This window comes from Budorcas taxicolor, chromosome 3, assembly GCF_023091745.1.
Source record: "Budorcas taxicolor isolate Tak-1 chromosome 3, Takin1.1, whole genome shotgun sequence".
Lineage (NCBI taxonomy): Eukaryota > Metazoa > Chordata > Mammalia > Artiodactyla > Bovidae > Budorcas > Budorcas taxicolor.
In genome coordinates this window covers 106511753-106572034 of record NC_068912.1, presented here as the reverse complement: position 1 = coordinate 106572034, position 60282 = coordinate 106511753, and the positions used below count along the sequence as shown (strand labels likewise).

The 60282-nt window shown below is 49.9% G+C and overlaps 2 protein-coding genes across 2 annotated transcripts; both read right to left on the bottom strand.

Moving 5' to 3' along the window:
* Nucleotides 1-3191: 3191 nt before the first annotated feature.
* On the bottom strand, nt 3192-24624 carry NT5C1A (5'-nucleotidase, cytosolic IA). The gene is made up of 6 exons (XM_052637928.1): nt 24394-24624; nt 16858-17025; nt 15688-15817; nt 14130-14252; nt 11565-11749; nt 3192-10005 (listed from the first exon to the last, which is right to left on the bottom strand). The coding sequence occupies exons 1-6, from the start codon at nt 24517-24519 to the stop codon at nt 9640-9642; spliced, it is 1098 nt and encodes a 365-aa protein (XP_052493888.1). The 5' UTR covers nt 24520-24624; the 3' UTR covers nt 3192-9639.
* Nucleotides 24625-33472: 8848 nt separating this feature from the next.
* On the bottom strand, nt 33473-36474 carry HPCAL4 (hippocalcin like 4). Its single transcript, XM_052637382.1, has 4 exons — nt 36459-36474; nt 35704-35873; nt 35285-35500; nt 33473-33901 (listed from the first exon to the last, which is right to left on the bottom strand). The coding sequence occupies exons 1-4, from the start codon at nt 36472-36474 to the stop codon at nt 33704-33706; spliced, it is 600 nt and encodes a 199-aa protein (XP_052493342.1). The 3' UTR covers nt 33473-33703.
* Between the last annotated feature and the right edge of the window lie 23808 nt (nt 36475-60282).

Below are 60282 nucleotides of genomic sequence, written 5' to 3'. Positions count from 1 at the left end.
TCCCACTCCGTCCCCTCCCTGCCACTTGGTAGTTTCAGATGGGGATATTGGGTCCACACCGAGAGCACTGCTGGAGGAAGCTGGCCTTCTGATGGGCTCACACCATCTCCCCGGAAGTTGGCATTCAAGTGGGTGGGGAGAGTCCATGGAAAGGCACTGATACTCAAGGATGGAGCAGATACCAGGCCTGCTCACTCCATGGGTCCTTACTGGCATTTCTTTGTTTAATCTTTTAAAAGCGTTGGCTGCACTGGGTCTTCCTTGCAGAGTGCAGGCTCTCTAGCTGTGGTGTGCAGGCTTCGTTGCTCCAAGCAGCATGTGGAATCTTAGTTCCTGATCAGGGGTCGAACCTGCGTCCCCTACATTGGAAGGCGGATTCTTTACCACTGGATCACCAGGGGAGTCCCTCTATTGGCATTCCTTGAAGGGACCTTGAGCCAGTTGGTGAGAACAATTGTGAGGAGGCGACAAGCAGGCAACATAAGTTTATTTCAAAAGTCCTCTATTTATTTGAATGGCTTTTAAGAAGCAGAAGGCCAGATTGTAACACTAGGAGTAGGACAAGCATGAGCAGTGAGAGGAGCCCACGCCAGCCAGCACAGAGCACCCTTTCCTGCATGACTGGGTCAATGCTTCAGAGCCAGACAGGGCTGGGGCCTGCAGAGGGCTGAGGGCAGACCATGGTGGGGCCATGCCGGGAAAAGTGCCAGCGGTCTCACCCCCAGGCCAGGGAAGTCCCACAGATGACGAAACACAGGCTCCACCTGTTTAAGGAGGCACTTACAGGTCTACCATGGAAAGTAACCGAGACAAGCCAGGTTATAAGCATGGCCAGGGCAGCCCATGTTTGCAAAAGACTGAAGTAGACCTATCATAAAACAAATGGTATAAAATAGGGCTTCTGACAGGTAGACACAAGCCCACTATGTGTAGAGGTTTCATTTTAAATCTTCTTCTAAATTGGGGGTACCAAGATGTTTGTGAGTAGAAATTAGAGCTTAAGGATATGGGCTTCCCTGGTGGCTTGAATGGTAAAGAACTTGCCTGCAATGCAGGAGACCTGGGTTCGATCCTTGTGTGGGGAAGATCCCCTGGAGTAGGAAATAGCAACCCATTCCAGTAGGCTTGCCTGGTGAATTCCATGGACAGAGGCGCTGAGCAGGCTACAGTCCATAGGGTCACAGAGCTGGACACGACTGGACGACTAACACTTCTACTAGAACGTAAGGATATGTGTGCGTGCAAGCTAAGTTGCTTCAGTTGTGTCCGACTCTGTGTGACCCTATGGAGTGGAGCCTGCCAGGCTCCTCTGTCCGTGGGATTCTCCAGGCAAGAATACTGGAGTGGTTTGCCATGTCCTCCTCCACGGGATCTTCCTGACCCAGGGATCGAACCTGTGTCTCTTATGTCTCCTGCATTGGTAGACGGGTTCTTTACCACTTGCGCCACCTGGGAAGCCCAGAGATGTGTGTACTGTTAATACAGGAGTTTATATGTACACAGTTTAAAACACACAAAGGTATGAACCAGGTTATCTCCAGGGTCTCTTAAAGATCCAAAGCTCTCTGAGTCTGAGTATTATATCTTCATACTCTTAATTACTCGTTTCTGAAAAACCCAATTCACCAAGCCTGGGTCAGAGGGTGCAAACTGGAAACTCAAAGGCCGGATCTGGCCTGTAAGATGTGTTTTATTTGGCACGCACAGTGTTTTCTAAATTCATAATAGCTGCCAACATTTAAAAGTCCAAATTTCTAGCTTCTCTTGGAAAATGGGGAGGAATATTTGGCAACAGCAGCCCACATTCCCACACAGCAGCAACCGTGTCAGACGACAGTATCTGTGTTCCCCATTTTGCTACAGTCCTTGCTTAATCCTCTTGCTCATTCATGTCTCCTGCCTGGCCCTTGGAGGCATCAGAGTCTGTGACCTGGCCCAGACGTCCAGTCTATAGTGACCTCATCATTTTCTATCTGATGAAGCTACACGCCCAGCCTTGAGGCTTCTACCCTAATTCCACAGCAGACCCATCTTAACAGTTGGCCCATGAAGATGTTTTCACCTGCAACCCAGGAGTGTGGAAGTCAGGGCTCCTGTCTGCAGAGTTTTGGTTTGTGACCGAAAAGTTGCCAGCCATATTTCATTTTCATAAACTGAATCCAAAGCCCTCTTGGGGGATGACCCATCAGATACTTCCTCATCAAGGCCAAGGGTAAGTCCCTTCTGGATCAGACCAGAACACCCAAGTGGAGGACAGTCCCAGTCTAGGCCAGGCTGGACCAGGAGGGCAGGGAAGAAGGCAGCTTTCCTAGCTATGGCCATGAGATGACCAGGGGAGCTGGGTACTGTTAGCAGCTTTTATAGATGCCTAGGAGGTATCACTCACAGTGTGAATGGCTCCATCTGCATTTGTGCAGTCCACAATCTACCCGACTGTACATGCTGGCCTCGGGACTGTCAAGAGAAGGGAAGAAATAAATGTAGATGGTGAGGCAGGTGCATTCAGGAGTGATTCTACCACTTTGTCTTTAAGGCTGCAGGGATGAAGGGTGGGAGGCAGAGGGTGAGGAGCCAAGACCTTGTTGGCCAGAGAATAGAAGCTGGAGAAATAGATAAGGGGCCTGGCCTCAGAGGGCCCCACGCTGCACATGTGCAAATGCCCATGAGATGACAGGAAGAGCCAGGACTAGTCCCAGGAAGCAGGGCTGGCCATCAGTATACCCAGGACCCTTGGTTAACAGAGATAACCATCCTGTACACACACACACACACACACACACACACACACATTCAGTCATTAGCAGAGTTATCTGCCCCATTATACACACCCACAAAACATTATACAAACCCACAAAACCACAACATGTACAAAAAGCATGCACATGTGCTGTTTTTGTCCTGTTGCACGTGCATATGAGTGTGTCCATACACACCATCACAGTGGTTGTTGGTAAGAGCAGCTAATCACAAAGGTATGTTCAACGAACATCTTCAAAGCACCCAAAGTCCTTTTTGACTAAGCTACTTGCAGGAGTCCAGCACAGCACCAAGTAACAAGGAAGGAGAGAAAAGTAATCAGCAAAGAAAACCAGAAAACTACAGCCAGCAGCAGAGTGTTGGCCTGCAGTGCCCCCTACTGGTAGGATGGGCATTTGTACTTTGCTTGAAGACAGTGAAATCTGAGACACTGCTTCTCAGGCACCTCTTCTTTTATTTTTTAAAAATTACTTTATTTCAATTTTGGCTGCACCAGGTCTTCTCTAGTTGTGGGGAGTGGGGGATACTCTCTAGTTGTGATGCGCCGGCTTCTTATCGCGGTGGCTCCTCTTGTTGCAGAGCACAGCTCTAGGGCATGCAAGCTCAGTAGCTGCCGCCCGCAGGCCTTAGAGCGCAGGCTCAGTAGTTCCGGCGCATGGGCTTAGGTGACCCACAGCATGTGGAATCTTCCCAGACCAAGGATCGAACCTGTGTCCCCTTCATTGGCAGGCAGATTCTCAACCATTGGACCACCAGGGAAGTCCTCAGGCACCCCTTCTAAGGAAGCTGCCAACACAGGATGCCATTCTCCGTCCTCTCCCTGCCTCCCTCCTCTCACCTAGCCAGGTGAGACCCTGGCATCCTCAGAGTTGCAGCACAGCATCAGAGAACAAACATTCAGGGCCTTGCACACCCCCCTGGAGAGCAATATCCACCACCAATAGGGATGGCAAAACAGGTTTTTCATCTTTCGTGTCAACTCCATCTCACCAGTGGTGGCTGCCTAGAATGCTGGGTTGAGAAGGCTTCTGAAGCCAGGTCTGCGCTTAGCACTGAAGGGTATCCTTCTACTGTGGCACAGTGCCAGCAACCATGGCAGTAAGCACCACTTGCCGTTCCCTAAATCTCCAGATTTCTCCTGACCCACAATTCCAGCATGAGGGTATGTATGTCTGTGACCCTCTCACAACCACAAGAAAACTGTCATTCCAGCTTTCACCTGAGTTTTATCTTACTTGATCAGTAACTTCTGAGCCAGCTGAAATTCTCCCTGGAATCCTCTTTGTGAAGAGCTATTTCTTGCTTCCACAGACAGCATGTGGATGACTCGTTAGATCAAGGTCCTTAAGTCAACAGGGGGCACTTCACTTTATCCCAAACTAATATTTACCTAAGGCCCATCTATCTACCAGCACTTATCACTTCTCAAGAAACTCCTCAGGGGCACTCATGAGCTGAGAACCACACAGCTGTGCTGAGCAGATACTAGCCAGCCAGCTGGGCTCAGCTTTAGCCAGGGGTCCTGTTCCCTGCCCCTCACCCAGCAATCAAATCATATGTGTGCATCGAAATTCCAAATTACTATGTGCCATGGCACTTGAAAACAGACCTTGAAATCTTCAGCCTTCAGATGCTAAGGGCCTACAGTGTTTAGCATCAAGATTCTCAATGCCTACAACCCCTGATGATGACTGCAGATGGGCACAGAACCCACTCATGCTGCCCCCCTCTGCAACCTAGCCAGCCTCTACCTCTGAATGCTTAGGTGGATGTAAGCTGGTCTCTCCCACGAGGAGTAGGCCAGGGATGTTTGCCTTAACTCAGGGGTCAGCAAACTCTTTCCACAAAGATCCAGAGGAAAATTTTCAGCTCCTTGGTTTCTGTTGAAGCAATTGAACTCTCTTGCTGTAGTTCAAATGCTGAAGACATATGTAAACAAATGGGCATGGCTATATTTCAATAAAATTTCTTTACAAAAACAGGTGTTAGATGGAGAAAGAAATGGCAACCCACTCCACTGTTCTTGCCTTGGAAATCTCATGGACAGAGGATCCTAGCAGGTTACAGTCCATGGGGTGATAAAAAAGAGTCAGATGCAACTGAGGGGAGAAAATAATCCCAGGAAAGTTGAGGCACTTGCCAAAGGCCCCCCTGGAGCCTGGAGCCACAACTGCTAAGCCCATGCGCTGCAACTACTGAAGGCTGCACGCACCCTAGAGCCTCTGCTCCGCAACAAGAGAAGCCACCACAAGGAGAAGGCCGCACACCACAACTAAAAAGTAGCCCCTGCTTGCCGCAGCTAGAGAAAACCCCATGCAGCAGCCGAGACCCTGCACAGCCAGACATAAGAAAAAAATCATTAAAAGGAAAACAGGTGGGCTAGATTTGGCTCAAGGTGCCACAGTTTGCCAAACCCAGCATCAGCCCAAACATGCGGAATTCCACAGAACATGGGGGTGTCTGGAGGTGCTTCAGAAAGTCTGCAAATGTTTGATTCTAGCTTAAATTCTTCTTTGCTGTTTGGGAAGCTGCAACAAAGATGTACCCACTCAAGTCTATTGTGTCATTTTGCCAGGCAGGGAGTCGATATGTTCAACTGGCTGTCCGGTGTTAAGAAGCGTCACATCTAAGCACGTGGATGGGCCATTTGGCAGAAGAGTTGAGAGCCTGATTCCCAGCATCAGACAGACATGAGCTTGAGTTCTCCTGCTGCCACTTCCCAGCTGTGTGACTTTGGACAACTCACTTCACCTCTCTAAGCCAGCAGAGCCGGGAGACCACCAGAGTGGACACCGGCCATCCATCATGCTGGCACAGGCTCCCACAGCCCCTTTTTGCTGAAATGTGAGAAGACAGAGGGGCCAGGGCAGCTGAGGCAACGGGGAGGGGGCACTCAGGGGCTCAGGACAATGCTATTTATAACTGTTATGGAGGCATTTCAGTATTATAAGCACCAGTTTGGCTGGACTAGTGCACACCAGCTGAATATCATTATAATGCTGAATCCACCTTGGATTTAGACTTCCTTCTGATTTCAACTTCTCTGGCATCTTCTGCTATATCCCCATCGCTCTGACTGGGTTCTCAGAAAATGGAGAGGACTGTTTTGCAGTGACCTTGGAAGTCTCAGTGCGTAGTAACAGGGCTTCTGTTTTAACTAAGTGGCAGTTTCCACTGGGTCTGGGACTTGGTTGGTAAGTATTTCCTGGGACATGTTCTGCAGGAGTGCCATGCTTTTGGTTAGAAGCTGTGTCCTCTCTGCTCCATCGCTGCCGTCCCTGGCTGGGCCAGGGGCTCTGGTGCTTGTATGGCTTTTTAATTTGCCTCAGTTCGGTTGCTCAGTCGTGTCTGACTCTTTGCAACCCCATGGACTGCAGCACACCAGGCTTCCCTGTCCATCACCAACTCCCAAAGCTTGCTCAAATACATGTCCATCGAGTCAGTGACGCCATCAAACCATCTCATCCTCTGTCATCCCCTTCTGCTCCTGCCTTCAATTTTGCCCAGCATCAGGGTCTTTTTCAATGAATCAGCTCTTTGCATCAGGTGGCCAAAGTATTGCAGTTTCAGCTTCAGTATCAGTTCTTCCAATGAATATACAGGGTTGATTTCCTTTAGGATGGACTGGTTGGATCTCCTTGCAGTCCAAGGGACTCTCAAGAGTCTTGTCCAACACGACAGTTCAAAAGCATCAATTCTTTGGCACTCAGTTTTCTTTATGGTCCAACTCTCACAGCCATACATCACCACTGAAAAAACCATAGCTTTGGCTAGATGGACCGTTGTTGGCAAAGTAATGTCCCTGCTTTTTAATATGCTGTCTAGGTTGGTCATAGCTTTTCTTCCAAGGAGCAAACGTCTTTTAATTTCATGGCTGCAATCACCATCTCCAGTGATTTTGGCGCCCAAGAAAATAAAGTCTGTCACTGTTTCCATTGTTTCCCCATTTATTTGCCATGAAGTGATGGGACTGGACACCGTTTTTGGAATGGGACTGGATTTTTGTTTTTTGAATCTTGAGTTTTAAGCCAGCTTTTTTCACTCTCCTCTTTCACGTTCACTTTTAATTTGCCTGCTGACACAATAAACAATCTTCTCCCCAGCACACCTCCTCACCACTTGAAACAATCAGAAGGTGTGTCTGGCAGCTGCTTCAGCTTGCCCCCAGGACTTCTGGCCTTTTATTGCAGCCACTGAAAGCTCTTTTCCAGGCCTGAAATGCTCATTTATGGTTTCAATTATAGAATTTGGACCCTCGTGTCTCTCATTGCCCAGGGCTATCCAAGTCTGTTAACAGTGCTCCAGTGAAATAGATAGCTTTTAGCGCACCTTATCTTGCTGCTTTCCACATCATATATTCCTGCTTCCTGAGAGCCCTGGAAGAATCAGCCCTGTAATCACGAGGTCCTAGAGGCAAGACCTCTTGGTCTCAGAGTCCCTGGGGTGTATCTTAATTAGGTGACATCTAGTGCTGCCCTCGAAGTGCACGTGTCCACCCTGGTCACTCAGCCTAGTCCAGGCAGTGAGCCTCGGTTGTGCCCAGCCTCTCAGGCTTCTTTTGGCTACCGGCTGGCTCTGAGAGCCCTGGAGGCTTATCCAAGCGGTGATTCTGACCGCAGAGGGAGGTAAGGCAGAAGGCCTTGGTGTGGTTTGGCCAAGAGCAAGGGTGACTGGGGCTGATCTCCTTCCCTCACTTCCTTTTCATCTCCTCGAGGTCGTCCTCAGGCCTCGCAGTATCTCTGGCTGGGCTGAGCTTTGGCAGAGGAAAGAGCTCCCAACCAGGTCCTCTGACCGGAGGCCTGGAAGGATCCTGACTGTGGCTGGGAATGACCTCGTGCAAGGACACCTTTATCACTTGCCCATTCCCCGATAAGGCGTCAGCAGAGTTGCCTCAGCACCCCTCCACTCCCCATCTGCGGCACAGCCTTACCCTTCCTCCGCACAGTCAGACTCCTGGCTGCTCCAGCACTGAGAGGGACAGCTGAGCCCAGGACTCTTCTCACACAAACTGCTGCTCATTTCCAGAGCCAGCTCAGTCTTCTTACTTTGTTCTCCCTCCTGGGTTATTTTTCTGACTCTGCTACTATGCCCTACACTGCCCAGAACCTGGGCCATTCGGACCCTGGGCTGAGTCCTCAAAAGGACAAAGGACAGGCTCCACATTGCCCATCACTCCTTTCCCTGCCCCCAGAAGCATTCCAGCTCCCCTGCATACACCTCCAATAGCACCTTTGGCTTGCCTCATAAAGTGGTTGCTCACAGCTGGGAATCCCCCTGGGGAGCTAGACAATCAGTCCCCGCCACTGATGTCTGCTTACCCCTTTGGATCTTCCTGTGGGATTAATCATTGGCGCTCCCACCTTCTCTCCAGAGAGAGCCAGGCTTGTCAGCAAAGGAAGAGGCTGACTCATCAAGCAATGAGAGTTCTCCCCTGCAAGTGGTGACAAAGGGGCTGCAGCGGCTCCTGCAAGTTCACCAGTCACCTCACCCTGGAGTCTCTTGCACAGCATCTTTAGAGCCAAAGAGCTCACCACCTCCACTCAGAATCCCGTCGCTGGAGAAGCTTGCTAGTGCACATTTCAGCTCCTTCCTCACTAATCAGTCACAACCCAAACCAGACCTCTTCACACTTTCTACATCCCCCCAGGCAGGCCTTCCCTCGGGCTAATCCTGGAGGACCTCCCACTTCAGTCACTGAACTTTCTTCCTTGCGTTTGAGCTCACAATGGTGAACACTAGCTCTCCACTTCTTCCTCCACAAACAGGGCTGCTTGGCAGCAAAGCAGGATAAAATCACGGAGGGAGTAAAGGCTGAGATGAGAGAGTTGGCAGGGAGGAACAAATTAAATTTGGCTAGAAAACAAAAGCAAAGGAAGCACTGATCAGGCAGTGCCCCCTGCTGGCCATAGCAGAGTTTGCATGCAGGTTAAATTCACTCCTTCCACAAATTCTTGCGCCTGGCTGTGGACCCTTGATGACTCAACAGGATTGCAGGAAGCAGACAGGCCATCTAGTCCAGTGGTTCCCACATGTGTAAAACTGTAGGGAAGTGGTTGTGGTTGATTGCGCATATCTTGCCCATTTGACAAAGGCCTCTGGGCTCAGGAGCCAGCAGGGGCTGAAATCCAGCCTATATCCTGCTAACCAAGCTGTGAACCCCACTGTGGTCTGGGTCAGTTCACAGGAACAGTTCTCCTTTCATAATTCATTCCAAAGACCTCGTCCTTCTATAACTTGTACAAAAGTGCCATGTATATCAAGAGCAGCCCTGGCACACAATGCTTCCATCGAAGAGGGCAATCTCATAAAAACCAAGCTTCTTCAGCTAAAAGAGAGTTTGAAGACCACCTAGAAGATGGGGAAACTGACTCATCAAGCAGTGAGCGTTCTCCCCCAGGAAATGGTGACAAAGGGGCTGCAGGGGCTACTGCAAGGACGGAGTGTTCACCAGCGCACCTCGGGGGGAGGTCACCTCATCCTAGAGTCCCTTGCAAGGGAACTTAAAGTCATACACTTAACTTGCCAAGACAGAGCTTAGAAGCCAGATCCCATCTCTTTGTACTACACTGAGCTAGTTTCAGAAGCCCCCTTTGAGGCATCCTGGCTGCTCTGACTCTCCCACCCTCAGTCTCATCAACTTCCCCCTGAAACTCAGCTACTCTGCACAGTCTTACTTTCTGAGCCAGGATCATGGCACAGTGTTTGCCTAAAAGGAGGGCTGGTGAAGATGCTGGCCCTGTCTGCAGTTTCCTGCAGGTACCTCACTCCCAGGGATGAGGGCAGACATGCAGAAGAGCAGAGAAGTGAGGAACCAGAAGGGTCCATCAGGCGACGTGTATGACAGGGAACCACGCCTGTGAGTCAGCGAGGCTGCTGGCTCAGCTACTGCGCAGGGGGGGCCTGCTTCGTAGGTGAGGTCCGCCGGGATGTCTGAGCCACGCCATAAGGCACATGGGCGGCCACCGTACCCATCTCCTGAGCCCCAGCCACATGGAACATCTGGTCGTCAAAGAAGATATGCGGGCGAATCTTCTCCAGAAGGGGGCCCTTGGGTGCTCCTGCAAGGAACAGGGCCTCATCCGTCTCTAGGCCCCAGCTGCGCAGGGTCTTGAGAGCCCGGGCCCCCGAGCTGGCTGCACTGCGCGCTGTCACCAAGTAGGTGCGAATCGGGCACTCCAGTCGCAGGCCCTTGGAGTAGAACTTCTTCTGCAGTCTCCCCAGTGCTTCCAGGAAGCCCTTTAAGGGGCCCTACAAGAAGGCAAAGGAACGCTGTGAGCTTACCCATCTCCCAAACACTTGCCCCCTCACCAGCTGGGCTCCTCCTTACAGCACTAAGATCTTGCTGTTTGTGATTGGAGTGTTTTGCAGGATCCCTATTAATCTCTCAGTTCCGCCCTGCCTGCTCGGGCCACTGCGTGCATCAGTTGGGTTTGTAGGTACCCATGGCATTCTAGGTGTCCACACTGCTGTGACTGAAAAAACATACCTGGGCCCCTGCTACTACAGCAGCCCACCAGGTATATGGGTGTCTGTCCTACAGCTCTGTAAGTGTGGCTTTTGTGCTCATCAGCAGGGAGGAGATTAAAAATATTTAGTAACTATGGCATGGGCACCCTTCAAACCGAATGGATTCTGGTTGCAGACTACTGGGACAGACAGACCAGTGTGTCACTGCCCAGTATTGACCCTGCTCCTGGGGCACATGGGTGGCTCACAGGGTCATGCTCCAGTTTCACAGGGTCAGGGAAAGGATCAGGAAAGGTGTACTTCTAATCTTGGAGACCCCTCACTTGCTGGGTGACCTGGGGAAAGCAGAGGTCTCCTGGGGCTCTGCCTCTCACTTACTATAAAAACAAACAAACAAACAAACAAAAAAACTGCCCTGCTCTGGATTCCTAAGGATTTAGGAAGGAACCAACAAGAAAGGAAGTGAAATGAATACTCAGGGGTCATAGCTACAGCCAGCTGAGCTCCTGGAGAGAGGGACTTTGGTGTAATTGAGCACCCAGATTTTTGTTAAAAGCATAGACAGGAGCTCCCCACGGGCTGGAGAATCCCAGTAGTTCCAACCCCAGGGGATTTCCATCAGCTCTAGGTCGTGTTCTGCTCTCAGGAAGACTCTGAGTAGTTTGAGGGTGAGTGAGGATCTCCGAGCCTCTGGCCAATAGATGGAAGACCGAAAGTGAGAAGGGGTGGTATGACCCAGAGCAGATGGGCTGCCCCAGACCCCACACCAGCTGGATCTCCCTGCCCCGAGGAGGAACATTTGTCAGGCTCTTCCTTTCCTCCAGTGAGGGAATCGGGGGCTTCTTGAGAGGACGGGACCCTGCTCAGAGAGGTGGGGGAATCTCAGAGAGGGAAGGGCAGCTTCAGAGAGAGAGGGTGAGGCATTCAGAGAGAGATGGGGACTTTAGAGAAGGGATGGAGACCCAGAAGAAGATAGAGGCCTTCAAAGAGGGGATGGGAATTTAGCAGGAGGATGGGGGCTCCAGGGAAGGGATGGGGACCTCATAAATGAGCTGCAAAGAGGCATGGGCTTCAGAGAGCAGCTTCAAGAGAGAATGGGGGCTTCAAAGAGGGGTTAGGAATGTCATGAGAGGGGTGGGGGCTCAAAGAAGAGGTAGAAGCTCACTGAGGGGAGCCAGGGGTCAAGGTGTGAGAAAGGAGCGCTGGAGGCCTGGGGAGGGGCCCTGGCTGGATTCTGGGCTGAGCTTGGGGTTTGACTCTGGGCTGGAGGTTCCAGCCAAGGGCAGGTTCTGGGGAGCTTCCTTATTCCACCCAGGGGTTCCGAGGAGTGTGTGGAGCACCTGGGCCAAAGGCTTGTTCTCATGGGCCTTCTCATGCTCAAAGAACCTGTCCAGCCCATGGGCCTTCACAATGCGCTCTGACTCGTCCGAGAAAAGCACAGCGTCCCCGTCGAAGGCCACGCGCAGCTGACTCTGGGACACGGCCACGTCCCTGCTGGGGCTGAAGATGGTGGCCGCTGCGATTCCTGCATGGGAAGAGGCAAGACTGTTCCCCCTCGTCCAGGTAATAGGCGCCCTGACACCTGCCTCAGCTGCCTGCGGGGCCAGGAGAGGGCTATCTCACCCTATCCTTGCCCCATCTGCCTCACCCAGGACTCAGGGCCCAGCCAAGGAGGAACAATATTCAGAATATTACAAAACAGGCCAGTAAGAGTGAACGGTGGAGGGAGTTTCCTATCAGTCCAGTGGTTAAGACTCTGAGCTTCCAATGTAAGGGACGCAGGTTTGATCCTCAGTTGAGGAACTAAGATCCCACATGCTACATGAAGTGAAGCCAAGAGAAAAAAAGAATGGACAGTGGCTTTATCTCTGAGTAGGGCCCTGAGGACCCCAGCCTAAGCCAGGGTTTCCCCTTTAGTTGCTGCTTTGAGGGAAGGTCTGGTGGGGAGGGGCTCCCAGCGAACAGGAGGGCACTTGGAAGGCACAGGGCAGGAGCTATTAAACTTTATCAATCAGTATGGGGCCTTTCAATACTTTAGCAAGCCCATACTGGTATGGACAGTTGAACATCAGTCCTGAGTAGAAGGCAGGGCCCCCCAAGCCACCACTGTCCTTCCTGGGGCTCCTCACAGGCCCCTCATGTAGATCTACAGGAAGGACTCCTGACCCTGGCTGGGCCTCAGTTACTCTCTTACTATTGGTTCCTGCAAGTCCCTCACCCTCTCGACCCTGATAAAATTAAGGATGCTTCAGCTCTGTCCAAGGATCCCAGGCTTCAGTCTGGGGTGGGGGCGCTGTGGGCACCCCCTAGTCTGCAGCCAGGTATGCCCTACTCCCTGGTGGCTCAGATGGTAAACAATCTGCCTGCAACGCAGGAGACCTTGGTTTGATCCCTGGGTCGGGAAGACCCCTTGGAAAAGCAAATGGCAACCCATGCCAGTATTCTTGCTTGGGAAATCCCATGGACAGAGGAGCCTGGCAGGCTACAATCCACGGGGTTGCAAGAATAGGACACAACTTAGCAGGTAAACCACCCCTACATGCCCTACCTAGGGCTGCCTGGTCTTTAAAGTTTCCCGGGGGTAACACGGGTGGCCGTGGGAGGCAGCACTAATGACATGTGACTCTGGGTACAGACTCTGGACTTCTCCATGGGGTCCAGTATGCCTGTTGCGAACCCTAGCTCCAGACTAGAGCTCACTGGATGACAGAGAGCAGTTTCAGGAGGCTGGAGACCTGGGCAGTGTGCTCAGCCCATCCTCGATTCTTTACCTCTCCAAAGGCCACGTCAGCCCTGCTCTTTGGGGATCTAGGGTCCGTAGGCCTGGGCAGAGGCAGAGCTTTGGGAGGAGTGAGAAATGCCAGCTTCACCTCACCTTCACTAAGCCTGAGGATGCTATAAGCAAGCTCAGGCCCTGGACATCAGGCCAGGTTCCTTCTCAGCTTTGCCAGTGCCAGAGCCAGCCTGAACCAGAATCATCTGATCTTGAGCAGGGCCTCCCTCCTGATTATGCCCTGCTTCCCAGCCTGGGCTTAACTTAAAGACATATAGAGGGACTCAGGCAGGACAGTGCCAAGGTCCCAACCAGAGGGTGTGACATCTGTCTAGGAAAATGGGTTCTGCTTTGGGTTTAAAGAAAGCCTCTTGGAGCCCCAAGCAGCTCAGGTGAGTAGGCCTTAGCAGGAAGAGAGGCCAGGCTTCTAGGCAGGAGACAGCATGAGAGAGGAAGAGGTAAGTGAACACATTGTTGGCTGCAAAGCAAACTTTTGGCTGCCAGAGGGGAAATATTGGTGGCAGAGGTAAATCAGAAGCTTGGGATGAGCATACTCACAGTACTATATATAAGACAGAGCGCCAACAAGGACCTACGGTATAGCACAGGGAACTCTATTCAACATTCTGTGAGAACTATATGAGAAAAGAATGTCAAAAAAGAATGAATATATGTATAACTGACTCACTTTGCTCTACACTTTGCTGGAAAAGTGCTGATTTCCTTCCTCACTGGCCCAGAGAGGGATAGAGGCTGCCCATGGTCACACAGAAATCAGAACTCCTGCTGATCTGGAGGATTTTTTTAGAAGGGAATAGCTTTCTGGGCTGCAAAGAGGGTTTCCACAGAAACTGACAGCTGGGTGATATGGATAAGTAAAAGCACCCTTAACATGGTAGGGCAGGAGGTGGGAGGGGGAACTGGATGGGCAATGAGTGAAACAGATGGGACCTTGTTCTCAGGGTTTACAGGACAGGCCATAGGAATTAAGGGAGGTACTGCCCTTCCAGTTACCATAGCAACCCCTAGCGCCTGCTCAGAGCTTTAGGACCAGGCTGCCCATCTCTGACGCTGGCTCCCCACACTCCTCTTTGCCAGATCCCCCACACTCTCCTTCTCCAGCTTGACTCACCCTCGTCAATGGCTTCCCGCACTTTTTCTGCATCAGCCGACAGGTAGAGGTTGGTGTGATAGGCCTTGAGGTAGCAGATGGGGCTGTTGCCGCCTGTCATGCAGAACCTCTCGATGAACAGGTCTGGGGAGGAGGTAGAGAGGAGCCAGGTGATGTCTGGGTCAACCCTCAGCACCTCAGAGTGGTCCCTCCGTGTCCAATGGATGCCAATGGTTCTGAGTGGTGGTGGGGCAGCAGAGTGATTCTCTGAGTGATTTTAGGCCAGCGTTCCCCCTCTTTGAGCTCCCCACATCCTTCATCCACGAAATGGGGATGACCACATCTCTGACGGGGCTGCCTGGCTCACAGTAACATCCCCTTGTCAGGGAACCACAGTGCTACAAAGGCAGGTCCCCAGCCATATGGCTTGTGGTCGATCCTTCCTGATCATAGTTGACTGTATTGGGGTAGGCACCTGCTTCAAGCTGGGCCAGTCAGATTCTCTTCCAGCCTGGGCTGATAGTCACCTGGTACCCACGTCTGTGCAGGCTGTAAAACTTTGCTTGTCAGTCAACAGCTGCTGCTCTGAACCCACGGAGTTACCCCATCATTGCCCCAGCCCCTCACACAGGACGGTCCACCATGGAAGGGCACAGCAGGGGTCTTTCAGGACCCTGCCTCAGCACCACGGGGTGGTGTCCATCCTGACTCCTCAGAGCTTGTGTCACAAAGTGGGTAAATATTTTTAATATCACCCCTGCTTCCAACAGTTTGAAATTAGGATTAAAATAATGCCAACTGGTTCTCTTGATTGCTGAAACAAGGACTCATAAACTTGTAAATTTGGGCCATATTCAAGAAACATGGTTTGGAGAAAGAGAAAAAAGAGACAACAAAGGAAAAAAAGAATGGATTTGCTGAGAGAAGCAGAAATCAGGGCTTTTCTGGTCCAGAGAGAAAAAGAGCCCTGGAGAGATTACCAGTTCTTGGATTCAGGCCCTTTGGGCTCAGTTTTACTTCCTTCCCTGTGGTTCCAAGAGGCACTCCAATAACCTAGTAAGAATCATGTTTTTGAGCTAAGGCTGGCTCCAGAGGGTCCATTACTTTCAATCAAGAGTTGGACTAAGACACAGAGTCCCTTCACTCTGACGACTGCACCTGCCTCTCCCAGCAGCCCTGTAAGACCTGTCAGCCCCACTGCAAGGAGAAACTCAGGCACAGAGGCAGCAAATATCCAATTGGATAGCGAAGGGAGTGGGGCCTGTGCAAGGATGTGCTGGAGCTGGCTTGCACCAGCTTACAAGGGCCAAATGTCAAACATTCAGGGACTTTTGGAGCCAGTTAGATTGTTCAGTTATGGATAGCTTGACATCAGTCACGATGGGAGTATTAACACCCTGAAAATGGCAACGCTATGATCCGAGTTAGGGGAGCGGTTGTTTTGTCTTTTGAAAGAGCCTATTTACCAGAACCCCACGGGGCTTAAGACTCCAGCGGGCATACCTGCACCCTGCAGAGCTGTGATGCCAGCCCTGGGGGTCCTCTAGGAATCATGTCATGGCCAAAGCTGTCTGCTCACCATAGTGGTTGATGCTGTTGATAAGACGGACGCCCACTTGAGCGTGGTTGTTGGTCACCAGGACGATGTCGAAGAGGTCCTCGCTCTCAGGGTACAGCTCCCGCAGCCGCCTGTTCACAGCCTCCAGAGCCTGGACGGGAAAGTGGGTCCTAGGGCTCAGACTCCCCAGGGACTGATGCCTGGTGTTAGTAGCCAGGGTTGGGGATGTGGGGTGGGCTGGGATCCAGTGCTGGGAGGGGAGGGGAAGTCAGGGGCTGGGCTCGAGGTCAGGTCAGTGGACATTGACTATCACCTCCTAATCTCTGTCCTTGTATGGGCTGATTATTGCCCACTCAATAATATTAATTATTAGATTTCGACGCCTCACTAAAAGGGTGAGTGGACGTTGAAATTCAGCTCAGGTTCCACGCACTAAGCTGGTTACCTGGAGTGGGGCTGTGTTTGTTCAGGGGATGGGGAGGACTCTTCTTCCCACAGTGGCTGTCCCCTTGCCAAGTGACGCTCCTATGGGGTAGCACTACCCAGAGGGGACCCTTTTCCTTTACTCAAACCCCTATGGGAGTGCTTTTCTTTTTTTTTTTAATAAGAAGTAATTAAGATTTCTTTAAATAAATGAAAGCAAATTTGGTAGATAAATCATAAATACAAAATATAAAATAGTTCAGTGTATTAGATCAAGGTATTTTTCAGTTACATTATTAGGTTCCTCTCTAAATAGTTAATCTGTAATAAAAGACAGTGTTCTTTGGGGGACTTCCCTGGTGGTCCACTGGCTAAGACTCTGGGCTCCCAATGTAGGGAGGCCCAGATTTGATCCCTGGTCAGGAAACTAGATCCCACATGTGACAAGTAAGTGTCCGCATGCTACAGTTAAGACCCGGTGTAGCCGAACAAATAAAGATTAAAATAACAACAACAGTTTCCTTGGATGAATACTATGTCTGAAATTATAACAAGATTTGCAGCAGAATATACTTTTTTATACATTCCTTTTTTCATATTTTTTCTATTATGGTTTATTACAGGATATTGAATATAGCTCCCTGTGCTATATAGTAGGACCTTGTTTATCCATCCTAAATGTAATCTACCAATCCCAACTCCCATGGGAGGGCTTTTAGCTAATGCCCATTAAGGCTTTGCATGGCCAGTGGTGGGACTGCCCCTCACCTTCACGAAGGGGAAGGCTGGTCCAGGACTGAAGGGCTCGTTCTCGTGTTCCAGCTGGTAGCGCACGTATTCCTCCACGCCCTGCTCCGTGTAGATCCGCTGCTCCTCGTCCATGCGGAACAGGGCTCGGGAGGACACAGCAATGGTGACAGCATTCTGGGGCTTGGGCTGCAGGGATGCAGGAGAAGGGGTCGACCCTCAGACTTCCCTGAGGCAGGTCTCAGGTACCAGCCTTTCTGGGAACTGGGGCAGGGAGAGATCCCAGGCCCGGCCTCTGCCCTAAGGAGCCCAGTCTTGGGCAGGGACAGACATAGATCAGGATCCCCTCAGTGAAGGACCCAGCTGGGGACTGGGGGGAGATGACGGCTCCCCAAGGAGGAGGACAATCTGGTGGGAGGCACATGTCCTCGGGGAGTTTGCGGTCTAGCTGCCCAGCTTGACACGGCAGAAAAATGAATACAGTGTAAGTAGCTAAAGCATGATTGATGCTGAAGATGGTCTTCAGAAGGTTCCCGTTATAAAACGGGAGTTACATGCCTCTGGCAAGAAAGGGCGCCCAGAAGCATGACAGTTATAGAAGAAAATCTGTCTCCGGCCTAGATCTTTCTCCTGAGCTCCAGACTGTTATTTCTAACTGCCCAGTTGACTAACAAACACTCAAACTCATCATGCCCAAGGCTGAGTTCCCAAGGACAGCAATCTGTCCACCCTCAACCTCACCCCCTCCCCTCTTCTTCATCTCAGTGCTCCGCACCACCAACCGCTCATCCCCCAGCCCAGAGCCCAGAAGTCAACCTCAAGTCTTCCCTCTTCCTCTGCTCCCTTCTCCCTTCAATCAGTCACCAAAACCTACCCACTCTACTAGAATCCATCCACTTCTTCCTGTCTTCCCTACCATGGGCCATCACCATCTCTTATTCCCTCCAATATGTGGTCCATATTGTTGTCAGGGGACTTTTCTCAAATTCAGGTCTGATCATGCCCAGCCCCTTCAGTAGTGCCCTCTGTGTGGTTAAGAACCTGCCTGCCGATGCAGAAGATGTAAGAGACACAGGTTCAGTCCCTGGGTCAGGAAGATCCCCTGGAGGAGGGCATGGCAACCCACTCCAGTATCCTTGCCTGGAGAACCCCATGGACAGAGGAGCCTGGTGGGCTACAGTCCATAGAGTCGCAAAGAGTCAGACACAAGTGAAGTGACTTAGCACACAGGCACCCACTGGCATCAAATTCTTCCCACACTCTGATCAGCAGACTTGAGCATGGAGTAGGAAGCCCTTCATGACAGACTCCTACCTCTGTCTCCGCTCTTACCTTCTCATTACCCTGCTTTGCTCTATCTGACCTTTCTCAGGTCTGAGCACATCTTCCCCAACCCCTTCTCTGAACTTTTACACTGGATGTTTCCTGTGCCTGATTTGCTTTCCCTGACTCCCCATCCAGCCAGCTTCTACTCAACCCTCAGGTCTCAAACTACATGTCATCTTTACAAAACTGTCTCTTATCCCTAGTAATGGGCTTGCAACATTTCCTACCAATTTCCTTGTTAGCAAATTTAGTAAATTTTTTCCTTTTAGTATAATTCATTGATGTAGATGCTTGACACTAAGGAAATGCTGAATCTCTTGGACTTTGGTAGTCTGTCCAATCTGCCGGTCACTCAGCCCACAGTTGGGATGAATTTCAAAACACCATGTGGAGCCGTTTGAATCTTTCTGCTCTGCTGTAATATTTTCAATAAACCCCTGAAAACAACTATATATGTATATATGTTAACATAGATAATTGCTTATTTGCTGTTATTGTTTAGTTGTTAGGTCGTGTCTGACTCTTGCGACCCCAAGGACTGTAATCCACAAGACTCCTGTGTCCATGGGATTTCCCAGGCAAGAATACTGGAGTGGGTTACCATTTCCTACTTGAGGGGCTCTTCCTGACCCCAGGGACCAAACTGGAGTCTCTCTCATTGGCAGGTGGATTCTTTACCACTGAGCCACCAGGGAAGCGCAACTGCTTATTTAACTATTTCCATTTCTAGCCAGAGTTCTAGAAACAGGAACCATGCTTACGTTCTAAGGGAGCCAGAACCAGAGTTATCGTGTTCATTTATTGTATCTCTAGTCCTCCAAACTGTGCTTAGCATATAGTAGGTGCTCAGTAAATATTTATAGTCTCTGAACTTTTAAGCAATTTATTTTAATGAAAGACAGTATTTGCCATAACAAATTTAACATGAACCAGAAACTCCATTGCGGTGCCCTTATCTGTTCAAATTGCTTGAAACATAGTAGGTGCTCAGAGAATACTGTTTTGAGTTGATGCAGACTTGACAAAGATTTATTATTGTTTCTTTGTGCCAAGCACCTGGGCTCTGCCTGAGGATGGTCCTGGTAGAGACTCAGCTCCTGCCCTGAGAGTCAGAAGCTGGTGGGGGAGAAAGATGGGTAAACAGAGGTACAAAAGGGCCTGAAATGAATGCTAGAACCAGGTGAAAGCAAAATTCAGAGGAAGCTGCTATGGGAGAGGTGGTGTCTCAGCAGAGCCTGGAAGGAGGAGTGGGGTGGAGGAAGGCATGAGGAGCTGTGAACACACGCCGTGCCTTCACAAAGGTGAGCAGAGCCCTGTGCAGGGGGGCAGAGTGCAGCTGAGCCCAGAAGAGTAGGCAGGTGCGAGATGCCAGAAGGCCTTCTTTCAGGGGCCCATGAGGGTCTCAGAACTTCTTCAGCACCTCCAGTGGAATAGGGAGAAGTGAATGCCACCACAGGCAGCAGCTGGACCCTGCATAATCCCTGGGGAGGATGAGAATGCAGGTCCCCAAGGAACTCACAGTTGTCTAGAGAGTCCCACCACATCTCTGTGACCTGAGCAATCCTGGGACCACGGTTCCCATTTGACAGATGAGGAAGCAGGGACTCAGTTGGGGGCAAGGCTCATAAACGGACCTTGCACTGTGGCCTGCTCCTAACAGCCCTGGCAGCCACGCTATCAATCCCATTTTCTCTCTCTGGAGTCAAGCCTGGCTCCCAATCAGCTGACAACACTGAGTGATGACTATGTGACAGGCACTGTGCGGGGGACCATACAGATGTGACCCCGCCCCCAGGGGGCTTATGATCTGTCCCCAAGGCAGAGGTCCGTGCTTCCTTTAGAGGGACAGTGTCCAACAGGACTCTCTGTGAAAATGGAAATGTCCAGCGCCGTCCATGTGGCTGAAACGCAGCCAGTGAGGAGGAGGAACTGAATTTTTAATTGCATGTAATTGTAATCAGTTTAAACTTAAGTAGCCATACTGGCTAGTGAAGCTGTAGAACCTCAAAGTAGGAACAGAAGACCAGAGTCCCCAGACTCATGAGGCAGACCTCAGTTTGCATTTGACTTTTACCCCAGTCAAGACAGTGTGTGGGGCCAGCAGGGTGAGTCTAAGGTGTTGGCACGACAGGTGACCGTCGTCTGGGGCTCAGCCCAGTAACTCTGCCAGCTGCCAGCCACCCCCAGTGTCTGTGTGTGTCCTTGGGCTGGGTACCTCCCAACCCCCTTAGCCACTGTGAGCCTTCAAGGAAGGAAGGTAAAAATTAAAGAAAAGGGGTAATAGAGGGATGGCCTGGGACGGTAAGGGTACAGTTGGGTGGGTAGGGAGACCTGCTCTCATAAACCCAGGAGGTCTGCTGGCCTTCAAGGTAGGAGCTGAGCTTGCCTCACCCCCCTGGACTTACTGCCCCAGGGACAGGCCCATCACCCCTTCAAGGACAGAGAGCCAGCTGCCCTCCCAGCCCCTTCAGGCAGGTTCCCAAGCCGCCGCTCCAGCCCAGGCAGCCAGCCAAGGTCTCGCTCCTCACTTTCTGTCCCACAGTCCCTGCCAGACTGCTGTGTCCTGGGTCTTCTCCGGCTGACCTGCCCAGATCCCATCGCATCCCACCTCTGGCCATTGCAAGAAAAAGATCCCAGCTGCCTCAGTCCCAGGAGTCTCCACTTCCTTCTTTGACAGATGGGGAAAGAGGCCCAGAGACGGGCAGAGTATTACTCGAGGTCATCCAGCAAAGCCACGGCAGAGCCAGGATAAGATCCTAAGCCTCTGGCCTCTGTCCACACACCAGCACCACCCCCCTCTACTCCCCTCCTCCATCACTCCTGGAAGACCCCAACCCCTGCTACCTCCACTGTCCTGGATGCTTCCCTACCCCGCTGCCTTCCCTTTCCAGATCTGGGGGAACTGGTGAGGGGCACTATGCCTTCAGACGGAGGTTTCTAAGGGTAAGACTCTTTACCCCCGAAATGGAGAGTCCCAGGATGGTACCCTGCTCTCCTGCTTAGCCTGCTCTGACTCTGTACAAGTGAGGAGGAGTCTAAGGGCCTAGAGGGAAATTCAGATCCCAGCTGGGAGAGAGAACAGCCTGTCCGGGCTCCAGGGAGAGCTGAAAGAACAGGGGAAAGGGGCTGCTTGGAGCCAGGGCGAAGCCAAGCACCTAGAGATGTCCTTGGACCTCGCTGCAGAGGGAAGCCACCCTGTTAAATGCCATCAGGTGTACCTAGGGGCAGTTCCGCCAGAAATCAGGAAGAAGTCCAGACACTGGACTGAACCGTGAATCAGAAAGACCCTCTACGCCAGACCAAGGTCTCAGTTTAGGAGCTCTGGACTCCAAGAAGCCAGGTCCCTCCAGCTCTCTCTGTCTTTCACTGGAGTGGTGTTGGGGGACCGGCTGGTTACTCCTGCTTCAGGGACAAGGATTGAGGCATCATGCAGGGCAACCTGGCCCCACCTGTCTGCCCGAGGAGCTCTCATTGAGACCCTGGGATTTTGCCTGCTGGGCCCAAGATAGGAACACGGCCACAAACTGCTGTTTCTAGGACTTAGAGGCAGAAGAACTGCTGGAGGAGAGGGGAACAAGACAGGTCTAGACTGAGGAAGTCCTCTGACCTCTTGAGGTGAGGGCCTCATATAGACCTTCAGGGTTAACTCACTCAGGAGCAGGGGGATGAGAATAAGTCTAGGCCAGACCAGCATGGGGCCCAGGAGGCCCAAAGCCCCCAAAATAGCCAGTAGGGGGAGGGGTTCCCACAGGAAGGAGTAGGGGCCGGGAAGCCGCCAGTCTCCTTGCCTCCCAGAGAACAAGGCCCAGGGACTGGGCCTGAGCTCCCGGAGGAAACGGACTGGGGAGCCCCACTCACCACCCTAGTCTCCAGCCCCTTCTTTCCATCCCTCAGGCTGTGACATTAGTCCAGCTTCCTCCCCAGGCAGGAACCAGCCTCTTCACTGCTCTGCCTGTTACCAGGCACACCCTCTCCAAGCCATCCACAAACACAGCCTCACTTTAGCAAAGCGACCTTGCTAAAATGAAAACGAATCAAGTTAATCCCTTGTTGAAAAGTCCTGTGGTAGCTCCATAATGGTCTTCATACTTGTTTAAAAAGTAGGTTGACATTTGATGCAAATAAACTTTTTTGGGGGGAGCTCCAACATGTAAACCATGTAGTACCATATTTTATTGGTATAAATTCATACTATGAATTCAATAGGGCTTCCCTGATAGCTCAGTTGATAAAGAATCTGCTTGAAATGCAGGAGGCCCCGGTTCAATTCCTGGGTCAGGAAGACCCCCTGGAGAAGGGGTAGGCTACCCACTCCAGTATTCTTGGGCTTCCCTGGTGGCTCAGCTGGTAAAGAATCCACCCGCAATGTGGGAGACCTGGATTTGGAAGATCCTCTGGAGGAGAGAAAGGCTACCCACTCCAGTATTCTGGCCTGGAGAATTTCATGGTACAGTCCATGGGGTCACAAAGAGTCGGACACGACTGAGTGACTTTCACTTTCACACACATGAATTCAAATGTATTACGTATTCAGATGTTCGTGGTATATTTATATTTAATGTCCACCAATGAATACAGGAGACCAGTGAGAATTTAAACTTCATCATCTAGTCAGTTTGTTTATGTCTCAATTTGCTGGTTTTTGCACAGCATTGAGAAAGTCCTGATTCATACCAATAAGTGGCTGCGAATGGTAAAAAAGGCTTTTTTGTTTTGTTCTATTTTAAACTACAAGCCTCAGAAAACTCAACCACAGTTGTCAGCAATCTCACGATACTCTTCTGTTAAAACAGATCACCATAAAAGCTTTATTCTGAGGTTTGCTAAAAGAGATAATCAACCCGTAGCATGAGGTAACACACTGGCAGTCTCCAAGGTGCTAAAATGTCCAACACCACATTTGAGTGAGGTGAGTTTGATCACATATTTTTACTTTTGTAAAACATAGTTTGAGGAAGAAAGAAAATGAATTTACTTCATCTGTGAGCAGACACTCTGAAACATGGGTCTTCATGGAGCCTAATTTTAAGACCTCTAACCCCACTGAATAAGATCTGGACTTTTTAATGTGGCACTCAAGACCCTCTGTGGGTCTCTGGCATCTTCCCAACTCCTCTCCTAAAGATCCTGCATTTTATTTTCTCACTCAGTTTCAAAGACATCGACCATGTGTCTTTTGCTCATCCTGTTTCCCTGTCTGGGAAGGTCCACCTACTCAGGCTTTAAGATCAGCTCAAACCAAGCCACCTCTACAAGACTTCCTGAGTTGGCGGGGGTCACTGCCTCCCTTATGCTCCCACTGCTAAGGATTTCACCTGGGCATTCATCATATCTAGGGTCTCTGTGAGCTCCTGGGGCAGGGACTCAGCCTAATCCTTCTCTCAATCCGCACTGCTGAGCAGGACTGGAGGTGCAGCAGGGAATGACTGTTGACAAGGTGGGCCTCATGGGAGGGGTCTTTGGAGGGAAGCAGCAGGGTGCTTTAAAGTCAGTTTGTAGCTCTTTGGAGGATGCTCTGAGCTAGCTTCCATCCTCCATCCCCTTTCCAAGCTCTGATATCGGGGAAGTTGGAGTGAGCAAGGCCCAGGAACCAAGGGGAGAGGAGACTCCTCCTCTGTGTGTGTCCTGGAGGGCTGAGGCGACCACCTAGGTAGCAGAAACGCTGATCCCAGCGAGGGCTACCCTGTGAGGGGAGCAGAGCCCGGAGATGGGGCACAGCCCAGCGCTGGGACCCCAGAGCCAGGGACGCAGAGCCCTAAGCTCAGAGCGCAGATTCCAGTGCAGCTCCCTTCTTTTAAAACCCAGGGAGCCTGGCACCCCGAGCCGAGCCTGAGCCCTGTGCGCAGGATGGCAGAAACCGGAGCGCACAGCAAGGAGCCGGGTTTACAGAATCGGTTACCTGAGCCTCGGCGCTTCTGCAGTTGCCACTGACCGGCTTTACCCAACAAGTGCTGTCCCCGTGCCCGTGGCTGGGCCGAGGCCCGGAGCTGAGCCCTGATGACAGCATGGGGGAGGAGGATCCTGGCGTGGAACCGGAGTTCCGAGATTAAAAAACACCCGACCAGAGCTCTCAAAATAAAACGGAGCCTATGCCAACGGCCTGGCATATGCTGGTGATGAGGAACTGCGTCCCTTCTCGGAGGGGCACCACGGGTCCCTCCCGAAGGGCTGGCGACCCCTCCTAGAGTGACCCTCACCCTGCCCTGCCCCATACCCATGCCCTGGTCTTACCGATTTGGGTTTCTTCTGGGGCGCGAGGTTGTCATAGAAAGTCTTGGCTTCCTCCCAGTGCGGGGCCGCGGCGGTCTCTGCTCCCGGCCCGAGCTCGCGGGGCTCCCGGGGCTCACCGGGTTCCATGCTCAGCTCTGACCCGGCCTGGCCGAAGCAGGCGGCTGCGGAGAGTGGAGCCGGCGGGACTGGGCTGCGGGAGGGAGGGAGGCGCGTCCCGGGCGTGAGAAGAGGGCGGGCAGCCGCGGGGAGAGTGCGCGTGCGGGCCGGCAGGAGGGAGGGCAGTGCGCTGGGTGCTCAACCCGACCAGTCGGCAGTCGGTGTGTAGCTGCTGTTGCTGGTGGAGTTATATTTTGGGACACTGCGCTCTCCTTCCCCGACCGCCCCACGCCTAATGAGGGTTTAGACCCTTCGGCTCGCAGGACTGAGCCTGAAACCAGGCCTTCGGGCTGCTGAGGTTTCGGGATTGCGGGGATCCTGTTCTTCGCAGGCGGTCAACGGCACCGAAAGAAAGGGAAGCCTGACTACTTTTTTTTTTTTAAACCCAAGGTGGTGATCCACAAAGGAGAAAATTAAATTCTAGCCCCCTCCCCCCAAAATTAAAAAGCTATTCCCCCCTCTGCCCCCCCCCCGCCCCCACCGTCTTTCCGCTTTGATGCCAGGACCCTGGAACCCTGAGCGATGTCTTCTCGGATCCTAGTCAATTTCGCGGAGGGAGAGGAGGTGGTGGATGGACAGCTCCATCCACCAGGATGGACAGTTCCTGCTAGAGGAGGAACCTGCTTCTAGCGGGGGCCACACTGGAGAGCCCAGCCCGTCAGCTTCTCCCCAACAAGGCGGAGGGACTCTTGAAGTCGGTGGCAACACCAGGTTCCTCTTGGGGGGGCTGGGAACTCAGACCACACATCGATGGCCAGCAGGGGGCGCACCCTCCCAGGTCCCACCGGCTGAGCTTGGTTAGTTACAGGCCTTAAAGTGATGAGATGGAAGGAGGATAGAAAAGAAGCCTAGGAATCCAAGAGTCTTGGAACACCGTCCTGGAGTTCTAAAGCATTGTCCTCCTTGGTGCAGAGCCCAAGGTGTAGACACTGATGCCACTCATTCCAAGGCACGGGTTAGGAAGCGAACAAGGGACATCTCTGTGTATGTCTTAAAGAGTGCAAAGGTGGATGGGGGCAGCAGGAGAAAAATACTGGCTTAGCTTGGAGGAAGTGTGACTGGGATGGGGTACAGAATGCAGGGGTCTGCCCACCCTCCATTACGACCTGGGAGGAACCAACCAAACTGCATGGGAGGAAGGGGGAAATACAGTAAGTCCCCTGCATACAAACGAATTTCGTTCCAATACATTTGTAAGTTCAATCTGTTTGTAAGTCCAACAAAGTTAGCCTAGGTACCCAACTAACACAATCGGCTATATAGCACTGTACTATAATATGCTTATAATATATTTCACATAAATAATACATATAAAACAAACCAAAAAAATGAAAGAAATATTTTTAATCTTACAGTAGAGTACTTTGTAAAGTACAGCAGTACCAGCTACATCACCACTGTTTTTATGCTTGCTTCTGGCCATTCTGGGCTTGAACTAGAGATACTGTACTATTGTGCTCTATACACTGCTATAAAGTACACAAAAGCACAACCACTTGTACAGGAGGCACCCATGTGACAATATACACCAGACACATGAACTAGCTGACACGATTGGACAGGTGATTGTACATTCACATCTTTGTTCATAACTTGAAGGTCTGTATGTAGGGGACTTACTGTAATCATAACAAGACATTGTAAGATTGAGGGAAGTATGTTTAGAGTTGTCTTTCTCCACTCATGGTAGATTATTTCCCCCATGGTAGATTAAACGGCCCCAAACTCTCTCCCATCCTCTTGCCCTTTGGCAGTGTGACTTGAACATTCCTCCCTTCCAGAAGTGGCACTGAATCTGAGTCGACCTAGTGTCTTGCTTTGACTGATAGAGTGCCGTAGAAGTTATGGACGGTTTCCAAGCTTAAGCTTTAAGAGGCCTCGCAGATCTTTTTTATGCCCTCTTGGGAGCCAGTTACAGGGTAAAGAAATCTGGAAAGGTCACATGCAGAAGCAGTGAGGTCCTGGAGGATCAGAAGCCAGTGATTTCTCAGGCAGCTGTCAGCTGCAGACATATGAATGAGACCACCTTAACAGTTCCAGTCGCAGCCCATCTCCTAGAGGGATGCTGTGGGATGAGTGACCCCAGCCAATAGCATGTGAAGCAACAAAACCTCCCAGCTGAGCCCAGTCAACACACAGAGTCATGAAAAATGATACATTTTTGTTGTTTCCAGCATTAAGTTTTGAGGTATCTTGCTACACAACAATAAATAATGAAATTCTAGGAAGGGGTCCATTATTCATAGGTGCCTCACGGAGGAGGAGAATGTATATTCGTTATTTGGCTGGCAGTGAGTACCTGAAGCAAAGGCAAACCATCCCCTTGCTGTCTAGTGACCTTTGACCTGTGTAGCCTGAGTTGAAAGGAAAGATCTGGGCCAATCAGATTTCTCTTCCTCAGGAACTGGGAACTGGGAAACAGAGGCTGGACAGTCAACCATAAGAAAAGCAGCTAAGAATACTACAAAATATAGTTGGCTTCTAAGAGACCTAGATGGGCCTTAGCAAGCTGTAGTTATGTGCAACATAAAGCAAAGAGGAGGCAAAAACTCTTGTGAGCAGATTGAGCCCACCAGGATATAAAGATGGAAGCAATGTGCGGAGACTCCATGAAAGAGAAACCATGCTTCCCTGAGAGGGAGCTACTTCTGGTCCTGACAGTTTCCCAAGTCCTAGCTTGAAGCCTGGCTATAGTGCCCACCTCTAAATTTCCGTGAGACTCTCCACATCACTTCTACAAATGCTCCTCAGAAGTTGGTGGCTATTGGATTTGCTGACTAGCATCCTTTCCCACTCTCTTCTTCTAGTAACAGGCCCTGCCTCCCTGGTCACAGGAATAGGCATGTGATGTAGACCTGCCCAATGGGAGAACCCTTTTCCCTGGACACAGTGATTGAGCCAGGATGGGCACATGACCTCAGCTGCATCACTCACTCTCCTATACTCTTATATCCAGGTGCTGGGAAATTTGCCTCTGTCTTCTCCAGAGTTATTAATTTGGGACAATGTGAGCCGAGAACCCATCTTTCTCTGCAGCAGGTGAAAGCACAGGAAAAGCCCATCTAGGGAGGACTCAGGATTCTACCTAACTGCTCCCATGTGGACTGGTCTTTAGCAAGACCAGGGGTGGACACCACCTCCTGCTCTCTTGATGAACAGGAGCTTCATCTTTCACCTGTCCTCCTCCCCTACCCCTCCTCTACCTCCTGGCCTGCCAGGGAAGACTCTGCCTCCTCTGAAGCACAGAACTTGAGGTCTGTTACCTCTATTTTCACATTCAGATTTGGATTCACTCCTCACGGATGAGAATGCATGATAAACAGTGGCCTTGAAGTTAAGAGATCTGAGTTCAAGTCCCGGCCTTACCATCCATTCTTTGAGTCTTCATTTCCTTAAAAAAATTTTTAAAAACAGAATCGTAAGTGTGCGTTCAGCTCTGCCGGCAGGGAATCGCATGGGAAGCTGTTTGGTGACTATGATGGACTGTGTGGACGCGAGGAGCCAGTTGCTTGAGAGCTGGGAGGGCTTCACAGAGGAGATCACTGAGATGGGGACATGGGTGGCCCAGGGAGGGGCAGTGGCTTGCCCAGAAGCACAGAAGCCTAACAGAGCCCTTAGGGAAATGGAGGGCAATTCACAGTATTCATGTGCAGGAGGGGTGGTAGGGGGCAGAGCTGGTTTCTGAGGTCAGCAGGTGACAGGGCGGAGGGGACTTTGAAGGAGCTTATTATACCGGAGGAAGAAGCAGGGCTTGGAGAGCTGATGTGGTCAGATCCGTGCTTTAGGAGGAACACTCCCGATCTTCAGGGCCAGATGGCGCAGAAGGCAAATGTGAAAGCAGGAGGTGGACGGACCTGTGCCCTCAAACCAGGCAGGAACAGGGCTCTCCCTCCCTCTGGTGTGGCTTCAGCTGGAAACAGCAGCTCCCCCAGTTCTCAGGCCTCTGAGTCACCTCCTTAGGTTCTGTTGCCCTGAGGCCAGGTCAGCCTCCCTCCTCTGTCCTAATTGCTTCCTGTCAAGGGAGCTGGCCCCCTCCAAGCGTCCTTGAGAAAACCTTTGTAAAAGTAATTGAGCGTTTCAGGAGGAAGCAGAAGCCTTCAGCTGACCGCTCCCCCTTCACTGGCCCCCACTCCCTGTAAGGAACAGTGCTTCTCTGGCTGTTGAGGGGGGCATGTTCTGAGAAAAACACTTTGCCACCAACTCCCATCACCACCCCACCACCTCTGGGTCAGCGTAAGCGGTTCTCAGGACTCTGGGCTCCTGTGGATGGTGGAACAGTGTCTGCGCTACACAACACCCTGGACCAGGGGGGCAAGCAGGGGCTGAGATCCAGGCTGTGTGCCCCTTGCCAAGCTGTGAACTGGGGCATGAAAGGGGTATATCGTTCTCATTAGCTCAAATGTGCCATCTACTGGCCTAGCTGCATGCTTATGGGATTGCTACATTCAAAGGGGCACCTTTTCCTAACATGTGCAAAGAGCACCAGGTAGACTAATTGTAATCCTGACTCTTGGCCTTTCTCCCCACTGCCCTCTATCCACTAACTGCCCACTAACTCAGGTGGGCTCTTACCATGTCTTCCATTGGACAGAGGGAGAAACTGAGTCCAAGGCTTGCTGCCACTAGCTCCCTTTTGGGGAGAGTATTCCTGCCCCCACACCCCCCAAATCAGCATCTGGTCTGGCGCTGATGAATGGACCAAGGGCTCCCAGGAAAAGCGAAGCTGAACCAATCAGATTCCCTTGCTTGAAAACTGAATTAAGAGACACAGAAGGGAGCTGTCAGTCATTGGTGAGTCTGGATACAGAGTTGAAGAAGCAGCCACTTTGTGCAGGGAAACCAAGGGGGTCTTAAGAGAAACTAAAGAAAAGAGTATAGACGTGAATATTGCCAAAGGGATAAGAACCCTCAAGGCCCAGAGATGAGAGGGCAGAGGTCCCACTGACAGCGCCTGTTCTCTTCAGGCCCAGCCATTCTTGAATTTCCATCTTTAGAGTCCCTTGTTATCTGCTCACCCCTTGCTGTGAACTAGCTTGAGTGGGTCTCTGTCCCCTGTAACCTGGAACAAGGACCTCTGCCCCAAGGAGGATGCCGAGGTTCCCCCATTGTGTGAGCTCCCTCAGGTCCTTTCTCCCCTTTTCTCCTCCCCCCAGCCCTGTCTCCACTGGGGGAAGAGAAGAGGCCCCCAGCACGGTCACACTTTTTATTCAATGTCAGTGGAAAAAAAAAAAATACACCGCACAGCACAGGGTTGAACAGTGAGGACAGTCACTGCAGGCACAACAGGAGCAGCCATCAGGAGAGAGGGGGCCACGCTGGAGAACGGGTTGGGAGGGCCCCCTTCTGCCACCCAGCCCCCCCTACTTCTCCAGGCCTCCACCAAAGCAAGCAGGGCCAGATGCCCTGGGAGGCCCAGTCCTGCTCCCACCCTCTGGAAAAAGTAAAAGAAAACCCTGAAAGTTTTGGAAAGAAAATTCCACATTTTTCTGAGACTTTTCAATTGCAGCTTCAAATGACGTTTTTTTCAAAACTGATGAATAAAATATGTAAGCAATGTGTTCTTGCCCCCACAGTGATCTCCAAAGTCAGCACAAAGCCTCACCCAGGGTGGATCTTCGGGAAATACTTGTTGTTTTAGTAAATTTTTGTATAAAAGTATTTACAGGGTCAGCTTACTCCCCTGCCCAGCCTCTTCTCTCTTTCCTTTCTCTCCCCTCTCCTCCTTCTCTCTTGCTCTGCAGTAGGATGAATTTCTTCCTTGAGGGACTGTGCTATTGTCAGGAAACACTTCAGTGCCTTTGCTTATGGGCTTCCTTTTTCTTAACTTCTGATTTAAAGGTAAATCATATAATCTTGACTACAACTCAAAAGACTAGAGTGGACATCTGAAGTTCCCCTTTATAATGATATATATATATATATTGGCTGAGTCACTTAGTTTGTGGGATTTTAGTTCCCCAACCAGGGACTGAACTCGGATCCTTGGCAGTCAGAGCATGGACTCGTAAGCACTGGATCACCACGAAGTCCCAGTGATGATTTTTAGAGAGAAGAAATAAGGGGCTCATCAGTTAGCCCAAAAGGATGAATGAGGGCAGAATACAGTTAGAAGGCAGATTGAGGACCTTGCAATTCACAGAGCTGCTGCAAAAAGATACAGAACTTCAAGGGAGAGTTTGGATCTATCAACATTTTAACTGTCTATATATTTTCGTGTCTATGCAAGTCATACTTCATACCCTGCGAACTCTGCGGCAAGTCCTTCTTTGCTGGGGCAGGGATAGGAGGACTGCCTCTCTTCTCAAGGCAGGGCTGGTGCTCTACCACAGGAATTCCCAAGCACACAGTCCCCAGGACATCCAGGAGCATGTGGGAGCAAAGCCTGGCCTGCCTGTGGCTCCTCCCATGAGCAAGATGGGGGTCTCAGTTCCCAGCCTGACATTATGTGTTCACCCTGCTGAGATGGCTGAGAACCTTTAACCTGAACAGCAAATATCACCCATGGTATGTGTCCAGAAGCTTGGAGTGATTAAACATGCTTTCATGAGTAGGATTTTCCCACCAGTTAGAAAGAAAGAAAGAGAGAGAGAAAAAAAAAAAAACAGTTCCCTTAGGGAGCAAGATAGTAAAGACACTGCAAGGTGCTTCCAAGGTTGAGTCAGATGCCTCCTAAGACAGCACTGATCTGTTAGCAGAGCTGCCCAGAAATAGAAAATAAGATGTTTGAAAACGTGGGGGCTTCAATCAAGCTCCTGTTTCTTTTTGGAAGACCACAGCCTCAGACACTTCTTAGCAGGAAGCTTGTAAAGGATCAAAACCAACTTAGTTTTCTTTACAGTCAACCTCTGTACCACTCAGAGTGAGAGGAATGAGCGGGGAAGAGGCTATGAAGGGAAGAGACCCTCATAGAGCCCTGGGCTCAAGTCTGGGCACTGTGCCACCTCCTGACTGTACTCGTGCACTAGAACTCCACTCTGTGCCTCAGTTTCCTAGCATGGAGAAATGGAATGAAGAATCCTATTTCCCTAGGCTGTGAGGATAGAATGAGATGGGGTCAATGGCAAGATTTAAAGCATGAAGTTCTGTGTGATTGTGAATTAGGTTAGAGTTAACATTTGGGGAATAGGAACCCCACTTTGTAAAAAGTCTCCCACTGAAAGTCTAAGCTGAGCTGGGCTGTAGAGTCCTATGTATCTCTGGTGCTGACTGACAGCATAGAACAGACTTAACGGCCAGCTCCTGAGAGTAATGGAACATCCCTTGAGGCATTACTGGATAAAAACTTGCTGGTTACTGCCCAAGGATGTGAATTCCCCAGCCTGACCATGTGGCTGGTCATAGGCAGAAGGATGAAAAGAGGGTGACAACTCAGTGGACTTGCTATCTCCAAGGGCAGCAAGAAGGAAGGTCTAGGAGAGTTTGAGGGAAAAAGTCAGCTTCCCCAAGAGTCTCCATCTGCAGAGAGGGAGGACTCAGAAGTAAGAGGTACGCTGCATCCCTTTCCTGAAGGAATACTCTTGTACTCCCCAACCCAGCAATCATTCCCTGCTCCCACACTGGGTTGACAGCACCTGGGAACTAGACTGTTTTCACCAGCAGTTCAAGAGGAAATCCACTGTCACTGCACATCAAAGCTAATTTCTGATTATAAGTACAGGAGAAAGTAAAGTGAAAGACTTGATGAAGCAAGATTAATTTTCCGGCAGTCAAAGCATGCAGCTGTAGAGCTCACTGATCCAAAACTGGAAAGCAGACACTGAAAAGCAAAGCCAGTATACTTGGAAGATGACAAATTACCTGGCAGATTCAGGATTGGGAGTTAGAAAAAGCCTTTCAGATGGAGCATGCCAGGCACATTTTTAGGCATTTAATCCATAAACGCAGCCTGGCAGCCTAAACAGTGGCCGGCTGGTCTTCTTCTAGCTCCTTCTGCTTCTGGAGCAGTGAAAGAACAAAGCCCATCCTTAAACTAGACCAAATCCAGATGTGGGAACTACACTTGTCTCACTCTTGGCAAGCCTTACGTTCTCTGTTACTGAAGTCAGCTCCTAATCAGCATTAAGTGCACAGTAGAGAGTTGCTCACTGAATTGAAAAAAAGATCATTTAAAAGGAAGCAGCAGAAGCTGCTGACAGTGACAGTTAAGGATTTAGCCTGATAAAAAAACATGTCATCTGGTAAGTTGGGTGATATTTTCCTCTCTTTTTTTCTCAGCTCTTTTTCACCCCCTGAAAATTAGCACTTTCTATATTCATTTAATCGTTTTACAAGAAACCAAGTAATATAAAGTATGTTTTAATATCCTCAACTAATAAAATGAGTTTAGTCCTTTTAAAGGGTATTAAAAAATAAGTATTACCTCAATTTCAATTTTTCTTAAAATCCCCACTGACGTGGTTCCTAGATTTCCAAATACTTTCCCTTTCATCCCTTCTGCAGCTCTGTGTGGAGCTGAGCAGAAAGATTTAGCTGTTCCTCTCAAACTAACCAGCCTTACCGTACCCTCTCCTCACCTGAGCTCAGTGTCCCTGTCTGAGACCCTGACCACTACCCTGTGAGCTGCCAGAGGGCCAGAATGTGTCCTGTAAACTACCACAGCCTTAGCACCTAGGGGTGCCTGGCCTTGAATAGGTGCTCAATAAATGTTAGTTGAAGAAAGGACTGAGTGAACACTCCAAAGGCTGGGGGTGGAGGGGCCAGGTAGATTTGTGGGGGCAGGGCACAGACCACCCTTAAGGGTTCTGGGTCCTCAGTGAAGGACAGACCCAATTTGGCCCTTTAACTGGGGTCTGTAGGACCACATCCTATACAGCACAATCCCAGAACAGAATTTCAAAGCAGAACCCAGCCCCCCTCCCTTCACCCTGTACCTTGGGGCAAAAACCAGTTCCCCTATGCCCAGCAGATGTTGGTTCTGGGCCAAGACTGGGGCTGGGGCTAGGCCATTAAATACCTGAGGATCTTCTCTATTCCAGGGTGAGGTGGTCCCTTAAGGATCTTGACTGAGGAGAGCAAGGGCTTGGGCAGAGGGGTGGGTGGGCCAGAGAGTGAGGCTGGAGTCCCCCTCCCCCTAAGGAAGGGCCAGCCAGAGAGGTCACTGGGTTGGGAGGTGGCCACGCCCTTCCTGGCCAGGGGCCCTGCCCCTCACCAGCCTCTACTTCTGCATGTCACACTGCAGCAGCAGCACAATAGATGGGTCACTCTTGGCCGCCTCCTTGAACTCCTCCAGTGTAATCTGGTCGTCCTTATCTTGATCCATCTTCTTGAAGATCTTGTCCACGCGCTGCTGGGGCGTGAGCCCATCCTGGTTCATGCGCATCATGATCACAGTGCCCACCATCTTGTAAATAGCCTGTTGGGGCAAGGAGGGAGGTGTGAACACTCACCACAGGGACAGGGGACTGGAGGTGAATGAAGGGACCCGGGGGTGGCATGGAGAACAAGGGGCCCTGTGAGGATACTGGAAGGTGATGTATAGTCATTAAGACTGGCTATTTACTCAGCATCTCACACCAGATGTGTCTACTACCCAGCTCTTCACCTCCAACCTGCTTCTGCCCCAGCGGGCCCTGTCTCAGTGAACAGCAAATTCATTCTTCTAGATGTTCAGACCAAAAGCCTCGACACCATTCTCGACCTTCCTCTTCTCACACCCATGTCTAATCTTACAGCAAATCTTGTCAGCCCTAATTCTGAACAGGCCCAATAACGAGCTGGTGCCTGCTACTTCCACTGCTCCACGGCTGGCGCCTCCATCCCCCTGTGACCGGACTGCTGTGGAAGCCTCGCAACTGGTCTCTCCCTACTTTTGCTGACCTCCCACCCGCTCAGTCTGTTCTCCACACGGAGAATAGAGAGAGCCCTTAAGGGCTTCGCATCTCACTTAGAAGAAAGTCAAGTCTCTATCCCAAATGATGATGCTAAGCAACAGTCTCCTGACTACCTATCTGACCTCTTCCTACCACTCTCCCCTTGCTCACTTCTGTCCCACCACCCTGGGCTCCTGGCCACTCCTTGAACACTGGAAACACAGTCTAGTGGGGTCTTTGCATTTATTCTTCCCCATATGGGGTCACACAGAGTCGGACACGACTGAAACGACTTAGCAGCAGCAGCAGCAGCAGCAGCATGCAGAGATCCTCCCCCTGACACCTATGCAGTTAGCTCCCTCACTTTTTCCAGGTTACTCCTCACATCTCACCTTACACAAAATCACTTTTCCTTCAACGCCCTCTCCTCTTACTTTGCTTTGCTTATCTTCTTTGTAATACTTACTGCCTGACATAGCATAGGCTTTGTTTAATTTTCTTGCCAGAAGGAATGTCCTATGAAAGCAAGAATTTTAAACAGAGACTGGCAGGTGGCAGTCTCTGTTGAAAGAATATGAGTTAAGAACTTGGACTCTTGTTGAAAGAATATACATTTGTTGAAAGAACACTGAGTTAAGAACTTGGGACTCTGGAGTCAGACTCCTTAGATTTGGGATCAAGAACCGTCACCTGATACATTTCCTCAACCGTAAAATGGGGTTTCTAACAGTACCGCCTAGACTTGTTGGGTAAAGTACTTAGCACAAGACCGGTCCTACTCTGAACACCCAACCAAGGCTAGCCGCCGGATCCTGGGAGGAGGCAGGAGGGAGGAGGGGAGTGGTGGGCTCCCGAGGCCTGAGCGGGGAGGGTGGCTGGAGAACGGCCCTCGCAGCGAAGACAGGAAGCGTGTCTTCCCAACCCACCTCAATGATCTCCAGCATCTCGAGACGCGTGATGCGCCCGTCACCGTCCAGGTCGTACATTTCAAAGGCCCAGTTGAGTTTCTGCTCGAAGCTACCGCGGGAGGTGACCGAAAGGGCGCAAATGAACTCCCGGAAGTCGATGGTGCCGTCGCCGTTCTTGTCGAAGGTGCGGAAAGCGTGCTGCGCGAACTTGGAGGCGTCACCGTAGGGGAAGAACTGAGGCGGGGACACGCGGGGCTGGGGCGCAGAGACAGCTCCGCGCTCGCGGCCCACCCCCTGGCTGCCTGGCCCCGCCCCCGCTCGTCCGGCCCGCCCCCCAGAGTGTCTGGCCCCGCCCCCTGTCTTCCAGCCCGCCCCCGGAGTGCTGGGCCCCGCCCCCTGTCTTCCAGCCCGCCCCCGGAGTGCTGGGCTCCGCCTACCTTGATGTAGAGCTGCTGGAACTCCTCCAGGTTGAGGATGCCGCTGGGGCAGTCCTTCAGGAAGCCCTTGTACCACTGCTTCAGCTCCTGCTCACTGAACTCGGTGTTTTGAACCAGGTCTTCCAGCACCTCTGGGGCCAGTTTGCTGTTGGTCTTCCCCATGGCAGGGCCTGGAGGACAGAGGGCTCCCTCAGTTTGGTCCAGGGCAAGGCCGTCACCTCAGCAGCCTTCCGCCAAGTCTCTCTAGGACGGGGTTCCCTTTCTCCACCACAGCCCCTTCCTCTAACAAACTCCACATTCCCACAGCCAGGACCCCATCCTTCCACAGCGGGGCGGGGGGAGGGGTCCTCTTCCCACCTTTATGGTGGATACCCGCCCCCCACAGATGGGTTCTGTCATTCCACCACACTCCTTCCCATAGAAGCTCCTGCCTCTCCTCTGCTCCCCTCTTTCCCCCCACACAAAGTGGGGGCTTTCCCCTTATTACATCCCGATTACAGGGCCTCCTCTCCAAGCAGGCCTCTCCCCTCTGCTCACAGCAGTTTTCCTCCCCTGGCAACCAGGGTCTCTAGCCTCCCAGGGCTCAACTCTCCTCGTTCTCACTGACCAGTTTGCAAATCCCAGTCTTCATTCTCTCCTCTCCTCTTTACACCTTCCATAGCTCCCTACACCCATAGAATAGTCGTAATCCTCTCCTTGCTCTTGAGAGCTCTCTGCACTCAGCCTCTACCCACCGCTACAAGCACCTCTCCTACCTGGCAGGTTTCTCATGTGTTCCCCTGGCGCTGTCTCCCAAGTCCTTCCTCAAGACCTTCCAGGCCACCTGAGCAAGAAGCTTCTCTCCCTTCTTCCTCTGTGCAAACAGAAATCCTAGCTGGTAACCCTGATAACCCTGACTGTATTCTCCTTTTCATTAGTTCATTCATTCCCTGAGCATTTATTGAGGCTGACCATGTGCCAGGCCCTGTGCTGATGATGGGGATAAAGTCAACATGAGCCAGACTTCACTAACTCATAATTGGATCAAAGTGGCTGATTATAAAGCACCTTAAATCCACGCCAAGGAGTCTGGCGTGGGGCACAGAAGCTCCTGTGGTTTTAAAGCAAAGGCTGGAAAGACTACATTCATTACACAAATACTTGTAGATTGTTTACAATATGGTGCTGGGGACCCAGAAAGAAGGAACGTGTTTTTCAGATTTTTCCTTGGCTACAGTGTACGAGATGACCTGGGTTGGGAGAGGAGGGGCAGCTCTGCTGCAGAGTTCAGGTGGGAGGTGATGACAACAGGGTGGGGTGGTAGAGGGATGTGGATGGACTGAGAGATGCTAGGAGGAGGCACTGGCAGGACCTGGGGACTGAATGCATGCGGGGCTGAGAGTGACAGAGGACTGCAGCCAATGCTCAGAACCGGGGCTGAATGGATAGAATGGATAGAGGCAGTATTTCTGAGATGCAGGTTTGGGGAGGGTGAAGAGTCAGGCCCCAGTGGGACCATGAGCCCCTCAAGTATCTTGTGCCTGAGGAAGTTCTTGCAGAGGGAGGTACAAACTCTCCCGAGTAAGCCTGGCTGGAGTGAGGACCCTGGCAGGCCCAGAAGGCTGAGTTGACATTCTTGTCAGACCTCCATAGGGGGAATGTCCTGCTGGAGCCTGACTTCCCCAGGACATGAGCTGGGAGGTGAATTTGACCCATCCAGAGTCTCTTTGGAAGAGCGCCAGACCCCAGCTGCAGGGTAGCCTGTCATGAAGACACTCTGGAAAAGGACACCCACAGGCTGGCAGAAGGAATTCCGCTTCCACAGCCCAGTGCATGCCTGTGTGACTTCTAATCCTTACTGCTGGGAATACCCTAGACAGCCAGGTCTGAGTTTGGTCAGTTTCATGCCCTCTCTCCTTGCGTCATGACTTCAGGCAACGATCTCCAGCCTTTTTGGCACCTAGGACCTGTTTCATGGAAGACAGTTTTTCCACAGACCACAGGGTGTGGGGATGGTTTCAGGATGATTCAAGCGCATTGCATTTATTGTGCACTTTATTTCTATCATTACTATGTCAGCTCCACCTCAGACCATCAGGCATCAGATCCCAGAGGTTGGGGAGTCCTGAGTTATAGAATACGTCTGGATCTCAGACCCTCCCCAGGGCCATGAAGAAGATCAAGCAGCAGTGGAGGCAGCAACATCCTTGCCTGCCTCCCACCCCCAGAGGATGATGAATCCTACATGCTCCCAGGGGAAGCCAGGGAGGGGGAGGTGCGCCATCTTCAGGAACTTGGAACTAGGGGGTCCCACACAGCTGTCCTGGGACCGGAATCAAAGCACAACTGAAACACACATGGGCAGGAGGCAGGCTCTATCCTCAGCTGCCCCCTCCTCCAAAGCACACTGAAGACTCAGGTACGGTCAAGAAAGTTCGAGAAGGCAGAGGTAGTGTTGTCTGGTGGGGGAGGCAGAGCCTCTCCCTCTGTCTCCTGTGAGACGTGCCCAAGTGTCTGCGTAAGCAGTAGGAGTGGGTGGGAGCACATCAGTGTATAAGACTGCAAATCTGCCAGAAGGCACACACATACACACACACGTGTGTGTGTGTGTGTGTGTGTGTGTGTGTGTGTGTGTGTGTGTGATAGAGTCTATGTGGCTCTCACCTTCTGCCCCTTTTCTCTCCCCCGCTCTGTGCTGCCTTCCCACCATTTTCTGTCTCCTGGCCATACCTGTTCTCAGTCCCCATTTGATTCCTGGCCCACCAGGGACTATGAAGGAGGCTTTATCTCTCTTCATTCCTTCTACCACTCTTAGGTCAGCAGGCCAAAGCTTTTAAGATCATCCCCTTATGTTAGTGAAAAACTGGAACCCAGAGAGAGGAGAAAACTGGCTCAGAGTTACACCCAGGCTGAATCCATGCCACCTGCCTGGACTGAATCCTGCCACCTGCCCTCTCTGAATCACCTCTTGTCCACTACAGACAGAAAATCTATGGCTCTGATCTGCCTCTTGGCCTCAATGGGACCATTTTGCTGGCTCCAGGTCACACTATCTGATACCCAGGAAATATCCACCCTTGGGGTGGACCACCAGGGCCTCTGACTCAGCACAGCTATAGCCAGATTCACCCTCAATCTGTGATGGTCCTTCTCTCTCCATCACCCTTCCTTCCCTCCCTGGGATCAGGGAGGGAATACAACCATAGTTGCATTTAGTTTCCCCTCTTCCTTTTCCCTAGGTCCCACTTGCTACTAAGGCCTATTGTTCCTTCTTTTGAAGTGCTCCTGGAATGTACACCACATCCTCTCCCCACGACCCCCCCACCTCACCACTGCATAGTCAGAGCCAGGGGCACAGCCAAAGGGGCTGAAACCCAGCTGAGGCACTGCTTGCCAGGGCTTTCCTTATGATTCCTCTGTTCAACAGAATGTCTTTTCTAGTTTTGCCCAGAGGTACAATATAGGGTAAGACTCTTCAGAGTCCCTTGGACTGCAAGGAGATCAAACCAGTCCATTCTGAAAGAGATCAACCCTGGGATTTCTTTGGAAGGAATGATGCTAAAGCTGAAACTCCAGTACTTTGGCCGCCTCATGCGAAGAGTTGACTCACTGGAAAAGACTCTAATGCTGGGAGGGATTGGGGGCAGGAGGAGAAGGGGATGACAGAGGATGAGATGGCTGGATGGCATCACTGACTCGATGGACGTGAATCTGAGTGAACTCCGGGAGATGGTGATGGACAGGGAGGCCTGGCGTGCTGCAGTTCATGGGGTCGCAAAGAGTCGGACGTGACTGAGCGACTGAACTGAACTGACAATATAGGGTAAGGGTTGCCATACCCATGGGTCCCCTCAAACTCCAGAACCCTCTAGAATCTCATGTCTCGAGTCAACTGTCTAGCCTTACCTCCCACTACTCCCCTCACAACTACATACTTCAGTCAGAACCTATTTCAATTGTTGTTCATAATCCTTCCTTCTCTTCTGGGTTGATGCAGCCACATCAACCTTCAGGGCTGACTAAAGCCCAGTTCCTTATGATCAGCCTCTCCCAGACTGGAGAGTGGACAGTCAGCAGCCTGGACTTGGCATTCTGGGCATGAGTAGACCCTCTGAGGCCACAGAGTTGACCCTGACAGGTGTATAGACTCCAGAGCTCTCGGACCCTCACCTGGTGCTCTAGAATTCCAGAATGGAGCCTGATTTGGGGAAGAGTTTTGCATTACACTCTTGTCTGGGCCGGAAACATTTCTCCAGACATTTTGCTCCATGGTAAAGAGCTTATCCTCTCCCAATATAACCCTGTCTGCTTGGGAGCAGCTCGGACAGTGAGAAAAGTCATCTTCCCTCACTCCCATTTTCCCTCTTGTAGCTGCCCACACAGGTTCCCATTCTGCCCTCTCTGGCAGGACAGAAGTACCCTGCAGAGACCTACTCTGGAACCCAGAGATGTTCAACGAATGTCCCTTTGAGGATTATATTCAAGGGGCAGAGCCCCCTTCTTTCTCCTTGGAACAACATCAGGCTGTTTCGTTTATCTGTGTTCTCCTGCCATTGCACCCACTTAGACGCAATAGAACCTAGATCTGAGGAAAGGAAGAGTTCACCCAAGGTCAAGTGGAGTCCATCAGCAGGAAGAAGGCCAGAACCTGCGGGGGCATGTTCTGTTGGAGCTGTGGCCTGGCTGAACGTAGGCAGGCTCCTCTTGAGGGCTGCCTCCAGCTCTGAAGAAGCTGGCACTTCCCCATGCATGAAGACACTGTGCCTCTGGGCTCAGAGGCTTCTTTCAGAGGGCAGAACTCAAGAGTTGTGGGCTCCAAATGGGAGGGTGGCAGAGAGGGTGGGAGGGACTGAGGGAGGCAATAATCCCACACCCTCACCAAGCTTCAGAGGAGCTGGTGCTGAGACTGTTGCCATAGTGACAATAGCTCCCTGGTCAGGAGATTTTTTCCTTCTCCTCCCTTTGCTCCTCTCCAAGCAGCAGCCATGGCGGCAATAGCTAGGTCTTCTCCTTCTCCTTATTAGTGAGTGGCAGGGGATGATAAACCAAAGCTGGGCTTGTTGACTACCTCCACCTTGGAGCTGCCCATGCCATGTGGGCTCTTGGTCAAGAAGGGACTCCTAATTGCTAAGGAGGAGCCTGAGCCTGGAGAGTGTGTAGGAAGGGGGAGGCCCATACCCAGGCCTGGGTAAGAAGCAATGTCCTTTTGGTGAGGACTAAAGCCCCTCAGACCTCCTTTCTGAAATGTCCTAAAGGTTTAGGAAAAGAAAAAAAGGGTCCTGTTTTCTCATAATCAGTCATAGAATCAGAGTGCGTCAGTGTTGGAAGGTTGTCCAAGATCATCTCATCAGATCCACTCCCTGTCCTGCCCATCCACCCTCTGTTTCTTATCTCATGAAGGATCAGAGAGGGAAGTTTGACTTGGTCAAACAGCAAAGGCAAGTTGTTCTGCCCTCCAGACTCAGGCTGCCTTAGGGAAGGAGCCATACAGTCCATGGAGCTTTGGCACGATTCCCACTGAGCAGAAGGAAGACGGGAGAGGGAGCGGCTGGGTGCAAGAAGGCCAGAGAGGGTACGAATTAGAACAATATTTGAGTGGTGGAATGAGAAAACCTGGTGCTTCGGCTGTGAGGGGTGAGGGGAATGGAGGAGGCTGGGACCTTGGTAGCAGTGACTGACAGGTCTGGGTGGTCTGCTGAGGGGTGGTGTTTATCTTGAAGCCAGGTGAAAGAGGTGGAAGATGGGCCTCTGTCTCTCACTGATACCATTGGGAGGGGGGCCTGCTGAGAGAGAGTCATGAGGAGGAGAACTGGGTGGCCCCCAGGTATGCTGTGAGCTCTGTCAGCTTGAGAGGTGGAGGTGGGGACGGCCTGAGGGGCTGTGTGAAGTGGGAGTGGGCTCTCTGTGGACGTGGAGGCTGTCTTTCGGGACAGGGACACTGTAGTATGAAGTGCAGTGAGCTGCTCCTGGGGCTGCGTGGTGTGGCTAGGGGCTGTGTGGTGTGGCTAGGGGCTGTCAGTGGAGGTGGGAGGTGGCCATGGGGCTGAGCTGACTGCCCATGGGGGAGGGGGATGGGTTCCTCTAGCATCAGCACCACCACACCCCCAGATGTGTGTGTGTGTCTGTGCGTGTGGTGTGTGTGTGGTGTGTGTGGGGTGTGTGTGTGTGTGTGTGTGTTGGGGACCAGAGCAGTTGTTGCTTTGGGGTTAAGGAGGCTTCTTTGCCTCCTTCCCTGGGACCTGTGGGGCCAGGACTGCAGTGGGGGTCCCCTGGCCAGGGGCGGGACCCCCATAAGCTGCCGCCTACGGTGGAATCCGGGGTCAGGGAGATGAATCCGAGGGTGCAGGAGACGAGGGAATGGAGAGTGGAGGGGGAGGGGATACGTGCCTCCACCCTGCCCTACCCGCGTTACCTGAGGCCGCTCGCCGGGTCGCTGGATGACTCTGAGCCTCCGCGGGTCGCGGGGACCGAGACGGGCTCGCGGGCCGGCCTCCAGGTTCTCCAAGGTCCGCGCCGAAGCCGCCTCCCAGCTCTTGGATCACTGTCTCTCGGAGGCGGCACGATTTGCATAAGCCCCGCCTCACCCCTGGCATGTTGGGCGTTGATTGGGTCGGCTGAAGCGGAGTGGCAGGCGGGGTTTCAGGTGGGGACCGGGTGGCCAGTGAGGCCCCGCTACAGGAGCGCGCCTCGCCCGCCCGCCCTGACCTTCCCAGAGTCGCGAGGAAAAGGGGAAGGCTGTACCTTCGCTTGTATCCCGCCCCGAGACTCAGACCCCAGGCCATCGTCTGAGGTTAAAAGTGTCCACGATTGAAGTGGATTCGCAAAAACAACCGCACGGTTGCTATGGGAACGGAAGAACCACAGCAGAGGCTCTAAGCCTTTCCTTCTTGGGCCCAGCGAGGGTGGGGATGGAAAAGGGGATGAGTCACAAGATGTGATCCCCCTCCCCCGCACATCCCACCCAAAATCGGAGGAGGGCCACGAGGAACTGAGCGGGGAGGGAAGAGATGAGGTGGTCAGCAGCCCACGCCTTCACATCATTCATCGCCTCCCCCAACACACTCACTCCCCCCAAGCCATGGCAGGTGGGCGAGGATGGCGAAGTACCCAGCCCCTACCTAACCCCACGCTAGAATTTCGATCCTTCCCCCACACAGGCATTTGTTACTTCTCACGGAGTCCTAGGAGGCCTCACGGGATCTCCCTGAGAGGTATCTCTCTGCCAGCCCCATGAACCCCTCCATTTCCCACCCTCCCGTCTTCCCGTCCCGTAGACGGAGCCTGTCCCCAGCCCCCGCCAGTCTCTGGCCTCGGATGTTGACACAAGCTCGAGGCGGTTTACACTGAGCGGGTCTGGAAGGTTTCAGGGCCCTGGGAACACCTCCTCCCCTCATTTGGGGGTCTCCCCAATGCCAAGCCCAGCCGCCCTCCCCAGCTGCACTGGCAGCTGAGAGCTTCCAACCCAAGGCGATTATAAGGAACCCTTTAACTCCAAATCGGGGGAGAAAGGGGAGCAGATAGCTTCCGGTTGGGCCACGTGCGGGGGAGGGACGTCTAGGGATCTGTCAAAAGTAGGGCGGGGCTTCTGGGGATTGGTTGAATCGGAGAGAGGATGTTGGGGGACAGGGGGCTGAAAGGGAGGCGGGGCTTTTTGCCAATTTTGAGGGCATTGAGGTGGGAGGGGCAATAGGGGATGAGGATCAGCTTGCCAAGAGTGGAGGCTTGATCCCAGAAACTTCAGAGCCAGACTCCCTGGGGAGGAGCCAGTGGAGTTCTCTCTTTTTCCTTAGGAAGCGTCGGTTCCCCCTTGAATCTGTTTTGCTGTCCCATCCTCCCAGCTGCAGGCTTTGTCTTGTCTTTGGGTTACTAGCAGAATGACAGCATACCTGGCACGTCCCTGGCCCCTTAGTTGAGTGACACCCCAAAGACAGGTGTTGAAAACCCTGACTCTGTCACGTCCTGAGCACCTGACCCTGGGAACCCCAAGAAGAGCAAAAACACATTCCTGCTCACAGGTATTATAACCCAAGGCATGAGCAACCGGGGAGAAGCAGCATGAGATGGCTGGAAGCAGACTCTGGAACTCAGATGGAATCCCATCTCTGCCAGGGAGCCCACAGATGAGCATGGGCAAGACCCTTCTCTCTCTGGTGCCTTCCTCAGTCTGTAAGATTGGGAGCTGACCCAGGAGGCCCAGGGACACAGGAGGCAGGGGAAGAATTTCAACTAGGAGGGTGAAGAAAGACTGTCATTCTGGACAGAATTTTGTGGGCATGAATCTGACTGCTCTCTGCTACACTCGTAAGCTTCTTAACAATAGATGACATATAGAGAGCTTGCTGCTGCTGCTAAGTCGCTTCAGTCATGTCCGACTCTGTGCGACCCCATAGACAGCAGCCCACCAGGCTCCCCCATCCCTGGGATTCTCCAGGCAAGAACACTGGAGTGGGTTGCCATTTCCTTCTCCAATGCATGAAAGTGAAAAGTGAAAGTGAAGTCGCTCAGTCATGTCTGACTCTTTGTGACCCCATGGACTGCTTCCCACCAGGCTCCTCCATCCATGGGATTCTCCAGGCAAGAGTGCTGGATTAGGGTGCCGTTGCCTTCTCCGATAGAAAGCTTACTTTGGGTCAAATACTATTCTAACACTTAATATGTATTGCCTAATTTATTTCTCATAAGAACTCTTTGAAGCAGGTACATTTTTTTAAAGATTTTTTTTTAATGTGGACTATTTTGAGTCTTTATTGAATTTGTTAACAGTATCGCTTCTATTTTATGTTTTTGTTTTTTGGCCCTGAGACATGTGAGATCTTAGCTCCCTGATTAGGGATGGAACCTACAACCCCTGCATTGGAAGGCAGTTTTAACCACTAGACTGCCAGGAAAGTACCCCAGAGCAGGTACTTTTATCGCTCCCATTTAATAGATTGAGGCATTTAACAGTTAAATAACTAGCTCAAGTTCTCATAACTGGTAAGCTGCAGAGCTGGGATTTAAATTCAAGCAGTCTGGCTCCGGAGTCCACACTTGTAGCCAGTACACAGTATTGTCTCTCTTTAAGCTCCTTCAAATCCTCAATGGGAAGGGCTTTGGATTGGAATATTCTTTTCTGATTCCCCCAAGGCATTAGAAAGGCAAAGCCCAGCGGGATATATTGGTCCTGCTCTGGCTGTTTAAACCAGGCAGGACATCCACCCAGCCTTGCCCATGAATCATCACAGGCCCTGTGACTGTTCCTGAACTGCCAGTCATAACCCATCTTCACCAGCTTATGACACTTGAGACCTGATCTTGATCCTGCCTCTGCCCTTTAGATTCAATGTTTAAAGCAACAGCAACTGACACTGACTGAGTTGCTTCACTATGTACCTGACACTCTGCCAAGTCCTTTATCTGTAGCATCCCAAATATGACTTCTGCCAAAGGTGACATTTAAAATATCTAACAACCAGTTCAGGCACAAGCATTACCAGTCAGAATGGATGCTGGCCTTAGTTTTAGATCAAAGACTCTGTTCTTCCAAAAGTGAACACTTTAGTTACTGGATCAAGGGGAGCAGGCAGAAGAGAAGCTAGGAAGATAGAGCCCCAAGGCTATGGCTAACATTTACCAATCAATTTAGATTGATATTTTAACAACCTGCTGTACCAGTGTGTAGGGACTAAATTTCAGTCCTGGTATCATTATTTTATTTCTTAACAGTGAATGGCAGCTCAGAAATGTTAGAGAACTTGCCCATTTTAACACAGCCCATTTAGTGACCGAGCTGGGATTCCAACCTCCGTCCACTCCAGAGTACACACTCTTTTTTAAATGAAAATATGTATTTATTTGACTGCATTGGCTCTTGGTTGTGGCACGTGGGATCTTTGATCTTTGTTGCAGCATGCAGTATCTTTTAGTTGCAGCATGTGGATCTAGCCCCCTGACCAGGCATGAACCTAGGCCCCCTGCACTGCGGGCTTGGAATCGTAGCCACTGGATCACCAGGGAAGTCCCCAAAGTGCATGCTGTTAACCACTAACTGACCTGCTGTGTTCCTGGGAAAGGAGAGTGTTCAGAACAGAACTGTTGTTTCCACTGTTCTGCAGCTAAAGGCTGAGCCAGAGGAGTGAGGTTTAAGTTCTGGAGCTTCGTTGTGACCGATCTGTTCTCAGGCTTGGCAGCACCTGTGAGGTATGTTAAAGGAAGGGGCTCGGCAGAATGAGGAGGGCGGAGCAGCCTGAAGGGAAAGAGGAACAGTGTGGTTGTGTAGGAGACCCCCAAAACGGGGCACAGAAGAACTGAGCCCAGTAGGGTTTCGGTGAGAGCAGACATTTGTAGGCAGTGGCCAGCCGCTTCAGTTTGCTCTACTGAAATGCTAGCATTCCTCCCCTTGCTGGTCCCAAACGGTGCCTTTATGATGAATAACGCTTCCTGATTCCCTGGGTTTCCTCAGCCTTCTCAGTGTAGCCTGGTGACAGCTGGAATTCCCCTGGGTTCTAGATATTTCGTAGTCTTCTTAGTGGCTTGGAGAGAGTGAGATCACCAGCTTTGGGCTCCTTCCTTTTCTCTATTGGCTAAGCAGGATTTTTTTTTTAATTTTCAAAATAGAAATCTATTATTTTTTTTCTCTTGTTAATACACAGTGGCTAAAAAATAATAGAAAGAGAGTGGAAGTTCACCGTACTCTCTCCCTTGAGCATTACCTACAGGGGACCTTGTGTTTTGATGGCCCTGCTCTCATTTATTTTCTGCTGGAGAAGCCCTACGGTGTAGTGGGTCAAATGCATAGACCCTGGGGGTAGGCTTCCTGGGTTTGCATCTATCACTTTCCAGCAAGGTGACCACAGGCAGGTTACTTTATCTGCGTCTCAATCTCCTCATCTGTAAAACAAGGATAATAGTAACAGTACCTATACCAAAGGGATACTCTAAGAATTAAAATGAGTTAATACATGCCAAGTGCATAGAACAGATTTCACTTTGGGGAATCACTCCTTCCCCATTGTATACAGTCTTGGTGGAACTATCAGTCTAAGTGTCCTGCCTTCCTATGGACAAGGATTGGTCATAAGACTCAAATAAGGCTAGTCTCTCTCGCTGTTCCTCTCAAGCTAATCCGAATCTTGAGTGAAGTGACTCAAGGGTGGTAAATGATTAGCTCTGGTTTATTCCAGAGCAGTGCCTTGATGATGCTATAATTCATTGCTGCTATCTGAATCCTCAGAACCACTTTGGTACACATTTCTTCCAAAGACCTACTTCTATTTCTCCTTTGGCTCTGTGAGCCATTTCACATCCCTCCCTCAAATTTATTTTCTTTCTTTTTTTTTAAACTTAAGTTCTCCAGAGATGACTTTTGTTTGCTTGCAGGAAGTACATGTGTGTTTGTCACATTTCTCTATCAGTTGTGACTCTTGGTTGCAACAGACAGAAAATCCAACTCACAATGGGCTAAGCAAAAATAGGATGAAGTAGCTCTAGCAAGGGAAAACTCTACAAGTAGATTGGACTTCAGGGGGTGACTTGATTCAGAGGCTTAAGCAATGTGATTAATATCTGACCTTTTTCTAGGGCATGGCTTTGCTCTCCTGTGTCAGTGTCAATTTTGGTTCTTGGGATCCATATAAAGCAAGATATCTGCTATCATCTTTAGCCAACATCCTTTCCGGGGGAGTCCTACAGAAAAGAAGAGTTTCTCTTTTGCAGAGCAGCCAGTCAACACCTGGGTTGGTTCTCATTGGCCTGATTTGGGATCCAGGCTAAACTCAGAATCAGTTTTTGGAAACAGGGGAATCCAGTGCTCTCCTTGGCTAGGACTGAGTTACTTATCCACCCCTAGAACTGGGAGGTAATTCCTCCTAAAGCATGTGTATTCAGAGTAGGGAAGGAGGCTGTTCCTACCAAGGACAACAGTTCCAAGTTCCTAAACTATAAAAACACACAAAACTAGGTCAGTTTTCATTCCAATCCCAAAGAAAGGCAAGGCCAAAGAATGTTCAAACTACTACACAACTGCACTCAACTCACACGCTAGCAAAGTAATGCTCAAAATTCTCCAGGCTGGGCTTCAATAGTATGTAAACTGAGAAATTCCAGATTTTCAAGCTGCATTTAGAAAAGGCAGAGGAACCAGAGATCAAATTGCCAACATCCATTGGATCATAAAAAAGGCAAGAGAATTCCAGAAAAGCATCTACTTCTGCTTCATTGACAACGCTAAAGCCTTTGATTGTGTGGATCACAGCAAACTGTGGACAATTTTTCAAGAGATGGGAATACTAGACCACCTGACCTGCCTTGTGAAAAATGTGTATGCAGGTCAAGAATAAACAGTTAGAACTGGACATGGAACAATGGACTGGTTCCAAATTGGGAAAGGAGTACGTCAAGGCTGTGTATTGTCGCCCTGCTTATTCAACTTCTATGCAGAGAACATCATGCAAAATGCTGGGTTGGATGAAGCACAAGCTAGAATCAAGATTGCCAGGAGAAATATCAATAACCTCAGATATGCAGATGACACCATCCTATGGCAGAAAGACAAGAGGAACTAAAGAACCTCCTGATGAAAGTGAAAGAGGAGAGTGAAAAAGCTGGCTTAAAACTCAACATTCAAAAATATCATGGCATCCGGTCCCATCACTTCATGGCAAATAGATGGGGAAACAATGGAAAACAGTGACAGACTTTATTTTCTTGGGCTCCAAAATCACTGCAGATGGTGACTGCAGCCAAGAAATGAAAAGACATTTGCTCCTTGGAAGAAAAGCTATGACCAACTTGCTGCTGCAAGCAGAGACATTACTTTGCCAATAAAGGTCCATCTATTCAAGCTATGGTTTTTCCAGTGTTCATGTATGGATGTGAGTGTTGGACCATAAAGGAAGCTGAGCACTGAAGAACTGATGTTTTTGAACTGTGGTGTTAGAGAAGACTCTTGAGAGTCCCTTGGACTGCAAGGAGATCAAACCAGTCAATCCTAAAGGAAATCAGTCCTGAATATTCATTGGAAGGACTGATGCTGAAGCTGAAGCTCCAATACTTTGGCTACCTAGTGCAAAGAACTGACTCATTAGAAAAGACCCCGATGCTGGGAAAGATTGAAGTCAGGAGGAGAAGGGGACAACAGAGGATGAGATTGTTGGATGGCATCACCGACTCGATGGACTTGAGTTTGAGCAAGCTCCAGGAGTTGGTAATGGGAAACCTGGTGTATTGCAGTCCATGGGGTCGCAAATAGTTGGTCACAACGGAGCAACTTAACTAAACCGAATTGTATGGGAAGCCAGTCGATAAAGAAGTCTGAGAAATGTCATTTATAGGCTTCCAGCCCCTGGCTATACAGAAGAGGGCATAGTAAGACTAGAAAAGAGACAGCAAGCAGGTAAGTGGCTGGTATTGTAAATTCAAAGTACTAAGACTTAGTACTTAGTTTCAGCCACCTTCCTCAGTGTTTGCTGAGAGATGCCCAACTTCAAAACTAGCCAGAGAACCTTGCTGCTCTCCCAGTAGGTTTCTATAAAGAAGACTGAGACCTGAACAAACCATGATTATGAAGATGAAGGGAGACAAACTGCCCTTGTCCCTCATTCCTTTTGAGTCTATTCATATAGCCCTTTCTGATAGTTCTTGGAGGGGGAATCCCAAAAATTAGCTCAAGAACCTCAGTTTTCTGCCTCCTGTGTCTTTGTTTCTTGTGTGTCTCCTTTTTTTGGAATTAAAAAATTTGGGGGGGGGGGCTGTACTGCACAGTATGCAGGATCTTAGTTCCCCAACAAGGGATTGAACCCACATCCCTGGCAGTGGAAGTACGGAATCTCAGCCAACAGACTACTAGGGGAGCCCCACTGTGTGTCTCCTTTACATTCACATTACTATCACACTCACCCAGAAGACTTCACTTTTGACGCTCTGGTCCCCACACCAAAGCAATTCTCTGTGACACCAGCAGGGTGTCTTAAAATTTAACTCAATTCTGATGCTATCTACCTGGACACAGAAGCTGAAAGATTCTACGGTTAAGGGCTCAGTCTTACCAACTTCTCCCATCCTACTTCAGATGCCAATCACAAGTAGTAGATCCCCAGATCACCCACAATTTCTAGCCCAGTTGGCTACAAATCAGCAGTTCCCATGATCTCTGCCTTGGGATAGATTAATCTGCTAGTGCCACACAGAACTCAGGGAAATATTAATACTTAGGTTTACCCATGTATTAAAGGACATGGTAAAGGTTACAGATGAACAACCAGGTGAAGAGATGCACAGGGCATCTGTGCATCTGTGGGAAGGGCTCAGGACTTCCACGTCCTGTCCAGGTGCCTCGCTCTCCCAGTACCTCCAGCTGTTCACTGACCCGGAAGCTCTCCAAGCTCTCTCCTTTTGGGGTTTTTATGGAGGCTTCATTATATAGACATGATTAGCTATGTAAGAAACCTGTATGCGGGTCAAGAAGAAACAGTTACCATCCCATATGGAACAGGATTGAGAAAGGAGTACGACAAGGCTATTTATTGTCATCCTTAATAGCTTTATTTAACTTATACACAGAGCACATCATATGAAGTGTCAGGCTGGATGAGTTACAAGCTGGAATCAAGATTGCTGCGAGAAATATCGACAACCTCAGATACACGAATGATACCATTCTAATGGCAGAAAGCAAAGAGGAGCTAAAGAGCCTCTTGATGAGGGTGAAGGAGGAGAGTGAATGATTTGAGAGAATAGCATTGAAACTGTGTATTATGTGAAATAGATCACCAGTCCAAGTTCGATGCATGAAATAGGGCACTCAGATTCGGTGCACTGGGGCAACCCAGGGGGATGGGATGGGGAGGGAGGCGGGAGGGAGGTTCGGGATGGGGGACACATGTACACTGATTCATGTCAGTGTATGGCAAAAACCATCACAATAGTATAAAGTAAGTAGCCTCCAATTAAAATAAACAAATTAATTTTTTTAAAGCCAATTTAAAGATCAGTATTAAAAAAACCAAGATCATGGCATCCAATCCCATCATTTCATGGCAAATAGAAGGGGAAAAGGTGGAAGCAGTAACAGGTTTCCTTTTCTTGGGCTCTAAAATCACTGCAGTTGGCGACTGCAGCCATGAAATTAGAAGACGATTGCTTCTTGGCAGGAAAGATATGTGTTAAACTTTTTATTAAAAAACAAAGACATCACCTGGCTGACCAAGGTCTGTGTAGTCAAGGCTCTAGTCCTTCCAGTAGCCATACACAGATGTGAGAGCTGGACAATAACGAAGGTAGAGCACCAAAGAATTGATGCTTTCAAACTGTGGTGTTGGAGAAGGCTCTTGAGAGTCCCTTGGACAGCAGGGAGATCAAATCAGTCAGTCCTAAAGGAAATCAACCTTGAATACTCTTTGGAAGGACTGATGCTGAAGCTGAAACTCCAATACTTTGGTCACTTGATGTGAACAGCCGACTCATTGGAAAAGCCCCTGATTCTGGGCAAAATTGAAGGCAGAAAGAGAATAGGGCAACAGAGGATGAGATGGTTGGATGGCATCACTGATGAGTTGGTTGGATTGTGGACGTGACCTTGGGCAAGCTCTGGGAGATAGTGAGAGACAGGGAAGCTGGGTGTCCGTGGGGTTGCGAAGAACTGGACACAACTTGACAACTGAGCAACGACTTTGTAATTGGTGATCAGTTCAACCTCCAGCCCCCTCCCCTTCCAGGGAGGGACAGAAAGTTCCAGCCTTACAACCAAAAAGTTGGTTTCCCTGGCAACCAGCTCCATCCTTAGGTAACCCAAGTGCATGCTAAAAGTCACCTCGTTAACGCGATGAAAGACGCCATTCTCTATCTATTTAGGAAATTCCAAGGGCTTTGGAAACTGTGGGGGGGACACCAAAGAGAAAATATACATATTTATTAGAATTCACACAATCAGGAAGGGGAGTCAACCCCTTTCTCAGTTCTGTCTCAGCTGACCCATAAGGTATTAATATAATTAATGTGTCATCTGTCACTACTGCCATGGCTGGGGTAGGACAATATAGGAAAAAGCACTGTGGAGAGATGATATCGTGATAGTGCCAGCTGGAGAGAGAAAACAGTGTGCCCTAGAGTGGTCAATTCCCGGGAATTACAGAAAACAGATCCTGCAGTCCAGCACTGATCCACTGAACTTTTCGTGACAATGAGCATGTTATACCTCCATGCTTATCCAATATGGTAGCTTCTAGCCACTCATGACTGTTGAGTACTTGAAATGTGGTTAGTGCTAATGAAGAAATAAATTTAACATTTTTATTTAATTTTAATTTAAATAAGCGCATATTGTCATTTGTTGTTTACTCACTAAGTCATGTCCGACTCTTTTGTGACCCCCATGGACTGTTGCCCGCCAGGCTCCTCTGTCCACGGGATTTCCCAGGTAAGAATACTGAAGCAAGTTTCCATTTCCTTCTCCAGGGGATCTTCCTGGCCCAGGGATGGAACTCACATCTCTTGCATTGGAGGCAGATTCTTTACCGCTGAACCATGAGGGAAACCTCATAATCACATAAAAATTGTGGTTATTAGATTGGACAGCACCTGCTGCAGACCTTGAAGTTCAAGATAAAAAGGCTACTTAAGATTGGGAGCTGTAGGCGTGCTGGGACTATTGGAGAAGAACCTGGTGTGCCGCCAGCTAAAGGTCAATAGAAAAATGTGACTATGTTTCAAGAGTCCATCCATATCCAAGAGAATGGTTTAGGGTCAAATCTCTCACCAGCAGAGTCTGTAGGGATGTCACTACTGACTCTGAGGCTATAGTCAATGAGTTGGGTTAGTGGTGGCAAGGCTGAAATTTACCAGAACAATATATCAATCATTAAAATATTGAGACATTTCCACATCAGTTGGTAAATAGCCATTTTCTCAAGTGCCAGCTGCCACCCCTTCCACCCTGCCCCAACGCCAGTAGGACTCCCTGGACTTTTGAACCACCAAGCGGAATCAGCCCTGCCTGTCTGCCTCTGGCCTGACACAGAAGGGGGCTTTCAGAACTGACAACTCGCCAGCAATTGTTCCAGTGGGTTGGTGCCTATGCCACTGAGGTTGTTAGATGTTTGGAACATCACCCCTGGTGTAGTACACTGAAAGTGCAGCAGTTGCTGTGTGGTTACTTGTGCAGGGAAAGGGCGGTTATGACCCACAGGAAGAGGCCTGCCCAAACTCACCATGGGCAGTCACAAGAGGAACCTGTTTTTTCCTTTCCCCCTCCTCCCTGAGACTCACAGCAGAGAAGCGATCACAAGGAAGCGGGTGAGTGTGTAAGAGCTCCCTCCCTACCCCCAGAAGCTAGAGCTTTAGGTCTGCCCTTCATGGAGTAGAGCTGGGAAACTGTAACTTTAATTGAATTTCAATCCTTGAAAGTGATGGAAACGGTGAGCTGAGGAGTGGTTTGGGCAGGTGCAAGGAATTTGCTCCTTGATCCAGTTGCTGATCTCTTGTCTGCCACTGTGCATCTCTGGCACATCTCCTCTTTCTCCCTGGCCCTGGGATGCTCAGCCAATGAACCCATAACAAGCCCTGTCCTTTGCCCCCACACACACATACACACACACATCCTAGCATGCCTGGCTGCCTCTTAACACTTCCAGAGGCCTTCGGGAATACTGGAACAGATCAAAACATACAAGGGCCAGCCTGGCCATTAGAGGAGAGAGCTGTCATGTGGCCCCATGGCTTGTGGGAATAACTGATCAAATGCTGGGAATTTGGAATTTTGAATGGAGAGGTATAGAAATCTCAGTGTCAATGAACAAGAAGCCCATTGATGGCGGTGCTCTAGGAAAAAAGCCCTGTAATCTCTTGCTGGGAGGTCTCCAGGTCTGCCCTTCTGTGGCAATTTCTTGGCTGTTCAACCCTGTCTTGGAATCCATGAGCTATTCCTTGACCTTTCTAATGTTCATCGCCTGCTTGCCCCACCTTCCTCCTGCCCTCTTCACCTTAAGTTAGCCAGAGCTGGTTTCTAGGGCTCGCAGCCAAACCACTCTCAACTAATGAAGGCTACATAAGGTCAGAGACAGAAGGTGCAATAAGAAGCAATGACAGCAGAGGGCACTCTGGGCTCACTTTGAAAGGGAGCCTTTTGGTGGCCCCAAAGGTTTGGCTCAGATGGTAAAGAATCTGCCTGCAATGCAAGAGACCAGGGTTTAATCCCTAGGTTGGGAAGATCCACTGGAGAAGGAAATGGCAAACCACTCCAGTATTTTTCTTGGAGAATTCCATGCAAAGATACTCTTTGCAACAGTCCATGGTGTTGAAAAGAGTCAGAGACAACTGAGAGATTAACGCTTTCATAAAGGTTCTGGAGGCCTTTGAAGGAGAGATGAGTGGCTCTTCCTTCAAGTATTTATTCTAGCAAGGGCAGGGAGGGTGCGAGAGCAGATGATGAGACAGAAAGTTGAGCCCTCTGTTCCAACCATGGTTGCATCGTTAACTTCATTCACTGTGTGACCTTGAGCAGGTCACCTAACCTCTCTGGTTTCCACATTTGTGAAAATGAGATAAAACTAGAACTGACCTTACAAAGTTGTTATGAAGAGTAAATGTAAAAATGCATTTTTAAAAAATTTAAGTATACTTGATTTACAATATTGTGTTAGTTTTAGGTAAATAGCAAAGCAATTTAGTTATACATTATATGTAATTTTTCAGTTTTTTCCATTATAGATTATTATAAGATATTGTATATGATTCCCTGTGCTATACAATATATCTTTGTTGTTTATTTTATATATAGTGATGTATACCTGTTAATCCCATACTCCTAATTTACTGCCCACCATCTTTCCCCTTTGGAAACTGTAAGTTTGTTTTCTCTGTTTGTGCGTCTGCAATAACGGATCTTAAGTGCATAGGAAAAAGCCAGAGACAGAACCAGAAAATGATAAGTGACGACAAAAGAGGGTCCCTGGACAGTGGCCACTGACTTCAGATGCTTCTAAAGGACAGAGATGTTGTTGAGATGGGAGGAAGGGTCCTTGGTGCAGAGGAGAAGGGATAAAGGGAAGATTTGGCAGCAAAGTTTGGAAGAACCATCTCCAAAAGGGAAATGGGGGCACACTCTCCTTTGAGGTGATCAGAAGGGAAACCAGGACAAATACTGGAAAAACTGAGGATAAGCATGTAAGCTGAGAGACTTCCTCCCCTCACACAGGCCTCTCGTCTTTGTGAAGCAGGCCACCAGCTCACTGAGGGTCTGATGAGAAAGGCTCAGCTCTGCCACCTTCACAACCCTGAGCCTCCTTCTTTATGCAAATCCGGCATCATTCTTCCATCATTCTTCTCTTAACTTGCATCATTCATTCATTCATTTAATCCACATTTTTGGATTAAATGTAGTACTAAGTGCTAAACTCTGGGAATACAAATGTGAAGCAGACTGTATTAGTCAGGGTTCTTGAGAGAAACAGAACTAAAAGCGTTTACCTGTCTATCTATCGAGAGAAAGAGAGAAGGAGGATCTTCCGCATCTGCAACCCGCAAGCCGGGGACCCAAAAGAGCCAGTGGTGTGAGTCCCAGTCCTAGTTTGTGGCAGAAGACCAATGTCCCAGCTCAGAGACAGTCAGGAGAGAGAGCAAATTCTCCCTCAGCTTCTAATTCTATTTGAGCCTTTGTGGATTGGATGAGGGCCACCACGCTGGGGACTGAGGCCCACTGCTTTACGGAGTGCGTGCATGCATGCTAAGTCACTTCAGCTGTGTCCCACTCTTTGCGACCTCATGGACTGCAGCCCACCAGGCTCCTCTGTCCATGGGATTCTGGACACCCCAGGCAAGAATACTGGAGTGGGTCACCATGCCCTCCTCCAGGGGATCTTCCCGACTCAGGGATCAAACCAGCAAACAGATGCCTCCTGCATTGGCAGGCAGGTTCTTTACCACTAGCTCCACCTGGGAAGCCCAGGTGCTCTACTGAGTCCACTGAGTCATATGCTAACCTCATCCAGAAACACTCTCCCAGACATACTCTACAGACTAGTCGAGTTGACACATGACATTAACCATCATAAAGACCAACATGGCAACCCTCTCACAGTTTACAGTCAAACAGGAACAACAGACATAAAGTAAGCCAATAACTGTATAATTACACATTGTTGTTATAATAGGCCTTGAGGGAAACAACAGAGTGCTTGAAGGAGTAAGGGGGTGTGGCATTTGGAGCCAAATGGAAGGTGTGGGGAAGCTCCTCAAAGAAGATGGCGTGTATAGAACAGTCTTTTGGACTCTGTGGGAGAGGGAAAGGGTGGGATGATTTGGGAGAATGGCATTGAAACATGTATAATATCATATAAGAAACAAATCGCCAGTACAGGTTTGATGCAGAATACAGAATGCTTGGGACTGGTGCACTGGGATAACCCAGAGGGATGGTACAGGGAGTGAGGTGGGAGGGGGGGTTCAGGATGGGGAACATGTGTACACCCGTGGCAGATTCATGTTGATGTATGGCAAAACCAATATGATATTGTAAAGTAATTAGCCTCCAATTAAAATAAATAAATTTAAATTAAAAAAAAAAGGTCTGTGAGTGTGAGAGATGAGGAAGAGGGTGCCAGGCAGAGGGACTGCATGGGCAGAGACCCTGAGGTGGGGCAAGAGTGGCTTCTCACATGAGCTCAGAGGAGACCCTTGCAGCTGGAGAGAGGTGAGTTCCCTGAGAGAAGACTTCGGCTGAGGGGTTGAGTTCTATATCCAGCGCCACCAGGCTGTTTTGTGGCTGGGGGTGGGTAACATGAACAACCTGAATCACGCGTTTCAGGATTTCTCAGGCTTCTAGGTGTAGAGTGAGCTGGGGGCCTGAGAGCTGGAGTGGTTCAGGGGGTGGGGGCCTGGACCGGAAGTGCTGCCACGGGGTGGAGAGGGGTGAGCACATGAGAGCTGCTGGGAGGGGAGTCTGCAGACCTGCCACATGTAGAACACAGAAGGTGATCAGGAGCCTGGCTCCCCGTTCCTGATACTGGGGACTAGCTGGCTTGTGGGTGCAGGGGGTTGTCCGTACGTTAGGAGGCTGGGGGTGAGTGGGGAAGCCTGGGGGGAGGAGTCATCGCCACGGAGAGGGAAGTGCTAAGGCTCACCCCCCTCTTCCTGGTGGACAACAGGGAGCTAGAGTGAGTTTCAGGGTGACTTCTGGATCCCAGCGCCAGCTCCTGCTCTTGTGTGAGCAGGTAGGGAAGAAAAGAGCAGGTTTCAGGACAGGTCTGAATGGAGTCCCGACTCTGCCCTACATTGCCTACTCGGGCTTCACTGATGTTTGCTGTCCTCCTTTCAGAAGTAGGGTTAATCATGGTCCCAGGACCCACCTACACTGCTGGTAGGAATGTGGATCAACGTAGTTACTATGGAAAACAGTATGGAGGCTCCTCAGAAAACTAGAGTTGCCATATGATCCTGCAATACCACTCTTGGGCACATACCCAGGCAAAACTATAATTCAAAAAGATACCTGCACCCCTGTTATGTTCTCAGCAGCACTGTCTACAATGGCCAAGACATGGAAACAACCTGAACGTCCATTGGCAGAGGACTGGATAAAGAAGATGTGAAGATGCAGCCTATATACAGGGGTGTGTGTGTGTGTGTGTGTGTGTGTGTGTGTGTGTGTGTGATGGAATACTATTCAGCCATAAAGAAGAATGAAATAATGCCATTTGCCGCAACATGGATGGACCTAGACATTATTTTACTAAATGAAATAAGACAGACAGGAAAAGACAAATACCATGTGATATCGCTTATATGTGGAATCTAAAATAGGACGCAAATGAACTTATTTATGAAACAGAAACAGATTCATAGACATAGCAAACAGACGTGGTTGCCAAGGGGGTGGTGGAGGGATGGACTGGGAGTTTGGGATAGCAGATGCAAGCCATGATATACAGAACGGATAACAACAAAGTCCTATTAGCACAGAGCACTGTAGTCAATATACTGTGATAAAGTTTGGAAACTGCTGACTTGTCCATCTTATTCATTTTACATTCAGGAAAACTGGAGACCCAGGGAGGAGAAATAAAAGCAGGGTAGTCGGTGCCCTCGGGTGAAGAGCATTGGATGGGAAATAAAGGGCCCCAGAATAAACCAGATGTGCATGGGGTAAGGACATGGGAATGGCCTGCATCTGGGAAATGTTTTTCTTGTTTAAAAAGATCAAGCAACATGTTTCTACAATTTGAATTCAGAAAGGAGGATTTGCAGGTGGGGAGACATCTAACAAAATCACCAGTTCACCCCGCTCCCTGCCCCCCAAAATAGCAGGCACGAACAGGGCTGCTGGGTGGGTGTGCACTGTGAAGCCTGTGACAGTGGATGAAATGTGGAAATACTAAGGTATGAGTTGGGAAATGGTGAGTAGCAACTGCAATAAATAGTACAATCAATTATTCATAAATATAAGTTCATCTGTTCATTGTATATCATCATGAACATTGATAAACGGGCCTCCTAATATAGCCACTTCTGAGAAAAATTGATGGCATTCTGCTGCTTCGCCCACGTCCCTGCCCACGGCACACACCGCATTGCTCATTCTTTAGGGAGAGCTCTGCTCTGTGCTTCAGAGGAATCATCAGGTTATCTTTATCCTCCAATTACTCACTTGTTAGTGCTCCTAAATAATTTACCCTTTACTTTGGTTTTATTGTGGGTGTGTTCTAACACTTGTATAAGTAGTAAGTCAGTAGGATTTTGTTTTCTTAAAAGATATGGAACCCACAAGTGCAGCACTCTTACCACTCGGAATGGCAATTGTGTTCAGTTCAAGTCCACAGGTGGTATTGGTTAGAATTTGGATCATATAAATAGAAACATGAGAATAATATAGAAAAAGGAATTTATTAAAGGATTAAAATTTATACAGTTGTAGGATTTTGTTCCGGGCAGAGTGGGAAGCAGTGGATTTCAGTTCCTTGGTGTCTGGGTCCTCAATTGGGAAAATTCAACAGCTGAGTGCTGAAGTCATCTGGAGACACCCTCACACACACACTGGGTGCTTGATGCTGGTCTTGGTGGGAACCCCACCTGGGGCTGTTGGGGTGTAGGCATGTGACTGAGAACCAACTGAATGTGAGTGGAAGTGATATGCCTCACTTCCTCATACAGACCTCCCAAGCATGACCCTTTGCCTTCTCCATCTATCAGCTGAATGGAGAGGACTTTAAGAACCTAGAAGGTAGACTCCCAAGGTGGGAGAAGTCTGGGTCTCTGAATGACTATAGAGCAAAGCCCTCACCGTTCTGCAGTGAACGGTGACATGCATGAGAAATATATCTCTATTAAGTTCAGCCATTTACATTTGGGGATGTTTGTTGCATCAGTGAATGTTACTCATCCTAACTGATAACCATCTCCAGTCATTTATTGAAGTTATGAATGCCCAGAGATGTTCAGATGGTGAGACCTGGCATTGGGAACATCCGTGGTGGTTTTTCTCACCATCACAACTGTTACATAAGCCCTTTTTATAGTCACAGGTTGGTCTCATAGGTCGTGTTACCTAAAATGTGTTTGATGGCATTTTTATGATCTCACATGCCTTTTTTGACTCATGGTCACAACTCATGAGGTCATTTTGTTGACATTTTGTTAGGAAAAAAGAGGAACTCTGTTCTCTTTCTGTCACCAAGTTTACAAACTGCTCCTGTCTGGATTTATCTCTTCTGTCCCTACGCAAATGAAAAGTGTTCATTTCCTACCTAAAGGTAGTCCAGGGTAGAAAAGTCCACCACTCTACCAAATCCAATACCAACTTTACATTCTTGTTCCTCTTAATCCCTTCAACAGCTTTCAATGCAATTGAACAGATTCCTCCTTGAAATACTTTCCTCATCGACTTCTGCAACACACCTTTCCTATAACTCACTGGCCTCACCTTGGCCTCTTTTGCAGGCTCTTCAGTTAGGTATTTATTAGTAATCTCCAATCAAACACACCCCCATTAGAACTCTTGATTAACCCTGCCACATGCATGCCTCCCACAGACATCCCCACACCAATACATGGCACCACAATTTATCTGGTGGCTCAGGCCAGCCACCTAGGAAGCATTCTCTTCACTTCGCTCTCACATCTCCAAACTCTAATCAATCATCAAATCCTATCAAGTCAAGCTTCAACTGATAGATATTAGAATCAGTTGATTTCTCTCCATCTCTTCTTTTAAGACTCTAGTTCCAACCAGCACCGTCTTTCATATGGATGACTGCAATAGCCTTGGAATTGGTTTGCCTTCCTCTACTCTTGTTCCTATATGGTCTATTTTCTGCACAGAAAGGAGAGCGATCTTTTAAAAGCCAACATTGTGCTTACAGTTCCCCTAACATACTAAGTTCTTTCCTGCCCCAGGGCCTTTGCACTTGTGGGTTTCTTTTCTGGGAACATCCTTTTCCTGCTTGTTGAATGGCTATTTCTAATCCTTCAGGTCCAGACCTAAATGTCACATCCTCACAGAGCATTTACCTCCCTGTAGAAATTAGATTCACCCTCTCTACTATTCTCGATCACAGTGCCCTGTTTATTGTTTTTAATTAATGAATTAATATGGCTGCATCGAATCTTCATTGCGGGCCATGGGTTCTTTGTCGC

What these genes read in the sequence shown, in the direction of transcription:
- NT5C1A (XM_052637928.1), bottom strand. Translation starts at nt 24,519, where the DNA reads ATGGAACCCGGTGAGCCCCGGGAGCCCCGCGAGCTCGGGCCGGGAGCA. An exon ending in GCGGGAAGCCATTGACGAGG is followed by an intron (nt 11,750 to 14,129) that starts GTGAGTCAAGCT and finishes CTTCCCATGCAG; the next exon opens with GAATCGCAGCGGCCACCATC. An exon ending in AGAACAAGCCTTTGGCCCAG is followed by an intron (nt 10,006 to 11,564) that starts GTGCTCCACACA and finishes GCCTTCTTGTAG; the next exon opens with GGCCCCTTAAAGGGCTTCCT.
- HPCAL4 (XM_052637382.1), bottom strand. An exon ending in TCCAGCAGCTCTACATCAAG is followed by an intron (nt 35,501 to 35,703) that starts GTAGGCGGAGCC and finishes TCCCCGCCTCAG; the next exon opens with TTCTTCCCCTACGGTGACGC. An exon ending in AGATGCTGGAGATCATTGAG is followed by an intron (nt 33,902 to 35,284) that starts GTGGGTTGGGAA and finishes TTGCCCCAACAG; the next exon opens with GCTATTTACAAGATGGTGGG.